The sequence below is a fragment of the Furipterus horrens genome, unplaced genomic scaffold (genome assembly GCF_987537825.1).
Source record: "Furipterus horrens unplaced genomic scaffold, mFurHor1.1.pri manual_scaffold_4, whole genome shotgun sequence".
In the NCBI taxonomy this organism is placed as follows: Eukaryota; Metazoa; Chordata; class Mammalia; order Chiroptera; family Furipteridae; genus Furipterus; species Furipterus horrens.
Window position 1 is genome coordinate 26,130,023 of NW_028327174.1, and position 72,089 is coordinate 26,202,111.

Sequence of the window (72,089 nt, forward strand, 5' to 3'; positions counted from 1 at the left end):
TTTCCTGTGCCAATTTATCCTTAACTAATTTTGATGAACTTTAGCTGACTCACCATCAGGTTTTTTATTTTCACGAAAGAACACAGAGAGCCAATGTGATAAAAGCTACTCACAAGCTTGAGGTTTGGCGGAAAGAAAGAACATTCTTTTTACTTTCTGGGCTGAGTGCCTTTCATCAAGTTTAAGTATTTTCCCCCCCCAAGGCTCTTTGTCAAGCTTGGGAAAGTACTGTTTCCTAGGAGAACAACACCAGAACAAAGTTCAACTGTGCAAAAGAGAAAGGCTTGCCATAAAGCAAAAAAATCAGAGAAGTCTTTTAGACGAATCTCCCTCCAAAGATAATTGTTATCTTTTTTTTTCCCCAAGTATGTTACTTTTCTAAACTGACTAGAACAAAATAGATGAACAAGCACCTTTCAGACTGTGTAAATAAAACTGGACATAGGTAAGTGTGCCGGCAAATAGGCTCAGGAAGGATTTATCTTCCTAAATTTCAAGGCAATAAGCTGCTTCTGGTAACATTTTCTCTTAGGAAAACTGTTCGAGGCGCGTCCTGGATGTGACTGGGCAGGAGCAGACAGCTCAGTGTGGATGCAGCAGACATGGGGTGGGGGTGGGCGGAACATTACGCCAGACAAAGGGATGCAAAAAAGAAAGAAGATGCAAATCAGAAGCTGAATGTCCCCAAGGCCTGACAGACTGAGAAAATCTTTCCATTGATTATTCTGTGTCCAGTCAATCACCTCTGCCTTCCTGAGCCAAATTGAAAAAGCCTGGACAGTTTTTGCTACAAACCAGGGCAAAGAGGAAGCCTTTTCTTGTCAGCAGAGTGGCACTTCCCAAACTCACAGTGACAGGGGGTGGGGCTCAAATGAAGGGAAATTTCTAGTTTCAGGTAACAGCTAATAAGCTTAGTAATCGTCGTCGTCGTCGTCGGCAGCCGTCCGTCTCGAGAGACGATGGTGTAGCTTCTCAAGAGTCCATCCGCACCGCCGAGAATGGCCGTGCAGTCCGACTCGGGAGTGACATGGTAGTATCTGTCTCCTCCCGTGTTGAATCGACATCTTGCGATGACGCTGAAGCTACAGAGCCTGGGCAGGGTGATAAGGAGGGTCTGCTGTTGCCCATGCAGCAGACCCCCCCTCTCTTCGCAGCTGAAGGGTCCAAGGGAAAGACGGAGTCAATACAGCTTGGCTTCAGGTGCGCCGCAGGAGTTGCCGGTGTTGACTACAACGTCAAACCGCCTTAGGGACTCCGGCTCCAGATTTTCTGTCGGGGTTTACTCCCTTAGCCTTTCCCCTGAAGAGGTATGCCGCAAGGCAGCGGAGGTTTTTTGGAGTCAGAGTTTTCCTTCTCTGAAGCTTAGTAATCAATGTCTGTAAAAAGCTACTGTTTCAGGAACTGGAGGTGTGACCTACCCTGACTCCAGGAGACCATAAGCGGTTCCACCTTTGTGCCTTAGAAGGACTGCAAGCAATCAGGATGGTATCTGAGCCCTTGTGCTCCAGGGTGACACGACCACCACCCAGGACACAAAGACCACAGCCCAGGACACAAAGACCACAGCCCAGAACACAAAGACCACCACGCAGGACACAAAGACCACCACCCAGGACACAGATGAAAGAATGCCGCAGCTCTTATCCAATTAACCTTTTCCCTAAATTCCAACCCCTTACCTACACTTTTCTTCTCCTTATAAAAAGGATCTGTTGATAATGGAATTGAAGATGGTCTGTTAGGGTACAAACCCGCCATCTTCTCAGATCGCTGACCATCTGAATAAAGCACCCATAAAGATTCAATCCCTGTCTCTGCTTATCGGATCTGGTGGGTGACAGGCAGCATGAACGCCGGCTTTTCCCCTTTCAACACTAAAGAGTCACATTGGAACTTAAAAATTCAGAATCCCAGGGCCCCTCCTGGAGGTTCTGATTTAGTAGGTCTGGGTCTGAGTATGAAAATTATTTCTTTGTAACAAGTTCCCCAGCTGATAGTGCTGATTGGGCAGGTCTGGGAAGAGGCATTGGGTAGTTGGCCCCATTTGTCTGCCTTTTGCTGACCCATGCATGTTCCAGGCAAGTTTCAGCAGCTGCCTTCCCATCCTTTGGTCTCAGATCCATAGGAAGAATCTCAGTATGTTCTTTTGGTTTATTCACTCAGAGCTAGAGTGTGGTTCTGCACACAGTACTCAGGTTCCCTCTATGGAGGGACCTTGGTGGAGATACCCCAGTATTAAAGGTGGATATGGAGGCAAACATATCAGGAGAGAATCCCTTGGAGGGGGGCAGCCTCTACCACGAGGCATTCTTGAGGCCTCTCTCTCTCTCTTTTTAAAAAGATTTTACTTATTTACCTTTAGAGTGAGAAGAAGGAAGGTAGAAAGAGAGGGAGAGAAACATCAGTGTGTGGTTGACTCTTGCGTGCCCCCAACTGGGGACCCAGCCCACAACCCAGGCATGTGCCCTGACTGGGAATCAAACCATTGACCGTTTGGTTCTCAGGAGGGTACTCAATCCACCGAGCGACACCAGCCAGGGTGAAGCCTCTCTTTATGCTCTGGATACATTCACATCTTCCTCCACAACTTCCTCCTTCACGTCTAAGCTCATTCCTGAACCTTTCTCTTTCTGTCTTCTGGAACTTCACAGTCTTCTCTTCATCTGTGCATTTCCACTTCAAACTCATCTGGTTAAACACTGCACTCATTTGCTGTCCCCTCCATCCTCTCCTGGGTTACCTCTTCTACAGGTGGAATCATTTTCCCCTGAGTGACCCAGGCCAGTGCCCTGACATCTCTCTTTCTCATTCCTTATATCTAATAATCAGCTTATGGCAGTGGTTTTCAACCCAGACTGCAAAACAGAATCATCTGGAAAAATCTTAAGACATACCCATGCCTGGGTTCCACTCCCAGAAATTCTGATTTAATTGGTCTGTGGTGAGGTCAGGCCATGGAGAGCTTTTAAAACTTTCCAGGCAATTCTACTGTGCAGCGAGGGTTCCCTCTGCATCCCCAGTCACACTCTTCCTTCCACAGGAGGCAAGTTTGATCCACAGGGTTGTCAGGGTGAGGAGAGTGAGCGAGGCACTTACCCTGGGCACAACATTCAAGGGAGTGTCCAAACCCTCAGTAATCAAGATCAATAGACTTGATAAAAAGTGTTTATAATTGTAACAATTAATGACAAAGAGTCCACGATGAAGAACACATCAGACTTTTATTAAAACAGGCTGCTTTGGTGTGTTTTACAATACTGTGTTATTTCGCAACAGGAGCAATTGTTTGCAATCAGGCTGCGGTTCCCAGGCTGGTGGGGTTGTTACATTCCTCCCATGGGTTTAGGAGGGTTGACCAAGGCATGCAAACAGATTGGGCAATGAAGAGCTCAGGATTTTTCAAGAGTTTATATTAACTTTTTCTGTTTGGTTCAAAACATGGGAGATTATTTAGATAAGTGCACACAGGAGTACACATTTTGCCGTTTGCCTCAGATCCCACATGGCTTGGCACAACAGTGACAATCAGGCCACTCCTTTCAATGTTATTCACACCCACATGTAGATTTCTTCCTTTGGGATATATGCCCTGTGTGAGCAACAAAGCCCAGCTCCCCAGCCTTATCTCCCATTGCCTCCCCCTTTGGGCATTTACACTGTAGCAGTAATGAATGCCTGGCAGTTCTTCCAATCTGCCTTGGTTGTCCTTGCAGCTACTCCTTCACACAGGCATTTTTTTGTATGTGTGTGTGCTATGCAAATTTGGGTCATTGCCATCAGTTGTATCATTTTTTTTTTTCCTGTTGTTGATTTTTGCACCGCGCAAAGACATCTGGCCAAGATGGTGAGTGGGGTTGGAATTCAGCCTTGCTCCACTTACCAAGCCCTGTACTTGGGGAGGGAGGCCACATCCTTGGGGCAGGGTGTGGGGGGCATATCTTCTAATTCATTTGCCCAGGCTGGGGCACATTTTTCCAACTTTCACAAAGACTTCCAGTTAGTGGCTGCTCTGAGTATCATCCCTTCCATCCTATGCCCCATGAATTCCTATCCACCTCATAAGACAGAACTCAAGCTTTTGACCTCCACTGTAGAGTTTCTCTTGCCCTGGGTCTCCCAGACATGGTGACTCTGTGTTCAGGGTCCCTCCCTCCTTCTGCATGCTTTTATGATGGCAACTATCTCAGTAAGTTGTAATTATGTAAACAACCATGGAGCCACATGGCTGGCAGATCAGTCTGACATATATCAGTCAAGAACAGGGTGGTTCTTCTTTAATCCAAGGATGTCTTTGAAGAACACCAGAACAACAAGTGGTAAAGTAAAATATTCTGACAAGCAACTCCTTGTTTTACTTGAGGACACTGAACAACTGGTTCAGTGGCTATGTCAGTCAGCCTAGGCTGAGCTAGCTGAGGTAACATGTAACACAAATCATGGTGACTTAAAATAACACAGTTTTATTTCTTATTCACACTGCATGTTGGTGGAAGAGCCACTATTTGAACCATCACTTGCGACCATGGAGGTGGAATAAAAGACTCCTGATGGTCTTGCACCAACAATTAATTGCTTCTCCTGGAATTGACTTTGTCATAACTTCTTTTTTAAAACCATTTTTATTTTTCAATTACAGTTGACATACATTATTATATTCATTTCAGGTGTACACCCCAGTGATTAGACATTACATAACTTACTAAGTGATCATCCCAATACATCTCGCAGTCATCTGACATCATACAAACATATTGGCTATATTCCCTATGCTGTACTTCACATCACCATGACTATTCTGTAACAACCAATTTGTACTTATTAATCCCTTCATCCTTTTTACCCATTTCCCACCCCAACACCCCTCCCAACTATGAAAATATTCTCTATATCTATGAGTCTGTTTCTGTTCTGCTTGTTCATTTATTTTTTTAAATTCAGTTGTTGATAGATATGTATTCATTGCCATTTATTGTTCATATTTTTAATCTTTTCTTCTTCTTAAAGAAGAGCCTTTAAAGTTTCATGTAATACTGGTTTGGTGGTGACAAACTCATTTAGCTTTTTCTTGTCTGAGAAGTTCTTTATAGGCCCTTCAATTTTAAATGATAGCTTTACTAGGTAGAGTAATCTTGGTTGTAGGTCTTTGCTTTTCATCACTTTGAATACTTCTTGCCAATCTCTTTTGGCCGGCAAAACTTCTGTTGAGAAATCAGTTGACAGTCTTATGGGAGTTCTCTTGTAGGTAACTAAATGCTTTTCTCTTGCTTTGTCTTTAAACTTCTTCATTTTAATTATGATGTGTCTTGGTCTGGGCCTTTTTGGGTTCATCTTCTTTGGGACTCTATACCTCCTGGATTTGTATGTCTATTTCACCAGGTTAGGAAAGTTTTTGTCATTATTTTTTCAAATAAGTTTCAATTTCCTACTCTTTCTCTTCTCCTTCCAGCACCCCCTTGATGTGAATGTGGGTATGCTTGAAGTTGTTCTCCATTTTTTAAAATTCTTTTTTCCTCTTGCTGTTCTTATTGGGTGTTTTTTGCTTCACTGTTTTGATTCTTGGCTTTATCTACTCTACTGTTGGTTTTCTGTAAATTATTCTTCATTTTAATTAGTGTATCCTTCACTTCTGACTGGTTCTTTTGTGTGGCTTTCATATTCTTTTTTTTTATGCTGTTTAAGTTCTCCCTAAGTTTATTGAGCATCCTTATAGCTAGTGTTTTGAACTCTGGATCTAATAAATTACTTGTCTCCATTTTGTTTAGTTATTCTTCTGGAGTTCTTTTGTTTGGACATGTTTCTTTGTCTTCTCACTTTGGCAGTCTCCTGTGTTTCTTTCTATGTATTAGGTAGAGCTGCTATGTCTCCTGAGATTGGTAGAGTGGCTTTATGTAGAAGGTATTCTTAGGGTCTAGTAGCGTAGCCTCCCCAATCACCCAAGCTGTGCACCCAATGGGTGTGCTATGTACCCCCTTCTGTTGTGGTTGAGCCTTTTTTGCTGTTGGCACATCAATGGGACGTATTTACCCCCAGGTTGATTGACAGCAAGGACTGGCTTCAACCACCAACCACTGTGGAGGATCAGCTAGCTGTGTGGGACCCACCCCACAGAGCAGGACTTACTTTGGTGAGGCTCTGGTGCCCACTGAGCCCACCATTGTGTGTGTCCCTTGTGGAGTTGGTTGGGTGGTGCTTCTATGTGGTCTGAAGCTTTGCTTTGGGTGTACTGGCTCTGGGGCCTCCCAGGAGGTACAGGCCAAGGTCAGTCACCACCTGTGTTCTGCCTGCAGCCACCCAGCATGAGCTACAAAGGAGTCTGCAGATGGCAGCTGCTTGTGCTAGTCTTGGAGGAAAAGCTGCAAACCAAGGCAAGCTGCTGCTAGTTCTGGGCTCAGGGCTGCTCAGTAAGAGATATGGGGCATGCTGCTTGTTTGAGGAATTCTAGGAAAGTCTGAAGCATGAGCCAAGACAGGCCATTCTTATGGAAAATCCCCTAGAAACAAATTGGGTGGACCGAAAATTTGGGTGGGGTGGGGGGCCTCAGGGAATCACCAGGACTGGGCAAACATTGTAAGCTAGGTTGATGGAGACTCAGACATGGCACCCACCTGTCAGCTCTGTCTGTCCCTCCTACCAGCCTCAATGTAGCTTCTTTAAATTCCTAGTTGTAGAATTTCCATTCAGCTAGATTTCAGGTGATCCTAAATGATGATTGTTTTGTAGTTTAGTTGTAATTTTGATATGGTTGTGGGAGGATTTGAGTATGGCGTTTACCTATGCCACCACCTTGACCGGAAGTCTCAGAAGTGCCATCATTTCTGCTCTAACTTGTTAACCAGTTAGTGTCACAGTCCCACCCAGCCTCAAAAGGGACCAAAAAAAAAAAAAAAAATGCAATTCTACCATGTGCTTAGGGAGGCAGGAGAGTTTGGAAACATTTGGCAAACAGCACTTAGGACTATCCAAGTTCTATGATGCTTTCCATAAAATTTACTGATCTATAAAATTCCCTAAATAGCCACTTCAACTGGTTGTTTTGGCATTTAGAAAAATGAATTATCAACAGCAGGACATAGCAATACAACTATAGCTAAAACCCAAAAGCACGGTCTTTTTTGGAAAATTTTTAGCTGTGTCTCTGCCCCTAAGAAAAGATGCTCAGGGAGTAAAATAAGGTGTGATTAAATTTCATAAAAGCCAAACTTTTACATGTAAGTGGTTTTATTCAAGAACATATAGAAATCAATAGCATCCTATTAATTTTCACATAAAATAAATGTTTGCCTGGAGGATTCAACCACTGGCATTCTGGAGCACATTTTTTTCAAACACAGAGTTGATTTAATCACATACTAAATATGGTTTAAGGTTTGATAGTTTCACTATCTTTAGAAAAATCCAGAAAGATGTCCAATGGCATTTCCAAAGCCATTAGTAGTCCTCTGAGTGATGGATAAGATCAATATTAGAAATTCATCATTAAACTCACTTTTTCAACCTGATAGTTTAACCCCCATAGTAATCCAGTCCCACTGATTTTCTTGAGACTTTCTTTCCCCCCTCCCTCCTTCCCTCCATCCCTTCCTTCCTTCCTTCTTGCTCTCTTTCTTTCTCACCTGAGGACATTTTTTCATTGATTTTAGATAGAGAGGAAGGGAGAGAAAGAAACATTGGTGCAGAAGAGAAGCATCAATTGGTTGCCTCCCATACATGCCCTGACTGGGGGTCGAACCTGCAACCTCTTGGTTATGGGACAACACTCCAACCAACTGAGCCACACTGGCCAGAGCGAGACAGTTTTGAAGGCAGTTCAGGAAAGGCATTTTAATAATAGTCTAAACAATGGTGCATCTCTGTGCCTCCTGAGATAACCACTTTGGAGTTCTTTAAATAAATGAGTTCTGCTCTGTGTTAAAATGCAAACTTAATTCTAACTAATCTGTCTTTGAAAAATAGCAAACATGATCTCTCACAAGAGACCAGTAGCTTAAAACTGGCCTGAGCCATTAAGACATTTTTAATAATTCCAAGAAAAGTCTTTCTTTACTCAGGTGTCAAGTATTACTTCTCAAAAGTCAAGGTCTTTGCAATCACTCCCATTTAATGTTAATTGAGAAGCACATCCCTCAAGTGCAAAACACAAAGGCTTTTGTACCAAGGAAACAAAATAGATTTTCTAGTTTATTTCTCATTAATTGCGTGCTTTACAAATTGTTGAGTCGGCTTATTCTGAGAAAGATACTATAGAAGTACTTCTTTACCATCTAAGTTTGAAGAAAATAAGAGGACCTTGTTCTGCCATAAGTTAAGTTGGTGTTGGTGTGTGACAACCTTGGGTCCCCTGTCACTGGAGGAAGTTTCTGAGAAAAGGTAGGTTTGGAACTGATTGTGGCATGATAAAAAGAAGGATAAAAAGGCACGAGTCTGACTAATATGAAGTAGAAATAATTTAGGAAAAGGGAGCATTTATTTAAAAGAAGAATGAAGAAATAATGAGGGAAAGTTAGCTTAACTATACCATAGGTTGAAATATGGTATGATAAGTAGAGACCATTTAAATTTATGGAGTGATCATAAGATTTAATGTGGAGGGGCATATATGTTTGATGCTCTTTGAATCAGGAAAAAAAGCATCAAGATGAAAGAGATATTAAATAATACCTACCATGCCTTGGCTGGTGTGGCTCACTGGATTGAGTGTCGGCCTGAACCAAAGGTCATCTCTTCGATTCCCAGTCAGGGCACATGCCTGGGCTGCAGGCCAGGCCCCCAGTTGGGAGGATGTAGGAGGCAACTGATCGATGAGTCTCTCACACACTGGCATTTCTCTCCTTCTCTTTTCCCTCCCTTCCTCTCTTTAAATAAATAAATAAATAAATAAAATCTAAAACAAAGAAACAAACAAAAAAACCCTACCAGGGCAGTTATTTTATTAGCAGTGTGCTTTAACTGAGCTAACCAGCCATGTACAACAGCCAAATATTTTATAGTGAAGTTTTTCATTGATACTCTTTCTTTTGGATAAATATGTAAAATCAGTAAATAAAATCAGAAGAGGACTATCTAAAATACTTAAGAGAACAAGTGCCTTTCCAATTATGTAACCCATTACATATAAGTAAATGAGTTTAGATCTTCATGTAATACTTACTGAATTGAGTAATTAAGTACAATAGGCTAATCATAAATAGTTTTATTTATTCTTTCAAATGGTTTCTCATGGACCTCAACTTAGAAGACAACTGGGGTTTTTAGCTTTATGTGAATTTCTCCATAAACTCAAAAGAAATGAAATTATATTTTCATTAAAATGTTCTATGATTTCATAAAACTTTATGGATTAATCGTTCCTGAGTTGGTCACCCATGTTGCATGTTATGACTTCCCTTGATGCCCAGAGCAAACTTCTCACTGAGGGAGCAGACATCAGTGACCAAATCTGTACCACAAGACCAAGCCAGCCACAGCTGAATGGACCAAGGTTGGGTACCAGACCCAAGGGTAGTCAACCCACAGGCTGATTGTAAATCAAGAGAAGAGCTGATGCAAAAAAAACTCCCAATCAGAGACAGTGATGAATAGCTGGACCAATCAGACCCCCCTCTCAGGAATCCAAATTACAACATACAGGAAGAGAATCAGTCAGCTGGTAGTGAGGAAAGTGTCACAGTGGCAAAGGGGGACTCCAGGGCCAGGGCAGGGGACAACAAGCTCCTTGAATGCCTGATAGGATTCCACCTCCATGAAGCCAGATGAGTAACTGTACTGGGTTCCCCAAGAGAGTTTCATCTCCCTGCTGCCATGTGTAACCTTACTATACAGTTTCATTCCTGAAACAGCGTGAATGAAACACTTGCAACCGTACAACCCCCAAATCTAACTAATATACAACATAACCCCAAATTTGGTAAAATTGTGCTGTACACTTCAGAGGCAATTTGGGACAAAGAGGTTTCAATTTCGTGTTTACTAATTTTAGGAAAAATTTTGGAAAGCAATATTAGCCATTGTATGGCTTCAATGTGTTTATTAAAATTTGTCAGCTGACTCAACAGAAACGTTTCCTGCCTGCAATACAAAACAAAGAAAACAAAACAAATATTACATCAAAGGTGTCACTGTCATCATTTTGGGGATTAAAAACTAAGAGAATTAAGAAATTACAATGGGCATTCGAAGTAGATCAAGAGCTTTCTTATCTCTAACTTGTTTTTCTTCTATCAATAAATCTGGGTGTGAAAAAAAAAAAAAAAAAAAAAAACTAAGAGAATTAGTGATGATAGTTTTCTGCCAGAGATGTCAGGTTGCAGGGCTTACTGTTCCCTCTCAAATCAGGTTCTCACATGGTTGGTTAAGGAGTATGCCACCTAAGCAATAGGTCTGAGTTTAAAAATTTTTATTTATTTATTTATCTATCTATTTATTTATTTATTTATAGAGATTGGGGTAGATAGGGAGGAAGAGAGAGAGAAAAACATTGACGTGCAGAGAAACATCGATTGGTTGCCTCTCACATGCCCCCAGCAGGGGACCTGGCCCACAACTCAGGCACATGCCCTGACCAGGAATTTGTAACAGATGACCCTCAGTTTGTAGGATGATGCCCAACCCACCGAGCCACACCAGTCAGGGCAATAGGTTTGAATCTTAATGTTTAAATATTTTCTCTCAATTTTTTATTACCAGTAAGGGCAGAAGGTCAAACTCTGGTCATTTACCTAGGTACTGGTTTGTGCTAAGAACATTGCTCTGGGCACAAATTTTTTAAAAGCAGCAGTTAGTTTGAGTGTAGCAGAAAAATACATGAAAATGGAACATTGTATAGCGGGTGAGCACTTGAACAGCAGCTGAATTCTAGCTGGTTGCCACTAACAAGCCCTGTTATCCTGGGCAAGTCCCCTCCTTGCCTGTAAGAGGAAAGAGCTGCATTCCTGAAGTTCTTTGCACTGTGTTATCTCCTCCACAAAAATAAACGTAAGATCTACCAAAGCAGCGTTGTCTGCCTTGTTTGCCTAGGACTGAGTCTAAGAACAGTTCTTGGTACCTTGCCCATGCTCAGGAGATCCTCGTTGATATTCAAAAATCTATGCTGCCCTTTGGCCATTAGAAAGGCTTTTCCGCATGTCTGGAATCTTAGCTATTTTTCAAAGATCTTCCACACGGCAGGCACTTAACACTCATTGCTCTGAAATAACACATTTGGTTCTCAGGGGAGGGGGACACCTTACTTGATAATACAAAAATCCAGGCAAGGAGGAGCCTCCTGGAGTGGAAAAAAGAGTTGTCTATGTGTTGGCAAACCTGGCCCACGACTAACTACTGTGTGCCTTTGGGCAAGTCATTCAGTTTCTCCAGGGATCTGTTCCCTTCTCTACAAGGTCAGAGGGCTGAACGGGACCCTTAGAGCCTGCTGCAGCACACCTCTGACTCTGGTCCTGTTCCACTTGTTACGTATAACCAATGGGTATTAAGGACAGATGAATCCATGTGGGGCTGCATGAGCAATGAAGGCAAAGTAATTAGTGCAGAAGCATCGGTTCATTAGAAACATCAAGACAGGCAGACTCTGCTTTTTATGTGCACCACCTAAAATCCTTTATGAGCATCAACTGGGGTGGCTCTTCCTTTGCTTTTGGTTCATCAAAGCAGTTCACTGACCTCAGCCTCATCTGCTGTCATACTCACTGTCCTGGGGTGCAGACACCATGGGAGGAAGCCTGCCAGTTTGCAAGTCCATGAAATGTTCTCGTTATTTAAAATGCCCAATAGTGGGGATCCTGTGGATTCTGCTATGACTTTTATCACAAATTCTGGATCACTCATATGTAGGGGTCTTTTATAAAAAATGACTAGAAGAGTATTCCAACAGTGTGTTTCTTCTAGACTTTGTCCTATTAGCATAACCCTAATTTCTTCAGACCAAGGTTTTTCAGTTCCAATAGTAAGAGGAGCCAATTTTTTCTAGCATTGCTAAGAAAGGGAATCTTTCAGTTACATGAGTGAAGAAAGAGACACATAGTCAGGTAGGGTGGTCAGCAAGATTGTAATTATGCTTGAAAAGGCAGTCTTCTGATGAAGGGCCCAGATGGAAGGATGAGTTGGTATTTTGTTGGCAGGGTTACTCTGGGCTCCCCAGTGGCCCAGTCTTCTGGGTCTTCACTTCTTGTGTATCCTGCTGGATTCATAATTCCACATCTTGCTGGGGGCCTAGTTTAGCCCATGGGGTGAAATATTCTTGAGTGGAATCAACAGTCTAGAAAGGAAGAAAAGCTATCATGAACTTTCTGAGCCAAAAGAGGGGATGATACTCTCTAGAACTATGTTTGAAATATTATCATTTCACCATCAGTTAATACTTTGTTAATGAAAAAGGAAAAAAAAATTGAGCCTAACCATATCAGAACTTCTTAGCCATCTTCCTCCTTAGTCATTAATAGAATCTAATGAACAAAATAAACTAACGAACAAAATTAACTAACAAACAAAATAGAACCACAGGCATAGAAACATGGCACCGACTGACAGTGACCAGAGGTGGGCAGGGAGGGGGAGTAATGGTGGAAAGAAAGGGAAGGGACTAGTTACAGAGCATGTGTGAATGACCCACAGACATGCACAACAGTGTGGGAATTGACTGTGGGAGAGGAGGGGATAGGATGGGAGGAGGAGGGCATGGTGGGGGAAATTAGAGCAACTGTAATAGAATAACAATAAAGAAAAGGAATCTATTTGCAAGATTCTTGCATGGCTGATCACTGGAAATTGAAAGTAATCTAAGAAATTCTCACAGGGGATAATAAAGATTTTCCCATCATGTAAATGCCCTCCAGAGGGTTAATTACAGCAAATGATACAGCTATGTCCTGGACTGTGTGTCATTCCAGGAAAAGGCAAAGTCTCAGAGAACAGACCAGAGGGATTAGCCTAGGGTTGCCTAGTACAGTTTGTGACTTTCATTCTTGGATTTTAGTTACTTCTGATCCCTGTAATATAAAAATTGTGTCCCCATGTGGTCTTTCTGGCTACCCAGATTGTGTGTCTTCGAACCATCATGGCACAAATGCAAGTTACCTCTGATTCTACTCTGTAGTACTCTCTCTGTTTTTGCCCAAAATGATTAAAATTGTACATCTATCTGGAAATACAGATGATGATGACAGACCTAGCCCAGCTCCTGCGGCAGCCTGGGCAGCTGGAGCTAGGCAGTGACTCAGAGAGGCAGCTGGTGTGGCTCAGGGGATGCATTTCAACAACTGATACTAGCAACAAATCTGACACTCCTGCATATTTACAATTTCCCATTGTGCCCAGGGCAAAAAGCAGTGAGTTTGCTTCCCTTCACCCTCAGACAAACTCTTCAAGCTGCCATTTCTTTCCAGGGACAGTCACTTGCCTCAGAACACATAGACTGTGGATGGTAGTGGCGATGGGTATTGGGAGGGTCTTAGGCAGAGGCCAAAGGTCTGGTTTGCCTTTACTGTGCTGGCCTGGTATGGTTTAATCTAGAAGGCTAAACTCCACATGCCTGTGGGGATGACCCTGCCTTGCCACTCCTCTCTCAGGTCAGTAAAAGCCTTTGGAGCCGAAGCCTGACTGCTCTCCTAAGGAAGAGTGCTTGCTCTGGCCCTCCGTGGTGAACGTAGACAAGCACATTTACCTGCAGCTGAATATGAAGTTAATGCTACATCCTCCTCAGCTCCATCACTGTCTCGGGCTGAAAGCCAAAGGAGGGAAGGGCTGGGTTAGTGTCACAGATTCACCTGGAAACAGCACATGAGGACTAAGAGAGGGCTTAATGGTTTGCAAAGAGGCTTCTGGCCCTTAAAAAAAAGGAATTCTCCAGTGAGGCTATTCTAATCAAAAACAAACAAACAAACAAACAACAAAAAATGTATGGTTTAAAAAAAAAGTATTTCTAAAGCTTCTGAGGAAGATTGGATATGAATAGGTTTTTGTGTTCAGCAGAAGCTCATCTGTGTTCAGTCATCGAAGAGGCTGAAGATTCATCATCACTTTAGAGAAAGAACGCGGGCCCCGGGTCAGAGCCCTTGCCCTCTAGTGTGACCACATGACCACGGGCACCTCACTGTCTTCAACAGCAAAATAAAAAGCTGTAAGTAGATCATTTCTAAAGTCCCATTAAGCCTGATACTCTACAAAATTGAGTCAGGAACCGAGACATACTATAAAACATCGTTAAAGACAAACTTATGTTGTCACAGAATATCACACAGATGGTTATTTGTTTCGTGTCTGTGTCCTCAACAGGACTTTAGCTTTATGAAGAAAGTAGCTGTGTTTGTCTCGAAGGCTAGGCTCTTGTCAGTACATATCTGTTGTTTGCTGGCCACAGACATAGCTGGGCCACTCGCATTCACCCTCAGTGGCTGTCACATTGGAGCAGTGGGCTCTGCTCACTCATTGGTTAGTTCCTTAACCTTTTGTTCCCTTTGTTTCCTGATGGAAGTAAAAGAGGGATCATGATGATCATAATAGTAAGCCTATAGCGTAGGGTTGTTCTGAAGATTAAATCAACAAATATATGAGTACATAAGGCCCTTGGAATAAGACATGACATAGAGAAAACACCACAGTGCTAGTCTTCGTTTATTATTATTGGTGGTGATGCTGCTGGTAGAGTTATAATTGACGCCCTGACATCTTACTCCTGCTGGCATTTTTTAAAAGGGTTGGGCCTTGTGAAATATGACATGCTCTTTTTTTCCCTCACAGCAAAAGGAACTGAATTTTTGGTTTACCTTTGTTCGTTGTGGCACAACAGGACTCCTTCCTACTCAGCCCCTTGTAACCAATGTTCATCCAACATTCTTAACAGACCAGATCAGAAATTAGAGAAGCTCACATCTCCAGCTCACTGTCTTCCTCCCTACTTTATGCCAGTTCTCTCTCCATGACCTGTAGCTCTTGAGGTTTTGCAATTCGTTCCCATGAAAGAACAAACAAAAATCATACCCCTTGGGACCATTCAAATTGGGTTTCTTGGAGTGAGGTGGGAGCCTTGAAGAAAAAAATGTTGAGACTTGTCAGAAAGGGCTATGTTCAGTAAAAGTTGGTGTTTGTAATATGGAAAACAACCCAGAGGGCTTATGTTTGCAGAAACTTTCTTTTCTTGGTTCATATAATTTTATAGTCATTGACCCATTTTTATATTACATAAACTCATTATTTTTGTATTAATACCTTCAAATAAAATTATACTAGGTTTGTACACATTCAAACACCAGACAGAAAATACCCACCATAATGTGATCCTTTCAAATATGCGTGGGTCTTGTTTTTAGCAAACTTGATATAACAGTATTCTGATTAGTCTAAAGCAGATAAAGTAGGCAATTATTAGAACAGGAAATTTCCTGTCCTAAAAAAAGATTCATGGCTGATATCCTACTATATTTAAGGTCTCCACAAATTCTGTCACATTAAGAATTTTCAGTTAAAAGAACAACTAATTTTAAAAGGTCAGTCGACATACTGCTTTCTAGGAACACATTTATAACAGGGTAGAGTCTGTATCCAATTGTTTGGTGTCCTGCGGCAAAGTGCCCGATTGCATTTTCATTCTCCATCCAGATGTTTTCATATATTGGAATTAAGTCCATAAGCCACTTCAGAGAGATAAAGCTAAATCCTCTTTTCAAATACTTCCAGGGAAATGGAGTCTTTAATCCCTTTTGCTGATCCGTTTTAGTGTTTACCAACCCTTATTTTCATATTTAATCAAACTCCCCCATGCTTTGGTTTAAATCCATTTCTACCCATTGTTTTCAGCTGGAGACAGAAAATAACAGAACAACAGCCTCTTGGAGAGGTCTTTATACTTGTGAAATGCCCTGCTAATCCCCTCTTGTCTTACTATTCTTTCAGGCAAATAATTTGTCCCACAACCCAGAAGTAAGTCAAGTAATTAGGTGACTGGAGTCACAGCTATAAATGGTATTAATCAGAAGAGTCATATGACAAACCCATGCCTCAAGGACTCAAACAAAATGTCATGTTTTGTACAGAATTTAGAGAGAGAGAATTTAAGTAGTTGATGACAAAGACACGTTAAGAATTACCCTCTCGGTTTGTCTTAACATTTCCACGTAGGTCTGATTCTGTAACCCTTTCATCATCTTTGTGGTTTCCCACTGAAACCTTTCCAAGTTCCCCACATGTCTTGTTAGTGGATCCCAGAACTGGAAGGGGTATTCTTGTTAGAGACTGACCGATTCTCAGTACAATGGTCTGATTGTTCTTGCTGACCACATGTCTGTTTATATAGCACAGTGATTGTTTCTTGAGCAAACACAAACAAAGACAGTGCTAAGCTGCTTTCCCACTGTCAGCTCATGACCTACAGCACACTTAGAATTTTTCAAGTAATTGTTATGCTACTGTACTTGCCTAGCTCTTATTTATTTTGTGACTATTTGTATGTTTTCTCTAGCTAGGTGTAATCCTGCACTTTTTATTGAGATTTCATCATTCTTCTAATTTTTGATATTTGTACTTTTTCCAGGTGACCTAAATTCTAGATTACATTCTCTAAAGCTTAGGTTTCTGGTTATTCTGCCAAAGTTTGGAGTGCAGTGTATGTGTTCTTTACTACACTTTTGGTTTTTTCCCCCTACAAAGTATTAAACTACACTGACAATGACTATTTTCTGCTCAGAGGTGGAATTTCTAGCCATGCTTGAGCAATAAGGTTAGTCTCAGGAAACACTGCGCTTTTGCCAGCCATTGCTCTTCTACCAGGGCGTTCTTTAGAACACTTTGGGCATGGAATATCGATCATTCCAAATTCCAATGTGTTTCGGATTTTATGAAACTCTAAGAATTCTCTCTCCCCTCCTCTCTCTGACTTTGGTTTCCTGGAAACATAAAACAACAACAAAACCAACACAGAAAGTTTTATCCTATCTTCTGGTGAGAACTATGAGAAGTAGTTTCAAGAATGATTGACTGCAATTCTGCCACAAACCTCGGCGATCTGATTGCACATCATCGACAAGCAAGGAAAACCTGTTATAAAGAGGATACGTACTGCCAATTTCTGACTCTTGGTCAACTGAACTGAAAAGAGTTAATGGATGCATCTATCTGAACAGGATTTAACTTGAATATGTAATTAGCCATAGAGTACAGCTAAAAAAAAACTGTATGCACTTATAAGAAAATCTATGAATTTTTTGAGTCTAGTGAACACTATGTGTGATATGCAATATATAAAATAACATCATCTTTGCACATTAAAAATAAATTGTGCGAAATCAGATGCCTATTAAGACCCAAGAATTGATGTAAAACTATGATAGTTGATTTGAATAATAGGTCAGATGTTTTAGAAAGGAAATAATGAGTTTTGACATATTTCCAGGTGATTGAAATTAGCCACTATTCTCCCCAGGTTGTTGGTTGTCCAAGCCTCCTTGTTGGGATGGATAATATATTTTATTCTTTAACAAAGGATGGTCAGGTTGCTGGTCTTACATAAGGATCAAAATATAACCTAGAAATTATTATGAAAATGTCACATAAGCAAGTTGCTTTATTTCTATTAGTGATTGTACATCTGTACTTTTACTCGGGATTCTGATTTAATGGCTCTTCCTGTCACCTTTCTAAACTTTGAAGGGCTTTGAGCCCTTTGAGATCTGGAAGTTATTGGGCTTTGTGACTTTAATGAGGTGATGAGTCTGCAAATCAGTTTATTATGATGTTTGGGCATATTAGTGTTGAGATTTAACTTTTAAGATGCCAATCACTGTTGCCAGGATTGACTTCTGTACTTGACAACCCAAACATCTGGACCTAGCATTATATGTCATGCAATTGCATGGTCCAAATCTAATTTGGGGCTGATTAACTCAGTTTATAGCGGGTGCCTTTCTTACCCCAGCATGAGCACCAGAGCCACACCCTCTTTACTTAGGGGCTTGGATTCATTTATGTCTTGGTCTCATTCCATGGGTCTCTGTATTTTGGAAGAGCTCATGTTTTGTAAAAGTTTAACCCTGATTCTGGGGGTCTGCATCTCCATGCATGAACTATTTAGTCATCCACTAACTTCTGACCATTGCCTATTTGTTCCCTCTTGACTCATTTGGTTGCCCAATTTCTTTCCTCTTTCTCCCACAGAAGAACCTCCCTGCTTCCTGAATCCCCCCGGGAAGGTACCTTTTGAGAGTTCTTGGTTCTCCACTCTGAAGCTGCATTGGTAGGCTGGGACTGAGCAGGCGTTGCCTTGCAAAGGGCAATCTTGTTTCCATGATCTGTAGAGAATGCAGAGCTCAGGTATGATGTACAGCAGCAGGAAAACCCATGCATTGGTGACCAGGGCAATGCAGATGACGGGATCATCCCACTGGGGCTGCCGCTGGAGTTGTGGGTTGCCCCTCATGAGCATGGAGATCCACACCACCCAGATGATGATGGAGACGAGCATAGTGATAAAGATGAGCTTCCCGTGCTGCTTCCAGTTCTCACATGGGCCACAAAAGGTGGCTTTGGAGACGAAGAATGTGAGTGCCATCAGGAGAAGGACGTAGACCAGGAGTACAACAAAGTCCACATTGAGCTGACGGGGCGTCATGTGCATAAACATCAGGCCTCTGGTCATCATGAGAGTTACATACTCAATGGCAATGATCGTCTGCAACAGGCTACAACCAACAGCAATGCACAGAAGTGTGGTCCAAGAGAAGGAGACTCCACCCCGGACCAGCTTCATTAGGTTGGAGGCATGAGCCAAGAGGCATGAGAAGCAGAGAGCAAATAGAACACCAAAGAAGAAGTAGCGTACAGGAGCAGTTTGCTGATTGAACTGGATGATGAAGGCAAAAGCAAGGCTAAAGAGCCCCAGCACACCCAGCAGGAAGAGGACTTGGGTGGGGAGGACATTCCACTGGCCACAGTCTTGAACCTTACACATGAGGAAGAGAAAAGCCAGGAGCAGAATAATCGTAACCACTATGCCAATGATTGCCAGGCACTCCAGAACAATGCCCCATGGCCCCTCTGTGTCACAGAGGAAATAATAGTCCTCAGTGGACTTGGTGAAGTCCTCACACATAGTGACTGTAGGTGGACTTCACAAAAATGGACTTCTGTTTCCCTGCAGAAGAAAGAGGAGGCAAACTTATGACTTTATAGCTACCCACAAGAATGCCTGTTGGGTATATGCAGGTCACTATAATGTCTCTCAGTCCCAAATAAAGATACCTGGATGAATTGAATGAAGTAGCCCCAAACTAGCAAATCCTCAAAACTGTTGTATGTCTATTCCGCTGGGAAAAACAGAACAATCTTCACTTGGGGGCTCCAGATAATATATCCACTTTCATGTCATGATTTCCACCAAGGCTTTTTGAAATTGATGGATAATATTTTTCATAAAATAGGGTGTGTGACGAGGTTTGCCTGATTGATTGATTTCCAGCTATCTTAGGCTCTATCCAGGACAAGGGCTGTTGACATTAATGGATCATTGGTTCACTCAAGACACTGATACACTACTTGAAGGAGACAGGTGATTTTTCCTAGTAATATTAATGACTGTTCCACCACACAGTGATGTTTCTCTCCCTCTCTTTCTCCTTTCCCCTCCCTCTAAAAATAAATAAATAAACAAACAAACAAATAAATAAATTAAAAAATATAAATGACTGTTCCTTCTTTAAATTCAAGTCAATTCAATACAACATGTTATGGTTCGGTATTTACTATTTGTTCATCAAAGAATTATACAAAATGATCCCTGCCTTTAAATAACTTTTTGGATAGTTTAGCACCCAAATCTATGTCTTAACAGAGGTTACCTAGGAAAAATTTTATATATTAATTTCAAAAAAAGTACCTCTCAGTTGAATACTCCTAGCTCGCCTCCTCTTCAGTTATTCCCAAGCCAGATGGCTGGAGTGACCCAGGTTTATAGCTGAGGGCATGGCCCCTTCCTTCCGACTTACCTTCTCTGTGTCCGTGCTGGAAGCTGAGGCTGTGGTGGCTGTGAGGCTGTAACTGCCAATGAGTAAGAGGGAGACAACCTCAGCTTCTTTATTCTCTCCCCCAATGGGCGGAAGGACTGGAGGCCCTCACTCAGATTCCTATAGTGCCTATAAAAAGAACCGGAAGGTCAGAAAGACACACCTATTCCAGTTTCACAGCAACTTTTCTACAGAGATTTCTTTGGTGAGGACAATTCTTTTCCATTCTACTGTTCACTAGAGGCACCTTGGCCTTAGGGAGGTCCAAAAGGGGGTGTGAATTTAGGAAAGGCTGCTTGCTGCCCGCAAATTGCACTGTGTTCAGGAAGCTGCAAGAGACCCTCAGTTGGCCTTATGTGAGGATCCTTCATTCTTCTTCTGACCTACTTCCTGAAAAGCTGTCTCCAGACTCTTCCCCACATCTTGACTTTGATCGAAAGATCCAAAAGAGCATCCATTCAACTGAGAAACAAGAGTTTTATTGGGCCATGCAGAAGGATGTGTGCACTTACAGGGCCAATGGTTGACAAATTGTGAATTGGCGGAAACTTGTTTTCTCTGCTACTCTGCATTTTTTGGAAGTTCTTCCTCAGACCTTGGCTGTCCATCAAGTGTGGGCTTTACCCTTTCCTTCTACCCTTTCTCTCCTCACCCTATTATCAGAATATATTGGTCCTGGGTCTCATTCTACTGGGCGTTCCTCAGAACTGAAAGTTACCAGCTGGTTTCATATCCCTTTTCTCCTGTGGGCTCATATAATAGAGCACACAGTGCTGTGTCCTGCCTATACTGGCTGTGGGCCCCTCCCCATCCTCTAACCCTGCTTTCAATTTACCCCTTGGTTCTTTTCCTGCACATCTGCATTTTGATACAGGACTTCTGAAGGTCCCAAATCAGTATCTGTTAGTCTGGTTTCAAGTCACTCTGTGACTCGGCCCTACCGTTCTCGTCCACTTATGTTTCTGTCAGGTCTCCTGGCCCTGTGGTTTATCCAGGTTGGTTTTCCTACCGCCTCCCAAAGAAACAAGTTCCCATCTGCTTGCTTTCTCTTTGATGTTGTCCCTGACCTGAATTGCCTTTGTGCTTTATTCTCATTGATCCTGTTTCCCACACAAATACTTTTCCTGACTTTAAGCTCTAGCTCATGGTATCTCTTTTCTGAGTTTTCCTGCCTTCCCTGATCACCTTAGTTCTCATTCATCTCCACCCCCTGTGAACTCAACAACACAGAGGGTCTTTGCTGTTCAAAATGACAGAAACCGTATTTTCTGTCTCTTTCATTTGCATTAATTAATTTATTATTCAAGATAATAAAATAATTTAAAAATAATAAATACATTTGCTAATTTATTTTATTTGTATTAGTCCCACCCTCTCAATTAGATTTATGGCTGCTTGAAGGTCAAGTTCCACATTTTATGCCCCCCATAGCACCTGGCCCAAGCGGAGCACCTCCTAGGTGGCGGATGGACTGTTTAATTGAAGGACCCCATGATAGAATTCCAGGCCTCGTGAAGGTACTTTATAGTCGTGCACTTTTCCAGCAGGTGCTTTTTAAAGAAAACCACCTGTGAATAAGTCAGAACCTTCACAAACCTGAGACAAAGTCATTTTGAAGTGGGGCTCTATTTTAGAGATGGCTTCTCTTTAAAAAGCTTTTTTTTTTTTTTTTTTTGCCTATGAGAGAAGAATGTTCTAGGGCAGAAAGTCTTCCCTTTTACTGGCTTTAGGCATAACTGTGGTCAGACTGAAGTTGTAAAGACTATCTAAAGTTTCCATGAAAGGAAAAAGGGATTTTCTAGATGATGAAATGTGCATTCATGAGAATTCACTCGAAAAGCCTTGTGAGTGGTTAAATTGCTGTCAGTAGAAGAAAAGAGGATTTTCCATTTAATTCTTCCTAGAGAATTATTTGGTGACCTCTTGTCTCCTCCCTACCCCTTCCAGCTAGTCATGGTCATTCCTCATTTTGGTAATGTTCTGGCCAGCATGTCTTCTAAGGTGATTCCTCCTGACCTGATGGCTTGAGGCAGGTGGATTAATAGGCTAATGGCCACATAAAAGAACTTGTCTTAGGTACTAATTATCATTACTTAAAAACCTGGAGTTATAGAATTAACCCACGTGCTGCTAGGCCTTAAGGAAATGAGGCCCCCTTTGCCTACACACACATCCACATCACTCACACCTCATTTGTTTTGGCTTTTGGGTGGCAACAGCATCACACCAAACAGTTTGAATATGGCTTTGATGAATCAAAGTATATTGATGGCCACGAGTCCCTTAAAAATGAAAACAGCCAAGAGGCCAAATGTCTCTTGTCAAACACCTATTTGTGTTGTCTCCTTCTCCCAGAAACAGCTGGAAGAAATGTTAGAGGTCACCTGTTTTAATCCTTTCATTAATAATAATAAGGAAGCCAACCTGATTACATGAGGAATTAAATAGTAAGGAAGCAGAGGCCCAGAGAAATAAAGGAATGTACCAGATGTATGGAATGGTAGAGGACACAGCCAGGATTGCCGACTCCTGGTCACTTTTTTTTTCTTCTTTATATTTGTTCCCTGGTCACGTTCTTGCCATACCAAGCTGCCTTTCCTGACACTTCCTACCTTGGGACAGGCCTTGAAAGAGACAAGGCTTTACACATGACATGTGGGTCATGGCCAGAGAGAGACCAAAAAAAAAAAAAAGAATAGATTATGATTGTCTAACCCCTGTAATACATACCTGAAACTAATACAAAATAATATTGAATGCAAACTGTAACAGAAAAGAAATAAAAATAAAATAGTCATAGGCTATAAAGTTCAGAATAAGGAATATAGTCAATAATATTGCAATAACTATGTATGGTGTCAAATGGGCATTAGACTTATCAGAATGATCACTTCGTAAGCTATATAAATATATAATCATTATGTCATACACCTGAAACTAATACAATATGATATGTCAACTGTAATTGAATAATTAAAAGGATGGAGTTCAGTACCAAAAAATAAAAATGAATAAATTATGAGAGAGTGCATCACATAGTCTTCATCCTGCAACAAATCTGCAGCTGTCACGACTGGCCATGTGAGGACTGGCCATGTGAGATGGGGTGCGTCAGCCAGGATGGATCATTTGCTCTTTTGCTCGCTGTCATCTCTAAGGCTGGCTTCACGGGGGTACAAACAGTGAAGTTGTTCAGGCCCCCCATCAGAAGGGTCCCATGCTTGAAGTTGAATGCACTGTGGTCACTGTCTTGAAATTCTTAATAACTTTAGCTCTGAATCTGGGTGTTTTGTAAATTAAGTCAGATGGGACAATGAAGTATGCGCTGGGGTGTAGACTGTTGGCTCACCTGCGGATCCTGCCTCCATTGCATCCCAGCCTCCCTGAAACAGGTTCTCGGCTGTCCACTCCATGCTGCTACCCTTTGGTGCCCTGGTTACCAGGTTTCCCTCATTCTTCCCCAGCCTCATGACTGCTGCCACATGCCACCTGGGGTCACCTGTCCATCATGGGTTGGGCAGTGGGCCCTTGGGAAATGGATTGACATAACCCCGGTCAGGCAGGGGCCACATTTTCATATGTACTGGGCCCTGAAAGTTAGGTAGCTGGCCCCAGGCACTTCATTTATATTCTGGTATATGATGGTTAATTTATCAATATTTTTTCAGGATGAAAACATTGTACAGTTGAATTGTATATTAATATAATATGCAGTTATTTGTGAAGAACCTCAGTGTTTTATCTAGTTCAGTAAATTGTCAAGACTGGGTGTCATTTATGAACATGCAGGGTACTTTTCAGAAAGAAAGTTTTTGATATTTTCCCCAGTTTGTGACTAAGTTTTGATCTATTAATTACTGATAAAAAGCTTTATAATAATCTATTTAGCAGTATATTAGGTGGCAAAATAAGAAACCAGTCACACCGATGTTAAAAATTATTCTTCCAGGGTGTATAGAATAGTACATATGATTTTAATGATAAAATGATGAATCCTCTGACAAGCTTAAAATTATACTTCTTAATACATAATAATATCTCATCAAATCTGTACTACTGCAAAACATAGAAAAGCGATTTTTAAATTAAAGTATGGTTGACATATAATATTACATTAGTTTCAGGTATACAGCATAGTGTTCGACATGTATAATCCTTATGATGTGATCACCACAATAAGTCTAGTAACCACCTGCCATCACACAAAGTTATTGTGATATTATTGCTTATTTTTCCTCTGTTATATATTACATCCTTGAGACTTATTTGAGAAGCAATGTTTTAACACAGTTACAGTCTGACATAGATTTTTATGAATCAGCTTGATAAAAGCACTGATGTTGTAAGTTGTCAATGCCTATAGTTAGATCAGATATGAGTGATACAGTTTTGATAAAGATCTTTTTGTACTGTTTAAATTTAATTTTACTCACAACTGGATTAGATATAATTTCAAAGTAGGAAAAGTATGTTGTTGATTCAATATTATTTAAACTGGAAAAATCTTAAAGGGATTATAAGCTTAGGCAAACAAATATGACCAGAAAATATGGCAATTATTAAAGTTTGTTCAAAATGACTAACAACCATAGTTTATTCATCATGAAACTTTGGCACCTAAACAAATTTTACTTGAATCTCATGTATTTATTGACATAAAAATGGGATGTCAGTGAGTAAAACTTTTAGAAATATTTTGTCCAGTTGTTGGAGATGACCATCTCCACTTGGTAGTATACAAAGTGGAATTCCTGGTTGTCATAAGGTAAAATACTAAGCTAAGCATGATATAGAAACTCAAAAATAAGATTTAGACTTCTTGAATTGGAAAACGATCTCATTTGGCAAATATTTTGGACATGGTATTTGGAGAGTAGAAGTGCATATTTAGATTTTGGGGGGCATTCTTAACTACAATTTTAGGAGAAAACTGATATTTTAACATGCCAAACACACTCAAGGATTCCAAAAGACACGGTAGTTTTTAAAAATGGCTGTAATTATCTGATATTCCTCTCATCAGGAGATGGGGTCAAATCCCGTCCACTTGAATGTTGGCTGGCCTTAGTGACTCTTGTAACCCATAAAATGTGGTGGAGGTGATGCTGCATGAGCTCTGAGACTAGGTCCAACAAGTCTTGCAGCTGCTGCTTTGGTCTCTTGGAATACTTGGTCTCCAGATGCTGTGTGCTGAGACACAGCTGCCATGCTCTGCGAATCCCAAGTCACACAAGAGCCAAATGTACGTACTTTAGTTGACAGCACCAGTTGAGCCCAGCTGTGCAGCCGTCCTCGCCAAAGCCCCAGATGTGCAGTGGAAAAGTCCTCTGGGAAATGGATCCTCTTGTTCCAGCTGTTCAAGTGAATCTTCACAGAATGGATTTTATGTACATGTTCATATGTAAGAACTATTTGCATTACTATGTGTTTTCTGCATGATAACACTTATTTCTACTTGGTTCTAAAAAACCTAGTCAAAGCCAAAGACACACATCTATACAGGACTGGTAATCCCAGAGGCACCAGCATTCCATTGAAAGGATGTTCATTCCAAAGTCTTTAAATTTTTCTTATAAATGTAATATTTTTTGCTGCTGTATGTTCTCAATATTGTTATAACACATAGAGGGAAACATTATAAAGTCAATTTGAATAAAATAAAATTAGAGATATTGTATATCTTACATTTTTCTCAAAATTACAACCATTATTTTTTAGAGGAGACCCTGAAGCTCGAAAAAAAAAAGCATCTGAATGAAAGATCTATTTGCTTTTAAAAATTCCGAGTCAAAAATTGAATTCAACTTGGTGAACAAAGAAGAGAATAAATGCATTTAATGCTTCTATTGAAGGATGATTACAGGACATTATGTTTATTATTTAGATTAAGATTAAAGAAGAATTTTTAGTGCTAAGTAGAATTGCTGTATTACCAATTACAACAACCTGTTTGGGTGAAGTGTTATGGTTTTCAACTTTGATTGGATTTAAAAAGAGAAAGAGTGAAGTTCAACATTGTACCAGAAGTACATGTTACCGTGTTCTCAGGTGTTCTGTGGGAATGGCTTTATAAACAGGAGAGCACATCTGTGCACTAAATAAAAATCATGTCTAAAATTATTTTCTGTATTGTTTATTTTGGATTTTATATTCTATGTAACTATTCATAAAATAATATGCAATGTTCACTCTGCTATGCTTTTATTTTACCATTGGTAATAATGGGAAATATTCTTTCACAAAACATGTTTTTTTGTGTGTGTGCACATGCTTGTACTGGGTTGAAATGTAAAATGTATTTCTGACTGTAGGTTGGGGTTAAAAAAAAAAAAGTTGAAAAAGTACTAGTCTCATTAAATGAACACTGGCCTGGGCTCTGACTTGGGTTTCAATATCAGCTGTGAACTAGCTCTCTGATCTTGGACTAGTTTCTTGATCTTTCTGAACTTAAATGTTCCTTTCCCCTGTGGGTATACTTACATAAGGGAAATACATCAATGACTTTTGTGATAATTTGGTCTGGGCTGATTTATAGTTTTGAACTCAAAGTGATTGCATGATCATACCAAAGATTAAATGACTGTTTAACCTGGGAATACTACTAATTTTAGAGGCTTTTATACCTTAATTATCATTTATGCTTCCAATGATTTTTTTTGAGCATCTATTTTGTGACAGCTACTTGCTTGCGCTTGAGACATCACTGTTCATGAGACTTAGGGCCCATTAGCTCAGTGTTTGAGTTGCTTTCAGACTGGGGTGGTTAGAGGGTAAGCCTTCCTCACTACCTCTGTGATCTCATTCTTTACTCATCCTGTTTCAGCCTCTCTCGCCTGTTGTTCCTCAATCACACAGGCTCACCTTGTCTTGGGGTGCTTGTACTGACTATTTAACTATTTTCTCTGCCTAGAAGGTACCCCACCACCACCCCCCAGATATCCACATGGCTAACTTGCTCACTAACTTCGAATCTTTGTTCTCTACATGGCCTTCCCTGACCATATTAACAAAAATTTCACAGCAGCCTCTCCATCCCATATTCTTTAACAATGTTCATTTCCTTACCCTGCTCTACCTTTTAATTCTGCCATAGCATTTATTACTTTCTAAAACACAATGCAATGAACAGCTTATTATGTCTCTTGTTCACTATCTATATCCCCTCTTCTACAAGGATAGAGTCTTTATTTTGTTCACTGGTAAATCAATTTCCCAGAACAACGCCTGGCATATAGTAGGGGCTCGATAAATATTTGTGAAATGAATGAATGATGAGAAGGAATCAAGAATGTGTCAAGCCAGAGAGTGCAACCAAACACTATAAATAAGCACAGGCTAAAGAAGGGTTAACAGGGACGACAGACACAGAGGGTCAGCCAAATGCACGTGGTCTTCCAAACTCTCACTCTTGGCCAGGCACGGCTGGAGAGACACTGTGGGTCTGTGCTCCAAGAGGGTCCCACTCTGCCTCACCCACTGCTCCATTTTAAGTAAGAGAAATTGGGAGGAGACAGAAAACAACTGGCCAGCTGATCGAGTTCATATGATGGCTATCCAAGGTGGGGGAATGGTCTTGTTGGTGAGAAAAACTTTCTGAGCTCAGATGAGAGCTGCACTGGGGGGAGGACCCCCTAGCAAACAAGGAAACTCTTTGTTTCTCCTTAAGATGATTTCCCGTTTTTTGACTTGAGCCAGTAGGTGAATGGTGGTGCTATTTAGAGAGATGGAGAAGATTGAGGAGGGAAAAGATTTGGGGGGAAGGAAGACTCTGAACCACGAGTTTAGTGTTGGACATGTCAAGTCTGAGATATCTGTGAATTACTTGTGTGACGATGGCCAGTGGGTGATAGGTGATAGGATATATGCACCTGGCGCCTGTGGACTTATTTCTGCCTTTTTCTACTTTTCTTTTTTATCTTTATTTATAATTTTTTAATTTTTTTTTTATTCCCAAGAGAGAGGAAGGGAGAGAGAGAGAGAGAAACATCAGTGTGAGAGAAATGTTGATCGGTTGCCTGCTGTATGTTCCCCGACTAGGGACTGAATCAGAAACCCTGGCATATGTCCCAATGAGGAATTGAATCTGCAACCCTTTCTTTGGTTTATGGGATGATGCTCCTACCAAATGAGCCACACCAGCCAGGACTTTTTCTGCTTTTCTTTATGTGCCAGGTTCCTGTTGGCATCCTAGACATGCACCAACCTGGGCAGCATACAGGCAGACAGGCTAGCCCCCTTCATCCTTATTTCTGAATGATCTTTGAGAAATTGCATAAGTTGGGAAACAGATTCATTTATTCCTCCCACAATCATATGGTGAGCTTTTGTTTTGTATTGGTATTCTGCTGGGAAGTGAGAGTGGAAAAATTAATAATACTAAATATCAGTACTTAAGAAAATCAAATCCCATCTAATTGGAGAGATATGCTGACATATTGTTGAGATTTCTGTACTCTGATTTATGTGTAACTTAAAGAATAAATTAATAGTTCCATCTCCCTTCCTACTGGAAAGAGATCCCCCCCACCAAAAAAAGAGAATGAATCTTTTCAAATCCTTATGTGCTCTTACAAGTTATAAATTCAAAACTTTGTCATGTCTTTGTGTCAATAAGAGAGGGACTATTCAGAGTATGTCTCAGCAATGGACCCATTTCTTTTTTTTAAAAGTATATTTTATTGATTATGTTGTTATGGTAGTCCCAATTATTTTTCTCTTTGCTCCCCTCTGCCCAGTACCTCCCTTCCCTCCACCAATCCCACCCCCCTTAGTTCATGTCAATGGTTCATGCATATAAGTTCTTTGGCTTCACCCTTTTCTATATTATTCTTAACTTCCCCCTGTCTATTTTGTACCAAACCAATTATGCTTCTTAATCCCTGCACCATTTCCCCACTTCTCCCCCTTCCTCCTCCCAGCCGATAACCCTCCAAATGATCTCCATACCTATGATTCTGTTCCTATTCAGGTTTGCTTAGTTGGATTTTGTTTTTATTTTTAGTTTCAATTGTTGATAGTTGTGAGTTTGTTGTCATTTTAATGTTCATAATTTTGATCTTTTTCTTAAGTAAGTCCCTTTGACATTTCATATAATAATAGCTTGGTGATGATGAACTCCTTTAGCTTTATCTTGTCTGGGGAGCACTTTATCTGCCCTTCCATTCTAAATGATAGCTTTGCTGGATAGAGTAATCTTGGTTGTAAGTCCTTGCTTTTCATCACATTGAATACTTCTTGTCAGTCCCTTCTTGCCTGCAAAGTTTCTTTTGAGAAATCAGCTGATAGTCTTATAGGCACCCCTTTGTAGGAAACTCTGCTTTTCTCTTGCTGCTTTTAAGATTCTCTCTTTGTCTTGAATCTTTGGCATTTTAAGTATGATGTGTTTTGGTGTGTGGTCCTCTTTGGGTCTAGTTTGTTTGGGATTCTCTGTGCTTCCTGGACTTGTATGTCTATTTCCTTTGCAAAATTTGAAGAGTTTCCCTTTATTATTTTCTTACATAAGTTTTCAATTTCTTGCTCTTCTTCTTCTTCTTCTGGAACCCTATGGCTCAGATGTTGGCACGTTTAAAGTTGTCTCAGAGGTTCCTAAGCGTCTTCTCATTTTTTTCAATTCTCGTTTCTTCATTCTGTACTGGTTGACTGTTTTTTTCTTCCTTATGTTCCAAATCATTGATTTGAACCCCGGTTTTAGTCCTTTCACCATTGGTTTTGTGTGGATTTTCCTTTGTTTCATTTAACATAGCCTTCACTTCTTCCCTTATGCATTTGCCATACTTAAGCATATCTGTCAAGACTGTGAGCATCTTTATCACCAGTGTTTTAAACTCTGCATCTGTTAGATTGGCTATCTCCTCATCTGTGAGGTTGGCTATCTCCTTGTCACTTAGTTCTCCCACTGGAACCTTGATCTGTTCCCTCTTTTGGGCCACACTTCTCTGTCTCCTCATCTTGACAGGCTCCTGTGTTTGTTTGCCTCTGTGTCTTAGGTAGAGCTGTCGCTCCTGTTATGTTGTAAGGGGTGGAGCCTTAGGTATTCGTCAGTAGAGGGTGACCTGTTTCACCATGTTATGATGCTGTTTGTGGGGGAGGGGTCTGAGAGGGAACAATGTCACTTGCTCAGCACTCACCCCTTTTCTAAGCACTTCTCCCACTTTTGTATGGGACTGATGCCTCTCCAGCTGCTGCCCTGGCTGTCGTTCCCAGAATGGGTGGGTCTGTAGATGTTCTAGGACCATAGGGGCCCTTTTAACAAGTGGACTCTGCTGAGAGACTGACCGTTTCTTCTTCCACCCCAACCCCCACTCTTTTGTACAGTCAAAAGCAATGAGGCTCTATTTTCCCTGGTGCTGGGAACATGAGCTGTGTGGTCTGGTCTGGTGCTGGGAGTGCTCCCCAGGTGTTCCTCTCAAATTTTTAAATTGTGACTGTGCTTTTTGCCAGTCTGCTGCCACTGCCACCACTGCTGCCACTTCTTCCACCACCACACTGTGTCCTCTCTGCTCTGGCTCCGCCCCCCCTACCTTTTTGGGTGAGTATTTCTTCTTTATATCTTTGTTTGTTGGACTTCAATGAAGCTCGATTTTCTGGAACTTTTGGATGTCTCTAGTTTTGAGGTAGTTGTATTCCTTCTTAGTTGTGGAGGGAGACTCAGCATGTCTGTCTAGGTCCTTATCTTGGCTAGAAGTCGGGCCAATTTCTTATTTCTGCATGCTTGAGGGTCACATTTTGAAAGGAGTTAGGAAGTAGAAAAAAAGAAAGAAGTCAGAAAGAGAAATGGGCTGGAAATGAATACTTGGCAGTCACCATGACATGGATGTCACAGACCCTATGGCCATGAGCTGCATCATCCTTGATGGGCTCATCTTGGGAGAGTGATGTGATGTCGTGGTAGAGGATAGACTATGTCACCCAGAGAACACCAACACCCAGAGAAGCCACCTAACCTGATAAGGACTAAAATGTGCCTGCTGAATTTTGCAAATGAGTCAGAGGAAGTAAATGTTGATGAATAGAGTGAATGGAATAAAAGGAAAGAAAGCACTGTGTGTGTAATTTGTAAGGCAACTGGTGAAGGAAATGAGTGAAGCGAGGTGACACCTGGAAAGCAATATCGAATTGAGGGAAGAATTTTTGGTTTTAATTGGAGTGCACAAGCATGATTATATGAGGTCTATCCAGAAAAAGTCCAGCCATTGTTAATATAACGAGAATGGTTTGTGTGACATCGATGTAACCTGGCAGCCAAGGAGAGTTGACTGGAACAAGCATGCATGAACAATGATGACTTCACTGTACTAGTCAGTAAGGGTGGTAGATGCTGTTGAGTGAGCATGTGTACTGTGTGGTCGTCACATTCAAAATGTCTGAGGAAGTAGAACGACGAATCTGCATCAAATTTTGTGTTAAGCTGGAACATTCCTCCGTGGAAACTATTTGAATGATTCAGAAGGCCGCAGCCATGGGCAACTGGTGACTGGCAGCTTCATCACGACAATGTACCTGCTCATGCATCACATCTCATGCAGAGTTTTTTGGTGGAACGTCAAACCACCCAGGTGACTCAACCCTCCTGCTGGTGCCCTGTGACTTCTGGCTTTTCCCCAAACTAAAATCACCTTTGAAAGGAAAGACATTTCAGACTATGGATGAGATTCAGGAAAATACAACAGGGCAGCTGATGGTGAATGGGAGAACTGTGTGAGGCCCCAAGGTGCCTCCTTTGAAGGGGCCTGAGGCATCATTGTCCTATGTGCAATGTTTCTTCCTTCTTGTATCTCTATGTTTCATATTGCATGGCTGGGTACCTTCTGGACTGACCTCATCTGTATGTTGAGAGGGAAGAGCCAGAGAAAGAGGGAGAGATTGAAACTGCAAGGACAGAGTGAAATAGAATGGAATTCCTAAGGACGTGAGAGAACTGGCACCCAGCAAAGGTGCCAGGATTAACCTTGAATAGAGAGTGGGACACCTCATCCTCTGGGAGAGAGAAGGAGTCAAAGATAGTGTTCTCTAATAATCATCAAACCTCTTCTAGGAATGAAATCATCTCCCTTAACTCCACTTCCTTCATGAAGTCCTTGAAGTGACATCCAAGGGTTGAAGGTTCCTCTTGATTCCTAGAATGGTTGAGCCTTTGCTGGGCTCTGCTTCTAGTTTAGGGCCCCCTTTTCAAAAGGCAAACACCACAATCTGATAGCTCCTAAGGAAGAACTCCAAAATGATAATAGAGACAACATGATTACAAATATACATTATATACTTAGAAGTCTTTTTATAAACATTATTTATTTAAGGAGGGGAAATAGTCCTGTGTTTGCATTGGTGGCATAGGACTTTTTTTTTAGCTGAATTTTAATCTATAGAGTGAAAGGGAGAAAAGATAGACAGGGCTGCTGATCTAACAGGTGGCAAGTAGGTGGCTGTTGGGTACCAGTGCTATTTCTGGAGTTTTAACTTCATGGAGTTTGTTCATCTAAATTCCAGGCAGTGGCATATACCCTAGGGACATAGGGATTATATGGCTACTACTTTGGGTGAGCCTCAAAATAAATTTTACAGGGAGGAGGGAACATCCACCCAGTGTACTCATTTATAGAGTCACATTCGGCCCATTTCCTTTCTTGCCAGACAAGGAAACCAGACACTGAACTGAGTGTTTATAAGTATTTGGTCCTGGAGTTAAACTGCCGGAGTTCAAATCCTGGCTTGGTCACATAACATCTGTGTAGCCAGGAGCGTTCTAATGAACCAGTTTGTGCTGCCCCAGTTCACCTGTAAATGGGGTAGGGAGGACAGTGCTCATGACTACCTCATAGGGTTGTTGTGTCAGATAAATAAGGTAGTTCATGGAATGAGTTTGCATAGTGCCTGTGACTTGGTGAATGTTCAATAATGTGAGCTGTCAATATCTCTTACTTTTTAAAATAAATTTAAAAACTAATCTGTATTTATAAGACTGAGCATCAATTGTGCACCTATCTTTATCCTATGGGGCTGGTGGAGGGACCATAAATCACAGAGGAAGAGGGGCGTAACTGGAGGGATCAGGGAAGAATTTAAAGACTCTTCGGTTGGGACTTGAAGGATGGGTAGAGGATGGAGAAGCAGGGTTGAGGGGATTCTGGTTGTGGGAGCAGTGTGAGCAAAGGCTTGGAAGGAGAGGTGCGACCACCTTAGGGAAACCAGCATTATTGTCTTGCTACTGGAGGATGTGGAACCCAGAAGAGAGGAAGAGCCTGAGGTTTGAGCCTGCTCATAAAATGACTTTTTGATGAAAGTCTAATTAATCCATTGCCAGGGAAAACTTAATTCAAGTCCTTCCTCAAGTCTGATTATGAGATAGTTTTACACGGCCCGCACCAATGCTTGCCACACCTTCAGTCCACTCTGGCATTCCTGTTGACATGAATTGATTCTTGATTCTGCATTTCTGGATATTGCTTGGGTCTGTCCCCAAATTCCCAGAATGAGGGTTGCTATAGAAACAAAATATTTCTAAAGGGAAAAAAAACTAGAGCTACTCAAGAATGTAGATTCAAAAGCAAAATCCTTGGCATTCAACCAAATGTCCATCAATGAGGCATGCTGTGAAGCTTTAATTACTATGCTCAAAGATCAAAGGGACATTACTCATGAGTGGAGAAGCCAAATGTAAGTGAGGGAGGTCTTTCTTAAACAAGTGGTGACAACTCCCTGAGCTCAGCCAAGTGTGCCACTGTGTTTATACACACAATTCCCTAATGACCCTTAAACACTCACATGAGCAGGAGTGTGTGCTATTGTGTTGTGCTACATGCAGGACAAAGTTTACTGGGTGTTGCTCACAAAATGCACAAGAGTATCAATTAGTGTCACAGGAAGATGGCTTTGGGCACAAGGCAGAGGATTCTTACAAAAGCAATTCTGAGAGGTGGCAGCCTGAAGTCTGCCATCCTGTGCACTTAGCCCAGAGCATAGTTTGGATATTTGTTAATATCTGTACTCTTCTGTTAATTGTTTTCCAACTTAATTATACAATAATCTAAAATATTGACCATATGCTCTATTTCAGATCCCAGGGAAAGGAAGAGGGAGATGGGGCCAGAAAGTCTTTTCATCAGTATCTATTTTGGAAAGGATATTGACAAAAGAGTGGGTTGGCGCAAAGGAAAGAGATTGCTTTTTAAGTTCATAGATTGGCCATTAGCAACCCTGGTGTCTGTGGTTCTGTTTTTCATTACTGAATCCAGAATGAGAGTAAACAATTTATTTCCTTAGCTCCTATCCCTCTTTGTTCTTAATCACTATATCCATACTGTCCGGTCACCTGTATGTCCTCACTATGGGGGAGGGGACTGAAAACCACTTCCTTCACCTTGAGGATGCTCCACTCTTTTGGATTTTCAAAGGAGAGAGGGGAAATGGGGGAAGCAGGAGACAGTGGGGAGAGAGCTTGCCCATCCTCTTGATCCATTCACAAGTGGCTCAGAAGTGAGAATGTAGAATTAAAACCTTTAAGATGCTCTGCAGTTTGGCCTTAACAACTAGAACAGGAACAGAACCACAGATATGGAGATCATATGGAGGGTTATTAGTGGGGAGGAGAAAGGGGGTGAATGGGAAAAAGGCACAGGGTTCAAGAAGCATAACTGGTAGGTACAAAATAGAGGGACATTATGAATAGTAAAGTAAATGGAAAAGCCAAGAACTTACATGCATGACCCATGGATGTGAACTTATGGAGTGGGGCATTGCTGGAGGGAAGGGAGTTAGTCTCCCACTTCTCACCTTCTCAAACTCTTGACCCCAGGTGTGCATACCTACTTGTTGTCTCCTTGCAGAAATCACTGTAGATTAACCACCCTAAAACCATTCTGAACATCATTCGCCTTTACTGCTCCCCACTACAGAGGGGAGCACAAACACATACACTTTTCCATCTCCACTGCAGATGTGGGTGGCCCTGAGTGTCAGTTCTGACCCATTGGATGTGAGTGGAAATCTGCTGGGGAACTTCTGGGAAACCTTTCTTTCTTTTTCTTCAAAAAATGAGACATGCAACTGATGATACCACTTTTCCTCCTGTCTCTTTTTTCCGCTTTGAACATGGATGACATGGCAGGAGCTGCACCAGCCACTTTGCAGCCACAAGGGAAAGAGCAAGGTCAGTGCAGAGATGTAACCATTGAGTCACTATACCGATCTCTACATTTCTTGCTTTGCACACAAAAACCTTATTAGTTTAAGCTACTGTTGCTTCAGTTTTCTGTTACAACTTCATTCCTCCCTAGATGATATATGACCCTGAACTAGGTGCTGGGATACAATGAAGAACAAGGCAGGTATGGGCTCCTTCTTATCAAATGTAATCAAGTGTGAGAGACAGAAAAAAAGGAAATGAGTAAGTCCAAAAATTACAAATGGTGGTTTGTATTATGAAGGAAATAAAAAATATTATGCTATGATAGAGAACTCTAGGGCGTACCTATTTTATATAGATAGAGGGGTCATTGTGGGCAACCACTTCTCATGGTTTAAGGAATTGTAGACCCGGCCTGAGCATGGCAAGCTGCCAGCTTTCTGGCTGCGCTTGCCTCTAAGTCTCAACATAAGGCTGGGTGTGGAACATGACTGACAATCACTCAGAGGGTTGCCATGGGAATTGGATCAAAGGATACTCATTATGCTCATTATGCTTTAGAACTTGCTCTGCTTTCCTTATCACCAATGTAGTGTAAGCTATCTCTAGCAAGGAGTATATGAAACCTTGCACCTGGTCCGGATGTTTTGTAGACCCTGACACAGACTGGTCACTGCAACCCCTGTACTGGTATGTGTAATCTGTTACTGTCAAACGCCTAATGACTATTGACGATTTATGAATTTTAGCCTTGTATCTCTCGTATGTATCCTCCTCAATAAAAGGCATAAGGGATGAAGGTTTGGCTGCTGGTCTCCACTAGAGAGGCAGTCACCTTCCTTCCCCCAGACATAATAAAGTGTCCTGGGTAAAAGTTTGTTCTGCCGTGGTCATGAAGCCTCTGCTGGACAGAGCAACTTCCAACCGAGCCTAGGGTGTGTGTGACACCTCCGTCATAGGTCATGGAAGCTCTCTTTGGGGTAAGATGAGGAGACCCAGACATTTGAAAAGGAGGTAAAAAGGGTTTTCGGCAGATCTAACAGCTAGTGCAAAGGCTGCAGAGCAAAAAGAGCTTAGTGTGGTCACGGAAGTAAAAGCTCTCTGTGGCTGGTGGGTAGTAAGGGAGAGATTTGAAAGACAGGACTCAGAGAAGTGGTCAAGGGCGGAATCACACAATGCCTAGCAGGTCATAAAACGGAGTTTGCCTTTTAGTCTTAAGGGCAAAGTGAGTTCTTAGGCAAAGATCCCTGGGGATCCCTAGGGAGGACCAACGGGAGGTGAGAGTGGAGATGAGGAGACCAGTTAGGAGGCCACTGCAGGAGGCCGGGGAAGAAAGATGGTGATGTGTCCCAGGCTGGCACCAGCAGAGACAGACTCAGGATCATTAGGACTTGCCTCCTGGCACTTCATGATGTAGAGCCGAACACTCTCTAGTCATTTCTTCTTTTTTGATTTTCTGATTTTCCTCCTCTACCACTGGCTGTTTCTTTTAGATCTTTGTCTGGTTCTTCTGTTCAGTTCTCCTCTAAATATTGGGGTTCCTCCAGATTCTTACCTAGGCTCTCTTCTCTCTTTACTCCACAGCCTTTTCCTGGCAGAGTCTGTAATTCACCCACTCCATCTGTATATTGATGACATCACCTATATGTCTTTAGGTTAGATTTCTCTTTTTTAGCGATAGACATACTTCCAGCTGCCCATGAGACTGCCTCACTCGAATGAACCACTAGCCTAAATACTCTCTTGTGGGCACTGTTTCCAGGCAACCTGCTTCTCGCTTGTGCTCCCTACTCAGAGAGTGGCAGCCCCATCCTGGGCACTGTACGACCCTCTCTCCCTTATCTCACTCCTTTGTTGCACATCAGGTCCTATTGATCCCATTTCTCTCTTCGAACTGTCCACTTCTCCCCATCCCCACACCGTGATCCTATTAGGCCACCATCATCTTTTATTCAGAATCTTGTGATTGGTTTCCTTGCCTCCTGCTGCATCCACTTCCAATCCATTTTCCACACTGAAGACAGAATTTTCCCTCTTAAACATGATGGTATCATGTTCTTGCTCAAAGCCATGGATTTACTTGTCATTTTCCTTAGAATAAAATTCAAACTCCTTGACCTGACTAAGGCCCTTCTGGCTGTACTTTTGTCTTGATCCTGAGTCTGGGGCATGAGCCTGCAGGACCCTCAGCTCCCTCATCTCTGTGTGTGGGGTTCATGAGAGTACCCCCGACCCAGATTGTGGCTGTGGACTCCAGGGGGTGGATGTAAGGCACCCAGTGTGGAGTCTGTCAGGTGGTCAAGGCTCGGAGCTGGGGTGCTTTCCCACTGACCTTCAGAGCCAGGCAAGTCCTGTGCCCCAGAAAAGACCAGCACCAGGAATGGTGATGATATAGCTCCCATGCCTCTCCTTACCCAACCCTGCAGTATGGCCAGCGAAAACATTTGTGCTGAGGAGATTAAAGCTTACTTTTATTTTTTAAAGATTTTATTTATTTATTTTTAGAGAGAATGGAAGGAAGGGAGAAAGAGAGGGAGAGAAACATTGATGTGGCAGAGAAACATCCACTGGTTGCCTCTTGCATGCCCCTAGCTGGGGACCTGGCCAGCAACCCAGGCATGTGCCCTGACTGGGAATCGAACCTGTGATCTTTGGGTTTGCAGGCCTGGGCTCAATCCACTGAGTCACACCAGCCAGGACTAAAGCTTGTTTTTATTTTTTCCCTTGTGAGCACCCATGGAGCCCTCACTACTCATGTAGATAGAGATCTGCAGAGGGGTGCTTGAAGGGGGTTCTCTGGAAGATCACTCCAGCTATCTCAGGGAGGGCTGGTGACAGGGCAAGCCCTGGTGATATCTGGGAGATCAGTGCACCCTCCATGAGCCCTGTGACCTGCCCTGTGACCCCCAGTCTCTTCCATCCTCACAGGCTCACCCCTTCTTTCACACTGCTTCAAGTCCCCTTTCATTCTCTGTAGGCCAAATTACACATTGTTTGTCTTTCATTTCTATCCTCTTTAATGACACAACCCCAGCTTTTTCTAATCTTATCTCATTACCCTGAATACATCCTCAGGGCAAATTCCCCACCTTTAGGGTTATGTGTCAAGAGTGCAATAATTTTTCTCCTCCATCTACTTTTTTTTTTGTTTTTGGCTCCTGGACCCTTCGTGGACCACAGCTGCAAATAGGTTCCTCCGCTGATGATCGTGGGATCACTACAACACAGCCATGGTAAGTATCTATGATTTAGAAACAGCAAGCATGTGATACATGTCCTCCTACCTCGGGGTCTTTGGGTTTATAGCCTGAAGGACTTTGAAACTCTAAAATATAGGATTCCTGACATAGTAAACACCATCAGTAATACTCCTAACCATATTATCTGTAAGATGGTAGAATCTTTTAAAAATATTTTTTATTTTTCAATTATAGTTTACTTTTAATAATATTTTGTATCCGTTTCAGGTATACAGCATTGTGGTTAGACAATCATATACTTTATAAAATGTTCTCTCTAATATTTCCAGTACCCGCCAGGCACCATATATAGTTATGATAATATTATTGAGTATATTCCCTATGCTGTACTTTATATCCCCAGGACTATTTTGTAACTACCAAGCTGGACTTAATCCCTTTATTTTTCACCCGGTCCCTCAATACCCTCCCCTCTGGCATCCAAAGATGGTAGAATCTTGAAATAATTATAATTAGGATTTGTCTCAGCTGTTTAAGGCAAAGAACTTTATTTTCAGTTTCTTTTTAGAGAAAGCTTTTATTATAAGAATCACAGATAAAAGAACACACACAAACGACAATGTTTCCCTCAATTACAAAAATGCAGATCCAATCATTTTAAACGATCAGTTTTTTGAGACCCAGATAGCTGGGAAAATGCTGATGGGGGTTTCCTGGTCTACCACAGAACGTTCTAGAATTAGAGGGATGCGGCCTCTCTCAGCTGCATTTCCCACCATGCAAAAAAGAGCCGCAGTATGTTGAACATGCTTATCTCAGAAAATTGGCAGTAACTGGCTTGGAAGGAATGTTGGCTGAGCTGATGTTGCAGTTCGAAGCGCCCCTCGCCCGTCCAGTGCACACATCCCCAAGTGCTGGCTCACGCCTTCACCAGCCAGACCTCGTTGCGACGTCCATAGGGCTTCATAGGAGGGTCATACCCAGTGCAGAAGTAGATGTCACTCCGGTAGGTGGCTGTGCCCTCCAGGGCGGTGCGCAGCTGGGAAGCTTGGGCTGTGTAGTCAGCTTCCTTGGCATAACCTCCAAACTGCCTGAGGGTTCAAGAGCAGGGGGCTGGTTAAGAAAGGACACGGTCTCGGAGACAGGGGGATCATTCAGAAAACGTCACTTATCACGCTTATTATGACAATCATGCTATCGTGGTAAGACTGTGAATCCGCCACTTCCTAGATGGCTAGATTAGACCTCTCTGAGCTGCAGACCCTCATTTGTAAAATTGGGATATGTTTTCTTTCTTCCTTCAAGGCTGTTGTGAACATTAAGTGCAATTATGGTTGTGAAGACCTCTGATGCAGAGCCTGAAACACAGTGGTTCCATACTAAGTGTGAGTTTCCCTTTTGCTTTGATTTTTCCCAGGGCTGGAGGCTGACCGTCACCCTTTCTCTAGCTCCCCCTACTGCCCCAGCTGCTCTTCATCTCTGCCTCAGTCTCCAGCTGGGCAAGGAGGCAGGATAAAGGGTTAAAGAGGAGTCATGGTGTAGCTGCAGGTAAAGTTCCTCTCCCAGTAGAACAGTTTTCCAATGAGTGAACACATCACAGCAGAGAGAAGTAGCAACTTTGTTAAGAAACAGAGCTACCAAAGGCAGGGGCTTGGGGAAGCTTTGGGAGGGCCGCTAGGTAAGCTTTAAGTATGCCTCAAATAAAGAAATTACTTCTAATAAATCCCTTCCCCTGATCAATTTATGAAAGGCTTCTTTTTCTAGTAACGAGACTTTTTTCTAAATCAGGCTTTTCTCCTGATGACAGAAGGTGGGAATGGGAAAGCAATAAACCCTCTCTTTTCAAGATTATTATTCTCTCTTTACGTCATCTGCCTACGCTCCAAAATTCATCCTGTGGCCTACCCTAAATACACCACTCTAAATCTGTGTTGCCCTAAAATCTTTATTAGAGTCAAATACATTCCCATTTCTAACGAGCTTTATGACTCAAAAGTCTGAATCTGCATCAGGTCAAGATTGAGCCAAGTACATTATTTTTGGTGGGGTTCTCTGAATCACGCTTTGCTCTTTTATACGTGGTTAGTCATGCTCAGCAAGCATTCAGCACGGTGATTACAGGGTTATTGTCATGAGAACACCCAGGATTTCATCTTCAAGAGATTGGTTATTATAATGTCTAGACAACAGCTACAGAACAGGTACAGAGCTGAGACCAATTTGGAATAGAGGAGGTTTGCCTCTTCAAATATACTGAAGAAAAATTATAAAGCAGATGAAGAAAGTTGAGCTCTAGCTCTAGCTCAAATGAGAGGAAACTGGATTTGTAGACAGAGGATGAACATGAAGGAAGTATTTTTCTGGCCATAAAAGTCTGCCAGACACTGGAATTATTTTCAAAGAATGTCTACAGGTTGAGAACCACCTGCCTGAAAACAACCAGATGCTGGATGAGGGTACAGGTGTTGAGAGCTCTCTGTAGCCTCTCCCATGCTGTGACACAAAATTGTTCTCCTGTGAAAATGGGTGACATTGGCTCTTTAGGCTACTGGTTTTGGGGAACATCCAAAGGAGTGTTTCTCAACTCTCTTCATTCATCAGTTGGAGGCAAAAATGGCCAGTTGTGTGCTCCACTCCTACTTCTGCCACTCTCTAGCTCGTGGGCTTGGGCAAATGCTTTGATTTCCCTAATCTGCCCCTCATCTGTTAAATAGAGATGAGAGCAACAGTCTCAAGAAGGCTGTTGTAAAGCTTAAAGGAGAAAAAACTGTGCAGACTGCTCAGCCCAGTGCCTGTCACATAGTGGGCACACAAGAAATTGTAGCTATTAATATTTACAATTCGCTCAGATCAGCCATTCAATTCCCTGACTCAAGAGGTGAGGGATATGATGGTCATCTAAAATAGTATTATGAATGTAGGAAGAGAGCCTACTAATAAAAACTGGCTCAGTTAGCAATCTCGCCTTCTCAATTAGGTCTAATCTCAAAACCCTGTTTAACCTTATAAACCCTCTCCCCTTCCCTTCTCTTCTTCCTTTGGTCTACTTTTTCTTTACTTACTGTGTTCATTGCTTTTGATCTGGGTTCCCTGGTGGAATATAGGCTCCAGGAAGGCAAGGGTCTTTGCCACTTTTTGCCCACTGGTGTATCCTGAGCACCTAACACAGTGCCTGACATATATTAGACTCCTTGGCTAAATGAACAATTCTGGGATAGACAACAGAAGTTACTGTCTTTAGGCTGACAGACCTAAAGATGATAGTGCTGAAGTCTGTTTGCCTCCATGTTCATGTACTCATATAATAAACACCCGAAATATATACTAAGGGGACAGTAGTGGGAATTCAGGCAGGAAAAGTGGATTGACTGGAGGCACATTATGAAGGGACTTCGAACCTGACTTCAGATGCAAAAGTATATTTATAAAGGGGTTTTAAAGTAAGAGACCGATATGATCAGATGTATTTTGGAGAGCTACCTCTGGTGTCAGGGGAGGGGCAGGAGAAATGGAGTCACTGGAGGCCAGGAACAGCCCAGAGGGAGATGACAAAGGTCAGGATGAAGGCAGATTTGAGAGGTGCCTGGGTGTGGAGGGGAGGTTGGGAAGAGGGGAGTCGGGGGTTCTCTAGGACTTCCAGTTAAGCCTCTGGATGGATTGATGCCACTAGGCAGATTAGGGGTTCTAGGCTGAAGAGTCACTTTGGAAGGAGAGTTGGAAGGGTTAATAATTTGGTTTGGGGCATGTTGATATACTTAAGTTGCCTCTGTGAAATACGTTCATGCAACAACTATTGTGTCCCTAAGTGTGTGGTAGGCACTGTGAAAATCTCCTCAGAACTGGGAAAGAACTGGAGTCAGAGCTATTGATTTGGGAAATAGATGAGTATAAGAGATGAGAGAAATATGGGAGTTTACCAATGAGTAGGTGCTGGTTATAATCACGGTAAGGAGGGAGACCAGGCATAGGTGGTGAGCAAACAGAATCAGTAAACTGCCTTTGGGATTCCTAGACTTGGCAAAGGATCCTGAGAAGGATTTGTCTGGAAAGTACAAGGAGACTGGCAGAGACTGAGCCAGAGAATGTCATCATTCGGGGATTTCTAAGTTCATTATTGGGAAAAAAAAAACCTCAACTGTTTATATTTATCCCCATGTGGACTGGGATGCTGGTGCATAAAAATTTCACTATTGCTCCATCCTGGAAGACTTCTGCTAGAAATAAGCAAAGCTGGGTTGCTATGGAACAGATACATGTGTTCTTCCTGCCAATCTAACCAAGTCACAGAACTGCATGAACAAGCCAGAACGGCAAACCCTACCAGGCACATAACCCTGATAAACAAAGGAAACCCAACTCTGGCTGCCTCTCTTGTGTTCTGGGACAAGCTGCCTCCTTCCTCTCCGCCTCAGCTTCCAAGCCGTACACGAAGGGTAACAACACAGTGCCCACAGCTCTCCAGATTGGCAAGCTCGTGTGAGTAAAAGTGCCTTGAGCTCCTCAAAGGAAATAAACATGAAGTCTGTACATTATTTTTGTAAACCTGTTAACAAGTCTCCAAGTCTCTATCTTCAAAGAAGCTTTCCTAAGGGAACTGCATTTTATCTCACCCCACATTAGAGCTCTGCATTCCTAATGAAGATTTCTGGTTACCATGGGAACCAAGGAGATAACACGTGTCCTGGATTCCAGACACACAAAAGGCACTGACTAAAAAGGGCTGGAAGAGTTAAGAGGTGGAGTTGGGGGAGGAAATGATGGAGGTTCAAGGATGCAAAAAATCCTAACCTGCTATCTTTCAGGGAGTGTCCGGGGAAGGCAGGCAGTGAGGAAGAAAAGAGAAATGGAATAACTCTGAGCCTGACCATCCAACTTGATTTGAATCTTTAACAATCAACCCATCAACACAGATTTATGGGAAGTCTGCTATGCATGTAGCTCTGTGCCAGGCCAAGGAAGTGTAGAACTAGCAGCTGACAATCTCATGCCAACGGGAAAGAGGCTTAACACCATAAGGCATTTCCTTGTAACAGGTTGAACCAAACAAACTTTTTAAGTGGAGCAACACTGAGCACAAAGCATAAGCTAGACACTGTAGAGCTGCAAAGATGATAAAGATGTCTTTCATCCCTTGTGGGGTCTAACTGTAGTGGTCAAGACAGAAAGACATAAAGATGATAATAGAACAGAAGACTAGAATGGAGGTAAAAGGCACAAACAGAATGATCTGGGGGTGGGCAATAGGGAATGATATGACTTAGAACATTAAGTGAGGGCATTATGGAGAACATGACATTAAGCAACCGATGGGGGACTCAAATGTTGGAAAATTTTAGTTTTAGGTAACAGCTAGTAAGCTTAGTAATCAATGTATGTAAAAAGCCATTGTTTCAGGAACTGGAGGTGTGACCCACAATGACTCCAGGGAACCAGAAGAGGTTCCACCTTTGTGCCTCAGGAGGACGGCAAGCAATCAGGATGGTATCTGAGCCCTTGTGCTCCAGGGTGAGATGACCACCACCCAGGGCACAGATGAAAGAATGCTGCAGCGTTTATCTGATTCATTTTTCCCCTGAATTCCAAACCCCTTACCTACACTTTTCTTCTTATAAAAAGGTTCCGTTGATAATGAATTGAAGATAGTCTGTTAAGTACAAACCTGCCATCTCCTGAGATCGCTGACCATCAGAATAAAGCGCCCATAAAGATTCAATCCCTGTCTCTGCTCCTTGGGTCTGGTGGATGACAGGAGCATGAACACTGGCTTTTCTGGTTTCACAACTATTTATTGATGTTAGCAATGAGCCATACAATACAAATTTCTATCCTCCTAGAGCTTCCAATAAATAGAAACTGGGGAGAACATTTGAGAGGAGCTGGGTGAGTGGAGATATGTAAGTGGATGTTGTATGTGTGTTTGGGGGGGCCACGGGAGGTGGGGTGGGGTGCTCTGAGACCAGGTGGACAGTGGAGTGGGGCTATGTGTTGAGGGTAGCAAATGCCACATCAAGGCATTTTTACTAGGCTTCCCTGCCTGGTTAAACGTTTGGAGGAGGAGCATTTTATTACTACCTTGGGCTTTTGTCCCAGCCCTAATGTGTGCCTAAGTGCCTACGTCAGAGGTGGGATGTGGCTCATGACCAGAGCTGTGCAGCAGGGGGAAGTAGGATGATTGATCAGCCCTGTGATTTCAGGCTGGCCATGATCAAAGGACACCTTAGAAGGGCAGAGGTGGAAGAACTGGAAATCATCAGGAGGCCATGGCAATTGTATAGGCAAGGGGTGATGAAGACCTGTGGCAGTGTGGATGGAAGGGAAGAGGCAGCTAGGAGGTGACTAGAGCTTGGCCAATAATTAGATGTGGAACATGAAGGAGTCAGCATGACAGTTGGATGGGATGGGTATGAGACTGGAGGAGACTTTCAGTAAGACAGAGAACACAGGGGCTCAGATTTGGGGAGGAAAGTTGAGTTCCATCTCGGACATGTTGATTTGGGCGATAGTGGAGGTGGTTTACACGGCGATAGCTCCCGGTGAGCAGGAGATGTAAGTAACGCTGGCGCTTGGGAGAAAGGGCAGCACCAGCCCCATGGACTTGGGCTCATCTACCCAGAAATGGTGACTGAAGCCCCTTCCAAGGACCAGTTTGTAAAAGACTGACCAGTTTGGGGGAAAATGAATGGTGATTAATTTAGGCGATTAGGTTTTACAGCAGAATCTTTATCATTGGCAGGGATCTGAGAGGTGAGGCAACTTACACATCAGACGTACCGAATGGAACCAAACTTCCCACTTAGCACAAACATTAAGTAGCATAACTGTTGTGTGTCTGTTCAGACGGTACCTGAATTCCTCCCGGGCAAGGACTTCATTACCTCGTCATCATCTGTCCATTTTACTAATAGACACCTTAAGCCAGAATGTTGTTGTTTTTTGGTTTTATTTATTTAATTTTAGAGAGAGGGGAAGGGATGGAGAAAGAGAGGGAGAGAAATATCAATGGATAGAGAAACACTGATCAGTGGCCTCTCCAATGCGCCCCGGCCGGAACCAAACCTGCAACCCAGGCATGTGCCCTGACTTGGAATTGAACCAGTGGTTCTTCGCTTTGCAGAATGATGCCCAACTAACTGAGCCACACTGGCCAGAACAGAATGATTTTATTTTTGAGTAGAAATATGCTTCCTTATATTTTCAGTCTGCAAATGCCAGTTCTTGTCTCTGAAACAACACACTGAATTAGGTGGAGACATTTTTTGGGTGTGTGCTTTCTCCACTTAAATGTTTCTCCCACTTCAAGGAGCAATCACTTTGCTTGGTCCCTGCTGTTTTGGGGACCTAAAACAGTTCCTGGTATAGAGTAGGTGAAAAATGAATATGTAATTTTTTGAATGAATGAATGAGTAAATGCCCTCGCCTTAGCCTTCACGATGAGTCTGATGAGTAATAAGACATTCAAGGGAGCTGGACAGGGGTCAGGTTGGAGAGTTACTGATGAAAGGGTGACAAGTGATGCTGTGGGAGGGGACTAAGATCTTTAGGGAAGAAGGAAAAATAGAGAAATGCAGGGAAGGCAAGGACTAAGACCCCAGATCCTCACAGTAATGCACCATACATTCTATTTTATAGATGAGAAAACTGAAGCTCAGAAAGCCCAAAGTTATAAAACTCAGTGATTAGAGTTGAGATCTGAACTCGAGTACATTTGTAGTAACTTGACCTTTTCGTTGTTAATTCTAAGAAAACGTTAATTCTCAGAGGGGGATGAAGTCAAGAAGTAGAGAACAGGTTAGTGAGCGTTTACTTCACATCTAGCATTGTGCAGGTATGTACAGGTATTGTATTCTATCCTCACAGCAACCCTGTGGGCTTGGTACTGAGGCGCAGAGGGGCTCAATAACATGCTAAAGGTCCTCATCAGCCTCAGAGGTGGAGTTGGGACTGGAGCACAGGTCTCCCTGACAATGAACCCGTATTTTTAACCCTTTCCTTTATACCCAGACATTTCATTAAAACCATGAGTTTCATTAAAACCATCAAGCCTCTGCTGTTGTTAGTCTCTATGGAGAACCCGGTGCTGAAATGTGTGGAGAAGGCCAAACTCTAACCTGAGGGGTCTTTACAGACAACAGAGGGAGGGCCATGTGGTGAAATGGGGCCACTTATCTAAGTGCAAAAATAATTCTGTTGCCTCTTGTGAAAATGAAAAATATTCTGATAGTGTTATTTTTTTCACAGCCTTCTATTCATTTTGAAAGCACTTGAATTAATACTGTGAGTAAATGTGTAATCCCTTTGTGGACATCCTTCACAAGGTCAGAGAAAGGAAGGGTGAATTCCAGATGCTAGGCTTTCCTTTCAGAATTAATTTTGTCATCTAATGCACTAATTTGAAATAGGGCTTTTACCTCCTACTACCTCATTCCCTCTGCCTAGCAAGGTAACATACTTTTAAATGCACATTTGACTGTGCAGTGCCACCTAGTGGCTACTGGTGGAATGATCGTATGCTAACTGCAGGCTGGAGGTTAGGTTCAGAAGAAAATTCACTGAACCAGGCTGCACACCATGTTTGTTAGCTGCATCTGTTTAGTTTCAGAGAACGAAAAGAAAACTTCCACAAATCTGGCTTTAATAGTACCTTTTAAATAAATGCTCTTTCCCTCTAGAGGAACGACTAATTCCAGCTGTAGAACAAGAAATGTCAAGGTGTGCTTGAAACATACCAGAAAGCAAGGAAATCACCATAACTGCTATTATCAAAACCACAGGAAATAACAAGTGTTGTCGAGGATATGAAGAAAAGGGAGGTCTTGTGCACTGTTGGTGGGCATATAAATTGGTGCAGCACCTATGAAAAACGGTATGGAGTGTCCTCAAAAAATTAAAAGTAGAACTTTCACAGGATCCAGCAATTTCACTTCTAGTATATATGTCAAGGAAGTAATATTACTATCTTAAGAAATATCTGAATCCCCATGTTCAATGCAGCATTATTTATAATAGCCAAGATCTGGAAACAGCTTAAAAGTCCTCTACAGATAAATGAATAAAGAAGATGTGATATATAAAATCCTGCCATTTGTGACAATGTGGGTGGACCTTGAGGGCATTGCGCTAAATGAAATAAGTCAGAGAAAGGCAAATACTGTATGATCGCCCTTACATGTGGACTTAACAAAAATGAACTCCTAGACACACAGAACATGTCTCTAGTTGCCAGAGGTGGGGGTGAGAGAAGTGGGTAAAGATGGTCAAAAGGTACAAAATTCCAGCTATAAGAGAAGTTAGTTCCAGGGATGTAATGTACAGTAAGGTGACTACCATCAACAATACTGTGTTGCATATTCAAAAGTTTACTAAGAGGGCTCTCATCTCAAGGAGAACAATTCGTGACTGTGTCCCATGATGGATGCAAACTAAGCTCACCATGGTGATCATTTATCAAAGCACGATGGACATGTCTCCTTACCTGGAGTAGACAGTGATGCTTTCTCTGTCCTCGATCTTAACGCTCTCATCACTGGGAACCGGTGGGTTGTCCTGGAACTGGTTTGGAATCCGGAACCAGACTTTGATTTTCTTCTGTAGGGAGCCATCTTCACTGGGGAACACGGCAAAAGAAATAGGAACTGTCATCCCCATCCCAACTCCTGAAAGGAGAAAAAGCCAAGGAGTGAGGTGGGAATGAGACAGAACTCGCTCAGGCCTGTTCATGAAGTTAATAGTAAACACTTGAGGCATTAAAAATATGTAGCCCAACAAGCATAAAAGACCTTCCAATTTGCATATATTGGAAGCAGGAGCATAGTGTCTCCACTTTTGGAAAAAAATTATTTTGTAATATATATCAAGGCTGTAAATATATCAGCATCTAATTACTTCCTGTCTAAATATCAATTTTAAGGAACTACCCAAAATACAGAAAAGGCTATAGGTAATAGGATATTCATTGCAGTAGAATTTATAATTATGAGAAACTGGGATCCATATAAATAGGCTCAAAATAGGAATATATCTAAGTAAATTATAGGTGCATGATGCAATATGATATAGCTAGTAATAATTATGCTGAAGAAGACTATTTTGCAACAGTGGAAAAGAGTGATGAAATAAGTAACAGAAACAGGATATACAATTACACAAATACTATGATTATATTTAAAAAGACTGTTAAAGAGCCCTAAAGAAATACATTCCAAAGACAACATTTATATTGGAAAAGATGGATAAGGGGTGCTGTTTTGTTATTTTAAAGACTTTCTTTAAGGAGTTTTATAATTTTATACACATTTTCTTACAAAAAAATGTTATGATAGAAGAAACCTTTTTCTTCTTAACCTCCCATAGCTCAATTTATTGTCCAAAGCCTGATTACTGTGGTCCTAGGAAATGCTATTGAGGTCAATACCAGTTTCTAACCTTCTAAATTGTCAGCTAGAGAAGTATTATAAAAATTAAACATCTCTTTTTTCACCTTGCTTTCTGATCTATTTTGGGTTTGCAGTGATTCCAAAGTATAGTCCAAATTAGAGAACTTAAGTGTTAAATTCATATCATTTAAATGCTAACAGGTACATGGAACTTCAGGCCTATCACTTTAAAATAGGGTGGCAGCCAGCACTGATTGCTAAGTTTATTTTTTTTAAATGCTCATCATGATTACTTTTTTTTTCTTTTTAAAATTTATTTTAGAGAGAGAGAGGAAGGAGGGGAGGGAGTGAGAGAGAGAGAGAAAAAACATTGATTTGTTGTTCCACTTATTTATGCATCATTGGTTGATTCCTGTATGTGCCCTGACCAGGGATCAAACCTTCAGCATGGTGCATTGGAATGACATGCCAACCAACTGAGCCACCTGGCCAGGGTTCTGACCTGAGGGATACTTATTATTCGCTGCTCTTCAGTACCCTGCAGAGTCTGAGCTACCAGGGGGCTGACTACGGAGATTTCCAGCCTGGGCCTGGGGTCAGAGGCTGGCCCTCTCTTTGTGGCTTGGCTTATCATGGGCACACCTCACCCACTCTACTGATCCAAAGACATAAGCACTATGGGTTAAACAAAACAAAATAAAACAAAACCACCACCACCACCAATACCATCAATAAAACCATCCCTGAGAGGAAAGCAGAAACTCAGTGATATTGAACAGGGATGTTACAAAGTAAGGAGTGGTTTGGGCTGAAGTCAGTGTGGTCTCCTGAAGTTTCCTTGCTCATGCAGCATAGGAAGTTCATGTGTCACTGAAACACGCAGTGACAGGTGCCTTGTGGCCCCTCCCTTGTGTTTTCCACTGAAGAAGGAAGACATGCGAGGCTCCCCTGAGACCAGAGCCACATCGTTCAGGGACACTCACCCTTGTCATTGGTGCCTCCCACATACTTCATGATTTTGGGCATTGCTTCCCGAAGAGCCTCATCCACAGGCTTATCTGTCACCTCCACTGTGGCAAACCTCCCGCCTTCACAGGCCCTTTCCTCATAGGACACTTCTCCCTAGAGACAGAGAATACACAGTGCTTAAGAGACATACAGTAGCCACCTGTGATGGCTCTAGAAGCAGTAATAATCCAGCTACAGGAGGCGCGAACTGCTAAGGAACATCCCATAATGAGCCTGGGTATGGCCACAAGGTGGAAGAAACAGCCCTGAGAAACAGGTTCTGGGATATTTTACTAATGAGGAAACAGCATAGAAAAACCTCAGGCAGTCAAAATTCTCAGAGAGTTAAGAGAAGGTATTGCCACCAAAACCACCCAGAACACTCCCAGAATGCTAGACAAATAGAATGTTCAGAGATCAAAGAGCTCTTGGAAATTAAAAATACAAAGAAATAAAAAAAATTCAGTAGAAAGGTCAGACCAGCCCTGGCTGGTGTCATTGGTTCGATTCAGTCAGGGCACGTGCCTGGGTTGCTGGCCAGGTCCCTGGTCGGGGGTGTGCGAGAGTCAACCAATCCATTTATCTCTCGCACATTGCTGTTTCTCCCCCTCTCTTTCTCTCTCCCTTCTCCTCTCTCTAGAAGTAAAAATAAAATCTAAAGAAAGAGAGAAAGAAAGAAAAGTTAGACTATTAAGTTGAAAGAAGTCTTCCAGAGAGTCGAATAAACAAGGCAAAGTAGAAAATAGAAAAGAAAATCATAGGCTCAAGCCAGGATATCCAATATCTGAGTAACAGAAGATCCAGAAAAAGAGAAGAAAAAATTGGAAAGGAGGAAACAAAGAAATCTAACAACAATCCCACAAAACTCTAAGGTCCCTACGTTAGCCTCATTCCAGTAGCAGGGCTGGCGCTCTAGAAGAATCTGGGTACTCCTGTTCACGCTCTGCACCCCGATGCAATTCCTCTCCCCAGCTGCTCTCACTGAATCGTGTAGACCACTGCCCTGAATGCTCAGCTCCACTGCCACTGCCCACAGTCCGACCTGCCCAGCAGTGATCCTGTCTCCTCATCACAATTGTGTTGAGTCTCTGTCTGAAGGTCATTGTTCTTTCCCATTTAGACCTGTACAACTCTCCTTCATCCCCTCCTCTGTGCCATTTGATATCTCAATAATATAATTTTGTACTTCTGAACATCGTGTAAGGAGGTGTTTTCAGACTTTTTAAATATTACAATCCAAAATGAGAAATACATGTTTACATCATGCCCTGTCATGAACATGCATGTGATTGAAACAAAGTTTCACAAAATAATACTTTACCCTTATGGATAGGACGCATTCTGATGTACTTGCCTTTTCCCCCTATTCTGTTTACTTCTATTCTACTCCACTTGAGTGAATTTTATTATTTCCACTAAGAGAAGGAAAACATGGGATAGGGGAAATTGTACCAGACCAAGAGTCAAGAGGCCACAAAGTGGCCTTGACTTTGGGGCATCCTGCCTACTAATCCTGTGGATTGCTCTGAGGCCCTCCCTTTGATGAGTCCGACATTTCTGGAGCCTTCAATAGGAAATTGAGGTGTTTTGCTCTTTCTGGTTTTGTCTGTTACAGCAGAGACCAGACTCACCCTTCACTTGAAGTCCCACTGAGCCTTGCCACTTACGACGTTTTAAATTCCAGAAATGCCACTCTGTGAATCACAGAATTTCAGCATGAAAACTAATTTTACCAAAGAGGGAATGAGGAACCAGAGAGACTGAGTTGCCTAAGACCACAAAGCTACTAAGTGGTGAAACTGGAACCAGAATTTAAGCCCCCAAATTTTATTTAATCTTTTCAGTTTCAAACGCTACAGTTTACGACACAGAAAGTAATGATTCTCAGCATGAAAGGGAGGTCACTGAAGCAGCCCACCATGACAGTATTTCATCTATGGATGAAAGGAGCTTTAAAGGAAAGGTTTAAATAGGACCGCATTCTGCAATGCAGTCCTGTGCAATTGGAAGTTGTTCCAAGGGGAAGCAATAAACAAATGAAATAAATTTCCAAACTACTCCTAGTGAAGAACATTTTGACTCATTCTAATTGCTAAGGGAGCATATTTAAATGTAAATAAAATAAATAAAAAGCAGTGTAATTTGTATCAATACAGAAATGACAAAGGATGTTAAATTTTAAAGTTATGTTAAGAAAACATGATGGAATCAGACAAATAATTGAAAAATTACTTATTAATTGTCATTCCCAATAAGTCCTCAAATTTTAAATTTTAATCTAATGCTGTCAATCAACAACTATGGAGCATCTGCTATGTAGCACCGGGCTAGGTGCTATAATAGAGGTCAAAGATATGGTGTCTGACCTCAGGACAGACATGGTCTGACAGAAGTGGCCAGGAAACAGGTTATAATATAATGATATGTTTATGGGGCAGGGAGTGTAAAGGCAGTGTGTGAACACAGAAGGGAGTTACTTAGGTTAGTTTGGGGGGCATAGGGGTGTGTATTTCTGTGTTGGGTAGGTTATGCTTACTTTGAGGTACTTATAGATCATCCAACTAGACTTTCAGTCACTGGTGCATTGATTCATTGAATAAACATTTATTAAAAACCTCCACCAGGTCCTACAGACCTGGAGTTCAATATGATATAGGCAGTCTAGCTGGGTGGTGAGAAGAATAACATACATTATTATACAGTGTCATAAATGCTCTGAGAGTTTAGGGAGGGCAATTCCAGATAGTAGGTGCCACAGTAGTGCAAGAGAGGAGTTAAAGAACAGTCTGATGATGGTGACGAATATAAATGGGTCATGGTGGCTGGAGCAATGACTGCCAAGCAGGGCAGGACAAGAGAGGAGGCAGAGGTTCTGGCAGGGCCCAGATCCTGAAGAACTTGCCAGTTGTCATAGGGGTTGGATTTGTAACCATTTGCCCATTGATGGTGATCTGACAGCAAGTCAGTTTCATCTACCCCAAATTAGTTCAACTTTTTTTTGTGTGTGTAATCTAAATATAAAATTTTGCAAGTGTGTCTGAGTCTTGAGTTCTGGGGAACAGTATAGGTGATCTGTGCTCTCAGCCTGTTCCCCAGAAAGACTACCAAGAAAGCAATACAATTTGGTGCAGAAAGTCAAGACCCCATGAAAAATCTACCATCTTTAAGGCTTAACTCAGCTCCACTTCCTCTTCCTGAGTGATCCTTCCTTCCTATGAACTCCAAAGGCAGGTAACTTTGAAGTGTCCAAGGGCCCTGACATACCTGTCAGTTCACTGGCCTCTGGCTATAGATGTGCAAACTGTCCATTGTGCAGCTGGACACACAGGTCAGGAGATCAGCAGGAGACTGGCAAAGGGATGTAAATTTGGGAGTCATGGGCATAAAGGGTAACTCAAGCTGTGAATGAGGTTGAGATTGCCCAGAGACATTTACAGAACATTCTATATAAATCTAATCATGTTAATCCCCTGCCAAAAAGCCTTCACTGACCAAGTTTTTAACCCATCCCAGATGGTCTAGGGATCACCTAGCTTCTACCTTACCTTGCCAGATACACCCAGAGTACCCCCTCCCTGGCCTTCTGCTGTTTCCTTAAATGCCATGGTCATTCCTGCCTCAGGGCCTCTGAACCTGCTGCTTCCTCTGCCCGGAGTATTCCTCTCCTGTCTGCCTGATGCACCCCCTACTCACCCAGCAGATCCCAACCTAAAACTCACTTCCGCAGAGCATCCTAATGAAAAACAAGCTCCCAGTGATATTTTTATAGGTCCCTGTACTCTCACAATACAATAACTTATTGTAATTATAACTAAATGATAATGTTTTTAACCTCCATTCGCAACCATAAGCCCCATGGGGTCAGGGATAGCCTGTACTGTTTACCATTGTACCTCTTCATCTTGCATCAAATAGGCGGTCTATTTGCGAGAAAGGCCGTGGGGTGAAACCTGGTTTTTACTCTAATGACAAGGAATGCAACAGTCACAGCTGGGTGGAGAGATGAGAACCTCGTCTAGTTATATTTATCCTGGAGAAAAGTGGTCACAATGTCTTACGGTGTTTCTGTGGCAGCTACCGCCTGTTTTCACAGCATCGGTGTCCAAAACCTCTCACTACAACCTCAGGATCTCTGAGAAAATTTAGGTTTGAGAAATGGATATTATAAAACTATTCTAAGGAGCTGAATTTAAGTAGATTTCTCTCTATTTCTGCAGAAAATAAAGTTAATACAGTGAACACATTTGATTTTTCAAGTCTGATTTCTTTGAATGTGGTTCCTTCTTCCATAGAACATAATAGTCCTTCTCTGCCCATATTCAGCTAGTTCATGCTCCCAATCGGTTACTAGTTGAGGACTTTAGCCTGTGGTCACAAATACCAGTTTTCAACATTCAGGGGGGACCCTGGTCAAGTTCAAGTCCCACACAGAGCTCTTACAAGAATGTGGCTTGGTATGGTATTTGCAAGGTGCTCTGCAAGGTCAGTTTTTTTTTCCTCCCTTTCCACTTGGGTGGGTATACATGCTGTTTTTGAAAGCCAACTTTCTCATTATAAGAAAATATTAATAATAACAATGATCATCATCATCAGCTGAACTAAGGACATTCTGTGTCAGGTATTATTTTAAATATTTTACATGGATTAATTCATTCAATCCCTCCAGCAATCTTGTGAAGAAGTTAGTTAGTGTTTTTATCTTTATTTTCAGATGAACAGGAAGGAGCACAAGAGGTTAAGTAAGTAATATGCCTAAGTTGGGCAAGCAGTGGAGCCAGGATTCAAACCCAGGCAGTCAAGTCCCAACCAGTATGCACAGGCTGGACACAAGTCCCATAAAGACGTCAATTATTGGATCCAAGATGGCAGAGGAGTAAGTGGAAGCTACACTAACCTCCTCCCAGGACCAGTCTGGATTTACAACTTAATTGTGGAGAAATCATCTGAAATAACCAAATGAACACTAGCTGGAGAGAAGTCATAACCACAGAGAGACAGAAAAGGCCGCTATATTACACTGTGACCAACTACAACAAGGATGCCAACCTGTTAAACCAAGAACACTGTTGTCCAGGGACAGCCAACTGACCTGGAGTCTACACGATCCTTCCCCATGTGGGAAGGTCACCCTCACCTCCACACCCCAACTTTTATTAGGAATTTCTGGACCCGAAGGTAGGTAGGACAACGATCATGCCCAGCTTGAAGCAGCCAGAGAAGCTTGAAACCTTCGCCCATTGTCCTTTGTAATATTATAAAGGGTCTTAAGTCTGAGAGAGGAGGATTGTTATGTTTTATTGTTATAAAAAATTAATTAATTAATTATTTTAAAAAAAGGAAGAATAATATAGGGAAGCGTGAAGCCAAAGAACTCATATGCATCACCCATGGGCATGGACTGGGGAAGGAGGATTGCTGGGGAAGGGGGGTATTGGGCAGAGGGGAGAAAAGGGGAAAAATTGGAACTATTGTAACAATATAATCAATAAAATATACTTAAAAAAAGATGTCAGTTATTAATGTCAGTGCTGCTCTGATCACCCACAAGACCCACCCAAGCCAACCAAGTGACTATGTGTCCTTCTCCCTCTCCAAGCAATGCAGAAGGCACATGATAAGGTCTGCAGCAGCCTGGGCCTCCCCTGTAGGTGCCTGGAATCAGTCTTGAACATCTGGTGAGCCCAAACCCGAGTTACACGGGGCACAGCATTTGCCACTCATGTGCCCAGGAGGATAGGAATTATGTCAGTTTTGTTTTATCCCTATTGCCTATAAGAGTGCCTGGCATGCAGCTGGCACTCAACAAATAGTTATTTGTTGAATGAGTTCATTTTAAATTGAGATTCCACATGAAGAAACTGAATTGTTGGTTTCCTTAAAAAAAAAAAAGGCAACTCTAGTTGATATCACTGCATAGCAACAGCGGCCTGGACTGCCCTGTGGATGAAGACCTGAGTACTTTCCTTGATTTGCTGCAGTCCCCACCTTGCCTTATAGTCTAAAACAGCCAACTTCATTCACTTCCATTAGCTGCCTGGCTGCTTGTAGGCATTTGAATGTCACCCTTGATCAGGTATAAAGGGGCTTATCCGGTAGCTGAGGGAATTGAAATGCTGACAGGTGAAGTGACAGGCCTCTAGTGCTTGAAGAATGCAGAATCCAGCTGAGGGCTTTTGTGTGACGATCACTGTACTAGGTACCAGAACGTGGCCCCCAAACAACACAGTCCTTTAACATGTGAGGCACTGAGTCGGAAGCTGAGTATAGAGCCACTAAGTGCACAAAGTACCTGTCGGCAAGGAGATTATAATCTAGTAGCAGACTCCTTGTTTTGAGAGGGCAGTCCAATTGGCCTGTGTTAGCAGTGATGTCAATCTCAGGGGAAGACAGCAATTATTGCCCTACTCACTCATCCTGTGTTCCGGACACCCAGTGCTGGGAGTTCCGTTGGCCAGCAGCCATTTACTGGGACTTTGCACATGCTCTCTCTTTTCTGTGCACTCCTGCACATCCACACCGCCCAGCTGAAGACACCTCCTCTGCAAAAGCTCATCCTCACCCCCTGGCAGAATGAATCGCTTCTTACCCTGTGCTCCTGCCTTGCACATTTACCTCTCTCTTGTTCTTTTATACTCAGTTCAGCAGCAGTTGGGAGTTTCTTAAGGACAGCACTTTTTCAGTCCTTTCTGCAACCGAGGGTTTCTCAGGAAACAAATGTTCAGAATGTTTAAATGAACGAAGGCATTCAACAGGCGCTGTCCATCTCGCCGAACTGGGATTCTCCCCGCCAATCAACCTGGCCCGTTTGTGTCCCCTCCTCCCAGCAGAGCCCTTTTCCCCGCTGCATTGGACCTCTTCCTTCCCTCCTTCCCAGTCCAAGTGCTGGGCAATGGAAGGCCGTGCCCACGGCAGCACTCCGGGGCACATTCCTGTCCCACCTGCCCTTCGGGACCCGCTCCAGCCCCGATCAGGGTGCGATTCGGACGCAGCCCCTTTCAGGTCCTAGGCAGCCCTGCGGGCCTACCTTGTCCCCTTTGCTCAGGACCTGCCAAGGCCACGTCTCTACGCTGCCGAACAGCGAGTTCCTGATCATGCCCAACATGGTGTCGCCGCGACGCTCCGGACACACCACCGGACGCGGGGTGGCAGAGGTGGCTGGGGCAAGCGAGGGTGACTGAGGGTCACCCAGCGAACAAGCAGTGCTGGCGCGGAAGAGTAAGGAGGGCGGGGCACCTTGGGCTCCGCCCCGCAGAACTGCGCTGGGTGGGGAGGACCCGGGGTGGAGCACACTAGGCCTGGGAAGAGGCGGGAAGAGCTGCGCTCCACCTCTGCGGGGCTGTCCCCTGGGGTCCTGGGAAAGGAGCTGAGTCTGGATCTCAGGCCGATCACTCTCCGCCCCTCTTTCTATACTAAGTCTGCCTCGTTCGCGAGGTGCCTGCAAACTGGAGAGGATTTAGGCAGCGGCAGTGGAGAACCTCCTTCCTCCTCGCACAATTCTGTCCATCCCCAAGGCCAAACTTGGAGCCCCCGATTCCTCGTGTTTGCCCAGGCCTCCCCCCGCTACCCGCCCCCCCGCGAAGGCTCTGTCCCTGCAGATACTGCACCGTCCAGGTTCACAGTCTTGGTAGCTCCCCACCTCTAGAAACATCTGACTGCCGAATCTCCACCGACAGATACCCCTCGTTTGCCACGCCGCATCCCCACCTCTCTTCTGGACAATGAAGAAGCGTCTTAACTAGCTTTCTTCTGTACCTACCGGTTTCTCTCCTCCCATCTGTTTGAATCACAGATTCCACATTAATATTCCAAAGTAGGGCTTTGCTCATTCACTCCTTCTATTCAAAACCTTCTAAACAATTTTATTACCGTTTATTGTGTGCCTGGTCCCCCTGCCAAGTGTTTTGCAAATATTATCTCTATTCCTTACACAACATAAATATTTTACTGAGGAGGAATTCGAGGCTCAAAATAATTAAGTGACTTTCCCAAGGTAAAAAACCAGTATGTGGCTTGTCCAGGATTTGAATCCGTGACTGTGGTGTCAATGTTCATTACACTTCTATCGCATCTATCACCCCGAGCTTATACAGATCTACATACACCTTCTGTGTGTTCCTGACCCTGTGCCACACTGGCATCTCCATCAGGACATCTCCCCCCTCAAATTTACCCCTTGAAATCTGACTTCTCTGAAAGTACAACTTTCATTGTGCCTCCAGGAACACTGGGTGGTCCTTCTGCCTGAAATTGTGCTATTTTGTTTATTCTTTGTTTAGGCAGCTCTGACCCAACGCTGAGGGACCTCCTGCTGAGCCTGCATTTTTGAAACGAGGAACATTGAACCTGAGCCAGGCAGTCGGAATCAATAATGGTAATACTGATGACCTACAGTTTTGTGGTAACAGATATTAACTTTATTAACTACGTATAAAAAAGGTTTACTTTTTGACAAATAAAGGTTTATTTTTTGATAGCTATAACATAAATGGCTATTTAATATTTTATATTTTCTTGACTCTAAAATGCCATTGATTATAAGAGGCACTGTTCTTTCATGTGCCGCCAAGAAAGAAAACAAATGCTACCAAGTAAACTATAACATTCGATTGATTGGAAAGCATCCAGAGACCTTAAAGTGTGAAATGGCATGCAGCTCACAATTCATAAGAGATTGCTGCTTTGTAAGAGTTCCTGAGTAGTTTTCCTGCTCACGGCCAGGTCTCGTTTACGAATTAACTCTCTTAAAAGGCAAACACATATTTAGCCTTTTTCTTGTTTGCCACACCTAGGGGTTGCTTAATAGCTGCTGAATGATTAACAAAACTGTTCTTGAAGTTAGATCTAATCACCTATTACTATGGGCCTATTACTTAGTGTAATCAAGCAGTGAATCTGAAGACATTGGCTCAGAAGATCTGGGTACCAATCCAACTCTGTTCTACTAGTGTGACTAATGTCTCTCCTGCACATTTCCTAACCCCTGCAGGCCTCAGTTTCTACATCTGCAATGTTGGGTTGCAAAGTCACCTCCCAGTGTTGTTGGGAGAATTAATGGAGCTCAGGCATTTAAAAGTGCTGTGTACACTGTTAGGGACTGCACTCTCTCCACCCCCACGGTTGAGTTGGTTCCACTACCAAGAACTGAACCCAGCTGCTTCAAGATCATTGCATAGACGCATCATTTGAAAGCACAGATTATTAGATGTTTTTCTTTATCTAAAGACTTTGATATGTTGTGAAATACATTTTGCAATTTATTAGGTATTATGACTTAATAATGTTAAGTGTGTGTATACTGTAAACAAAAGAAATTGTATGTGTTGTTTATGCAATGGTTTTAAGGATGAAATGTAATGAAGAAGCAGAATTTGGTAGGAGAGAGATAATAACTTATACTTGTTGAGGGCTAGATATGAGCCAGTGAGTGTCCTAAGTGCTCTATTGGGTTTATATGACGTTGACAGTAACCTTGGGAGGAAGGTGTTATTATTTTCCCAATGTTGCAGATTAGGAAATTGTGGCATAGAGAGGTTTGGTCAACCAACTAAGAGCAGGCAGCTAGTAATGGTGAGGGGCAGGGTTCAAAGGCAGGTATTGTAACAAGGACCAGAGCCATGTTACTCTCAATGCTTCTCTAGGCACCTGGGTGAGCAGGGCAGGAAGTATGAATCCAAACTCCCAAATCACTGAGCACTGAAGAGGGTGGGAAAGAGGACACTAGGGAACTCGTAGTTAATTGGAGCAATTGCTGTAGCTACTAGTAGTTGTTTCTCTGGAGATGATACCCCAAAACAGAGATTAGTTCAATAGATGGGGGGTAGGAGGTGGGGGCTGATATCTGCAGCAGAGCCCACTCAAAATCTGGAGCTTGATGGGAAGGGCATTTGGAAGAAGAGTTTACTCAGCTTGAGAGTGAGGTAATGACCATAGTAATATTTATTGCAAAGCAGGACAAAGCAGCACCCTATCCACAAAATTGTGTGCATGTTTAATTGTCTACTAAAAATTTACAAGGGCAAGAATGCAAGACCAAGGGCTCTGGGAAGAGAGGCTGATGAGGAGAGGGTTAAAGAGACAGAGAAGTCAGCTCTGAGGAAAGAGGAAGATTTTGAGGAAGGAGGCTACAGGAAAGGTTTCCATCTCTGCAGAAAATGTTCATTAAACGAGCATACTTCTTGAGTGAGTGGGTTATAAGGGAAGTCAGAGTTGAGGCCCAGCTTAAGAGGACATAAGATGAACAAAGAAGGTTCAGTGACCTTGGGGTTACATTTCGTTTACTTTGATTTTTATCTTTATTCTAACTTTGAGTTGAAGCTCAGGAATGTACATATCCTGAGGGTGTGCCATTTCATATGATCTTCCCACCAAATAGGACTGCGTAAGGGAACTGTGTTCCATTGACGCAAATTATTGCAACAGGGCCTAAGGAACCATTTTACTTTTGGTCTCCCCCTTTCAGAATGGGCTTTATTGTTTTAAAAATCACTTGCACATTTAAAAATTGACACTTCAGTGAAATATTCATGACGAATATACTAACAACACCACTAATAATATCAAGGCAATGAAAACAGCCCTTAACATCTTTGGAATCTTTGCTATGTGACAATTATCCCTTAGCTATAATTCTCTCCCCTGAGAGAAAAAGCCACTCTGAAAGTGCTGGTAAACCAGATTTCTGAGCTTTAAAAGCTGAGGCTGAAAACCAGACTCAGGACTATGGTGTCTCTGGGGAGTGATGTATTGGGTTGGCCAAAAAGTTTGTTTGTTTTTCTCCATAAGATGGCTCTAGTAGCACAGAGTTGTCTTTAATTTCATTCATAACAATTTTGTTAGATTGTATTGTGACAGCTGTCACATCAGTGTGCATTTAAAACTCATCAAAATTGGTGAATTTTTGTGTAACCATTTTAATATTGAAGATAGAAGAACATATTTAATATTTTAGGCATATTATGCTTTATTATTTCAAGAAAGGTAAAAACCGCAAAAATAAAATGCAAAAATAAAAAAATTGTGCAGTGACTGATTGAACATGTCAAAAGTGGTTTGTGAAGTTTTTTGCTGGAGATTTCTTGCTGGATGATGCTCCATGGTTGGGTAGACAAATTGAAGTTGATAGTGATCAAATTGAAACATTAATTGAGAACAATCAACATTATATCATGAGGGAGATAACCAACATACTCTAAATATCCAAATCAGTAAAGTTATTAGTGAAAATGAAAAAAATGTGTCTTTTATTTTACAGAAAAAACTAAATGGAATTTTTGGCCAGTAGGTGGAGAAATAGCCATGAAAATTATCAGTATCTTTGGCTCGTCATGGGTACTTTGGAAGTGATAGAATTGCCCAGGTAGAGTGCATAGAACAAGACAAGAGAGCATAGGACAGGACACTGCAGAACCCCAATGTTAAAGGGGACAGGCAGTGGGAGAAAATTTTACTAAAAAGAATGAGGAAAGTGGTGATAGAGGGAAATCCATGGAGCCACTGAGCCAAGAAGCCAAGAAAAGAGTGTGTTCCAAGGAATGATGAACAGCATTAAATACTGCCAAGAATTCAAGTGAGAAAGGTACTGGGAATGATCCATTGGATGTAGTAACAAGAATGCCTCTGACCTTGGCAAGAACATCTACGATGCAGGTTTGGGGGTGCAGAAAGTCAGACTGAGTGACTCGAGGAGTGAGTGGATGGCAGTGAAATGGAGACAACACAGTTTGGTGGTTAAAAGGAAGAAGGAAATACTTAGCAGCTGAACGAGGATGGGTCAAGATACACTTTTTAAAAGATTTTATTTATTTATTTTTAGAGAGGCAGGAAGGGAGGGAGAGAAACATCAATGTGTGGTTGCTTACCACATGCCCCCAACTGGGGACCTGGCCCACAATCCAGACATGTGCCCTGACTGGGAATTGAACTGGCAACCCTTTGGTTCACAGGTTGGTGCTTAATCCACTGAGCCACACCAGCCAGGGCCATTTTTTTTTTTTTTTAACATGGGAAAGACAGAAGCAAGTTTTAATTTTGAAAGCAAGGAGCCAGGAAAACAGGAGATGTTAAAGATTCAGAAGTGAGGTGATTGACTTAGTGATATTTCTGAGAAGTTAAAAACAGATGTGAATTAGAACATGGGATGTTGGACATGTCTTCTATTAGAAAAGGAAGGAAGAGGAAAAGATGGATATAGGAGAATACACTTTTGTAGGTTGGAGGTGGGAAGTTGTGGGAGCTCATGTCAGAAGGCTTTTATTCTCTCTGGTTATGAGAATGATGGAACAAGCAGCAGGATAGAGCAGGTACCAGTCTTTCCCCATAGGCAAGGCATAGGCAAATCAAATAATTGACAATAAGGACCAGAACACAGTTGCATACTAAATTGTATACTAAGAAGGCTAGAATTTATCATCAAGGTAATAGGATTTTTACACTAAGATTTTTACATAAAGTCATTAAATAATTGGTATTCCTGTCTCATATTAGTTGTGTCTTCTGGGGCAACCAAAAACTCTTCTGAGTGTTGGCTCCAGGGAATGGGACTCAGAGAGGAGGGACTTCCCTCCCCATTACCCTGTGTCCCCCATCTGCATAAAGAATGCCTTCCCAGTCAGCATTTCTCTTCCAGAACAGGCCTCCTACCAGGTGTCAACTATGCACCAGTTCCAGCCTTCAGGGGAGACCTGCTTTCTTCCGCTCACAGTAGCAACAATGTTTCCTCTACCTCCTCTTAGACAATAGCATAAAATCAGTATCACAGGAGTTTACTCACCAGGGAATTGCTTACTTTTATTTTTGCTTCTATATTACAAAATGAAAGGTTATTTAATACCTGTTGTGTTTCCAGGTGGGCTCTGATGTTCTAAAGTGCCACAGGGGGCAAAAGAGACAGAAATCCTTGCTTTCTTGGAGTGTACATTTCAATGTGGCAGACAGACGTAAAGAAATACACTAGTATGTATTCAGTTGGCCTACGGACAATGCGGGTTTGAACTGGCCAGGCCCATCTGCATTTTAGTGGATCAGCACATTTCAAACCTGCATTATTAAAGGGTCAAGTCTATGTGTATTTTCAATCTGTGGTCGGGAATCCGCATATGTGGAAGGCTGACTAAGTTATACTCAAATTTTTGATTGTGTTGTTCAAGGGTCAGCTAATAGGGTAAGTGGTATGTGTTGAGGCAGAGGTGGGTCAGCGTGTGTCATACTTTAGAGAGGGTGATGACATTTGAACAGAGACCTGGAAATGAGGGTATAATCAAGGAGATAGCTAGGGGAGAAGCTTTCAAGTCAGTGGGAAGAGCATGTGAAAAGGTCCTGAGATGAGAGAGTACCTGGTATGTTGAGGAAGCCAGGAGGCCATTGTGGCTGGAGGTGACCGAGGAAGGGAGAAGGTAGTAGTAAGAGTGGCTATAGGCATGAGCTCTAGAGGCAAACTGCCTGGGTTCAAGCCCCAGTTCCACGGCTTACAAGTTGGATGACATTGGGCAAGTTATTTGTCCTCTCTGTGCCTCAAGGTTCTCATCTGTGAAGTGACAATAATGATAACACCAACAGTAAGTGCTTTATACATGCATCTTAAACTAAGAAGGAAAAAAAAATAACTTGGAATGATGTGATGGTCAATTCCATGTGTCAACTTGCCTGTACCATGGGATACCCAGAAATTTGCTTAAACATTATTCCTGAGACTTCTGGTCAAGATGGAGGTGTAGGCCTGGCTGCTCTGGCTCAGTGGATTGAGCGTCGGCCTGTGAACCAAGTGTCACAGGTTCGATTCCCAGTCAGGGCACATGACTAGGCGGCACGTCAGGTCCCCAGATGGGCGTGCAAGTGCGTGAGTGAGAGGCAACCACACAGTGATGTTTCTCTCCCTCTCTTTCTCCTTTCCCCTCTCCTTAAAAATAAATAAAAACAAACAAACAAATTAACTAATTAAAAAAAGAATTATATATAAAAAAAAAAGATGGAGGTGTAGGTAGACATGCTTCATCTCCTCGTGCCACCACAGAGGGAATTACAACTATATATCAAAACAGATAACAACCAGAACTGTCAGAAAATCAAACTGTATGGAAGTCTGACAACCAAGAATTTAAAGAAGTAACATTCATCCAGATGGGTAGGGTAGGAGGGGTAGAGTGGAGGTGACAGAGAGGGAGGCAGGGAGACACAGTGTGGTACAGAGAGGTGATGGCTGTGGTAATGGATAGGGTTGTCCCACACTCACATGTGGTGGGTAAAATCAGGAGAGATACCTTGGGAGCAAGTGACCCCAGCCCCAGGCCAGACCACACAGACCTGGGTTCCAGGGCCAGGAAGATGAATATCCATAACTTCTGGGGGTAAAAAGCAGTGGGGGTTGGGGCAGCAGAAAAAACTGTCAAATTTTCAGGAGAGTCTGTTTAAATGGCCTGCAAGGACTTAGAATGTATGCAAACCCATGGGATTTGCCACCAGTGCAAGAGCTGGAAGGGCACCCATCACACACGGGAAGTGGGTGAAGTGACTGGAAATGGGGCAAGTGCCAGGCAAATGTCCAGAAGCCAGGCAGTGGCACTGTCCCCTTGCCAAGCCTAGCCCCACACAGAGCCACAAAGTGGTGAAGCAAGTTGCCCTGCCCTGGTAATTACCTAAGGCTCCACCCCACACAATTTACAGTTGCCTTTTCTAAGACAGGGAGTCAAAGCAGCTCTATCTGATACACAGGTACAAACACAGGGAGGCTGCCAAATTGAGGAGACAAAGACAAATGGCCCAAATGAAAGAACAGAACAAAACCCCAGAAAAAGAACTAAACAAAACAGAGATAACCAACCTATCAGGTGCAGAGTTCAAAACATTAGTGATCAGGATGCTCAGAGATTTCATTGAATACAGCAAAAACATAAGGGAAGAAATGTAGGTTACACTAAATGAAATAAAGAAAAATCTGCAGGGAACCAACAGTGGAGACGATGAAGCCTAGAATCAAATCAATAATTTGGAACACAAGGAAGGAAAAAGCATTCAATCAGAACAGCAGAAAGAAAAAAGAATCAAAAAAAAAAAGAAAAAGAGGATAGGCTTAGGAACCTCTGGGACTTTAAATATACCAACATATGATTCATAGGGGTGCCAGAAGGAGAAGAGGAAGAGCAAGAAATTGATAATTTATTTGAAAAAATAATGAAAGAAAACTTCTCTACTTTGGTAAAGGAAATAGACATACAGGTCCAGGAAACACAGAGTCCCAAACAACTTGGACCCAAAAAGGACCAAACCAAGACATATCATAATTAAAATGTCAAAGGTTAAAGATAATGAGAGAATCTTAAAAGCAGCAAGAGAAAAGAAGACCGTTACATACAAAGGAGTTCACATAAGACTACCAGCTGATTTCTCAAAAGAAACTGCAGGCAAGAAGGGACTGGTAAGAAGTATTCAAGACGATGAAAAGCAAGCACCTACAACCAAGATTACTCTATCCAGCAAATCTATCATTTAGAAGGGAAGGGCAGATAAAGTGCTTCCCAGAAAAGGTAAAGCTAAAGGAGTTCATCATCACCAAGCCATTATTATATGAAATGTTAAAGGGACTTATTTAAGAAAAAGAAGATCAAAACTATGAACATTAAAATGACAACAAACTCACAACTATCAACAACTGAATCTAAAAAATACAAACAAAAACTAAGCAAACAACCAGAACAGAAACAGAATCACAGGTATGGGGATCATTTGGAGGATTATCAGCTGGGATGGGGAAGGGAAACAAATGGGGAAATGGCACAAGGATTAAGAAGCATAATTGGTAGGTATAAAATAGACAGGGAGATGTCAAGAATAGTATAGGAAATGGAGAAGCCAAAGAACTTATATGCATGACCCATGGACACAAACTAAGCCGGGTGTGGGGGGAGTTCTGGGGGGAAAGTGGGTACTGGGCAGAGAGGGGCAAAGGGGGAAATATTGGGACAACTGTAACAGTATAATCAATAAAATATATTTTTTAAAATGTGGGTGGGCCTCATCTAGTTTGGTGGAAGCCTGAATAGAATGAAAGGTGGGGTAAGAGACAATCAATATCTCTGCTTGGTTCTGAGCTGGAACATTGATCTCTACTCAGACTGGAACTTACACCACTGGCTCTCCTGGGTCTCCAGCTTGCAGACAGCAGATTGTCATGGTACTTCTTGGTCTCCATAATTCCACGAGCCAATTTCTTATAATAAGTCACTTTATATATAATATATAAAATTGATATAATATATAACAATGTAGATATATACTATATACTCTTTTATATATAGTATTTAATAATATAATATACAATCTATCTTATATTGGTTCTGTTTCTCTGGAGAACCCTGACTAATGCAGATGGGGTACAAGGTAGATCATGTAGGACCGTATACATCATCCATTGTAAAGACTTTAGGTTTATTCTGAGCAAGATGGGAAGCCCCTGGAGGGTTTTAAAGGACTTCTCTTGCTGCTATGTTGTTGTTCATAGAAGGTAGAGCCAAGGTCAGAAGCAGGGAGACCAGTCATCAGGCCCTTAATGGGTGATGCAGGTAAGAGATGGCTCTGATGAAGGTGGGGGCTGTAGAGGTGGTGAGATGTGGTTGGGTTCTGGATGAACTTGAAGGTACAACTAGTAGGATTTAGCTGGTGAAATAAGGTGTTTGTCCTTAACACCCAGAAGGATGAAGAACCTTAAAAATACAGTATGTAGAACAGCAGCAGTTGGTTATCTTTGCTGCCCTTCCTTAGCAGTGAAGTGCAAATGATGTCTGCTAGTCTCTCCTGCACTCTTTTTTTGCCTCAGACACTCACCTCTTGGTTGCAATTGCACAAATAATGCTATAAAGGACATATTATCTGAAAATTTTATTTCTATGCTTTTTCTCCTTTTGTCTGACTCTTTCACATGTGAAAGAGAATGTACACATCATAAGAGGAGTGACCTTGATCGGGAATCTGTTCCCATTACGTAAAATCATGCCAGAAATATAAGTTCTCGATAAAAATTTTTGAATGAATGAAGGTGGGATGGGGTGGGATAAGGTGGTAGGGGCAGAACTCTAGGAAAGGAGGCAACGTGAACAAAGTTACAGGAGAGATGTGTGTGTGTGTGTGTGTGTGTGTGTGTATTAATTAGTGTCTAGGATCCCACCCTACGCCAAATACATTTTTTAGAAGGGAAAAGAAAAATCTTGTGTAAAACATGCTTATGTTTGAAACTTGGAGGCTGATCATACTCAGCAATTTTGGAGAAAAAGAGGAATCAAAAGTGAGGAACTTTATTATGTCTGTAACTCAACTGTAACATCAGCTATTTCTTTTTGATGACAGAGTCTATATTAAAATTGCAGCTAGAATGGTAGAAGGATCTAGTTCCCACTTATATATCTACGTGGGTGGGTTGTTCTTTATTTTGGGACATCCCCCTCCCATCTTCTTCTATGTAGAACAATGTTGCAATTTCCCCATTCTGTTGGGATCAACATCCGATGTCTTCATCCTCATTTCTGTGATACTGCTCTTGTTATAATTTGGAATGTAGACGTGAGATGTGGACCTGTGTGGCTGTGCTCTTTGCATCTCCTGCATCACTTGAGAGCCTGTTAATAATGCAGATTCCTTGACTCCAAATCAGAATCTTGGGAGGGGCGATTGGGAAACAGCTAACTTTTTAAAAATTTCATGTATATTTTAGAGTAAAAAATATATTTCAAAAATTCAAAATGTACTGATAGATGTATAGTACAGAGTTCCCTTCTAAGCAAGTTTCCCAGCTACCCACTTTCCTTTCTCAGAAGCATATATTGTTATATTAGTTTCAGATATATTTCCCAGATATACTTTTTTGTGCATGGACTAGCAAATATGTGCATATAGTCTTCTCCCCACTGCCTTTTTTAAAAAACAAAGTTATTGTATTTTATTTATTGAGAAATTACTATTTGCCAAGCACTGTAATAATAACTTTACACACATTATTAACATACACAAATAAAATTTTAGGCAACATTATTAAATCTGTTAGTAGTCCCCACTGCCTCAATACACAAATGATAGCGTACTATTCTCATGGTTTCCGTACATTATTTTAAGTGCCAATACCTCTTAGAAATCATTCTATATTGATACACAAGGAAAATCTTCATTTTTTTTCTGCAGCTATATAGCATCCTATGTATGGATGTGCCATAACTAACTTAACAAGTAGCCAATCAATGGCCAATAATGTTCGTTTTCAATCTTTTGGTAATAAGAACAACACTGCAATGAATGACTTCCTACATACATCATTTCCCATATGTGCGAGTATATCTAAAGAAACATTTTTCTGAGCTGAAGCATACGCACATTTCAAGTTTTGATAGATATCAAATTATCTTCTATCTAGATTGGTAAATTGACTAGTGAAACTACTTAGGCCTTGTGATTAATTTTTTTGGGAGGCTATTAATTATTGATTCAATTTCTTGAATAGAGATGCACTAGTCAGGTTACTTATTTCTCCTTGTGAGTTTTAGTATTCTGTGTATTTCAAGGAATTGGTTCATTTCATCTAAATTATGAAATTGTAGGCATAGAGTTGTTCATAGCATTCCTTTATTATCCTTTTAATATCTGTGGACTCAATAGTAATGACCCCTTTTTTTCATTTCTGATGTTGATAATTAGTGTCTTCTCTTTTTTCTTCCTCTTCTTAGTTTGGCTATAGGATCATCAGTTTTATTGATCTTTCAAAGAACCAGTCTTTGGTTTTGTTCATTTCCTCTATGCTTTCATTGATTTCTGTTCTAAATTTTATTTCTTATTCTCCTTGTTTTAAGATTAAATTTCTCTTCTTTCTCTAGTTTCCTAAGATTGATACTTAGGGTATTGATTATAGATTTTTATGATTTTACAACATAGGTTTATTCACTCTTACAGTGCCTGTCTTTTAATTGGTGTATTTATTGATATATTTGAAGGGATACCAACTGTGTTTTTAACTCTTTTCTATTTGTTTCCAGATGTTTCTTTTTCTGCCTTTTCTTGTTTTAATTGAGCATTTTTATATTACTCCACTTTCTCTAGTCTCTTAGTTCTTTAATTATACTTGTTTAATTTTTAAGTGATTTCTTAGGGTATAAAATATACATTTTGACTAATCTAAGTCTACCTTTAAGTAGCACTGTACCATTTCAGGTGTAGTGCAGGTACTCTCCTTAGATTGTAGTGATTTGGCAATGAAGGAGAGTTTTAAAAATAAAAGTGTTGAAGAAAAAGAATGATCTACTTGCTCTTTCAAGAATGGAAGCAAAATACAGTCTACTTACTCTTTCATAGGTGGAAAGAGATTTAAGTTTCCCCTACTACTCTGCTCCTGCCTGTATCTTTCTGTGTCACCTATAGGTTTGTTTTATGACTGCCAGTGCAATGTGATTTGGTGCATAGATATTCATAACATTTATATCTTTACTGGAAATTACATTCTTTATCATTATAAAGTGCTTTTAAAAATCTTGTTAATATATTTTGCTCTGAACTCAACTTTGATATTAAGACCATAGCCCTGCTTTCTTTGCAGTTAAATTTTTCTGATGTCTTTGACATCTATTTTCAACTTTTCTGAATTTGGGGCACACATATTTGAATTATGGACAAAGAATCCTACCTCTGCCTTTATGTCCTTTAATGCATCTTATATCTGAAATCACACTCTTCATATGCAGAGATCCACCCATAAATGTATAATCAGTACCAGAGATGTTTCCAAATTGACTTGTGACACATGAGGTTGTGTACTCAAAGGTAATATAGGGTCAAGGTTATCTTCAGGAGAAGCATACTCCTCTTGACTCAGCTCCTACCTAGCAACTCAAGATTCAATTTCAAATGGACAAAGCAATATTCGGTAGAAATCTCCACTGGGTGTGCCCTTATGCATAGCAGAGTTTCACTTTGTGATCTAACCTGACAAATTTTTCTTTTAAAAGGTAAATTTAGTCATTTAACATTAATTACAAGACTGATGTTTGATCATAAAATTTTAAGTTTTATTTCCCATTCTCACAGTTTATAGCATCTTTGTTTTGTGTATCTTTCTTCTGTTAACACTAAAGTATTTGTTTTTTTTGTACCAGTGGTTTACTTTATAACTATGTTATTTAGAGCACTTTATTTCACCTGTAGTTCTTGAGATAATGCTGACTAATTCCCAACACTGACCAATAATAGATTTAGGATATTATTTTTTCCACCTCCCTCTTTGAATTAGTGTATTAGAACTGCTGTAACAAACTAATACAGACTGGGTGGCTTAAGCAATGGAAATTTATATTCTTATAGTTCTAGAGGCTAGAAGTTCAAGATCAGGGTGTTGCAGGGGTTAGTTTCTTCTGAGGATTGGGGGGAAAAGATCTATTCCAGGCCTGCTTTTTAGTTTCTGATGGTCTCAGATGTTACTTGGCAGGTAGATGGAATTCTCCTTGTGTATTCATATCACCTTCCTTCTGTATGTGTCTGTCCCAGGGTCCAAACTTCTTTTTATAAGGAGACAGTAATATTGAATTAGGGACCACCCTAATTACTTTATCTAAATTTGATCATCTGTAAAGACTGTTACTAGGAGTTAGGATTTCAACATTTTTTGGGGCGGGGGGCATTCCTGTCCTCTGTTTCCTTCACTATACTTTCAGCAGTGTCTACACTGACATTGTTATAGTTTTAAAGATGACCACAAGACTTCCAGTCAAGGTGGTGGTGTGGGCAGACATGGCTTACTTTATTGTACAACCACACAAAATTACAACTAAAATATAGAACAACCATCACTCAGAACAGTCAGAAATCAAGTTGAATGGAAGTCTGACAACTACAGAATTAAAGAAACTACATCCATACAGACTGGTAGGAGGGGTGCAGATGTGGAAGGGGCTGGTCCCTCACCCACGTGTGGTGGATAAAAATTTGAAAGGGATATCTCGGGAGTGAGGAGTCCTAACTCCACACCAGGCCCCCCAGGCCAGGGTTCCAGTGCCAGGGAGATAAGTTCCCACATCTTCTTGCTGAAAAAACCAATGGGGATTGAGTTGGTGGAAGAAACTGCTGGAGCCCTAAGCAATTCCTCTTACAGAACCCACACAAGGACTCACCTACTCAGACTGACTCCCTCTGAGCTCCAGCACTGGGGTAGCAGCTTGAAAGGCACCACTGGTATACAGGGAGGAACTGAAGTGTCTGGCATCAAGGCAAGCAGAGGCCATTGTCTCTTTTCTAAACCTTCCCCACACAGAGCAGGCAAGCTGGTGCCATATCTGAGACTCCACCAAACTGGCTAACACTGTTTGACCCACCTTGGAGATCCCCAAGACTCCGCCCCACCCAATTTATGGGCCCACCCAAGTTGCTTTTCCACATGAATGACTTATCTTAGCTCATGCTTCATAACTTCCTAAATCCTATCAAACAAACAAGACCTGGCCTCAGTGAGTCCCAGGCCCAGCACTAGCAGCTGGCAGCCTAGATTCACAGCTTGGCTTTGCCTGGGAAGCTCCAAGTCCAGCAAAAGTAGCAGCCATCTCAGATTGCTTTATAACTCAGGCAGGGTGCCCTGGGCAAAACATGTAGGGGCTGACCTTGGCCTGCACTACCCAGGAAACCCCAGGGTCAAGACACCCAGTGGGCAGCTACAGACCACATCAGAGCACCACCACCCTGCCACTGCACAGCTGACCCATCACAGAGGTTGGTAGTAAGTGGTCACAGCCAATCCTTGCAGCTGACTGGCCTAGGTAAATCCCTCCCATTGACCTGCCAACTGCAACCAAGGCTCAACTACAAGAGGAAGGTGTATGCAGCCCACACAAAGGGTGCACCTCAAGTACCAACCTTGGGTGAAAAGGGAGGCTGTGCCACTGGACCCTACAGAACACCTACTACACTAGGCCACACTACCAAGACACAGAATCAAAGCAGCTCTACCTAATACATATAAACACACACAAGGAGACTACCAAAATGAGGAGACAAAGAAATATGGCCCAAATGAAAGAACTGATCAAAACTCCTGAAAAAGAGCTAAACAAAATGGAGATAAGCAATCTATCAGATGTAGAGTTCAAAATACTACTTTTAAGGATGCTCAAAGAACTTAGTGAGGACCTCAACAGCATAAAAAGATCCAGTCAGAAAGGAAGGATACACTAATTGATATAAAGGACAATTTACAGGGAAACAACAGTAGAGTGGATGAAGCCAATAATCAAATAAATAATATAGAACATAAGGAAGCAAAAAACAAGCAATCAGAACAAGAAGATGAAAAAAGAATCCAAAAAAATGAGGGTAGTATAAGCAGCCTCTGGCTTATGAACTTTTGAGTCTAAAAAGAAAACTAAGCAAGCAATAAGAACAGAGACAAAATTATGGC

General features: G+C 41.9%; 2 protein-coding genes across 2 annotated transcripts; both read right to left on the reverse strand.

The window, feature by feature from the left end:
• Positions 1-12,083: 12,083 nt before the first annotated feature.
• GPRC5D (G protein-coupled receptor class C group 5 member D) lies at positions 12,084-19,072 on the reverse strand. The gene is made up of 3 exons (XM_090275108.1): positions 18,178-19,072; positions 13,617-13,711; positions 12,084-12,250 (listed from the first exon to the last, which is right to left on the reverse strand). The coding sequence occupies exons 1-3, from the start codon at positions 19,070-19,072 to the stop codon at positions 12,179-12,181; spliced, it is 1,062 nt and encodes a 353-aa protein (XP_090131234.1). The 3' UTR covers positions 12,084-12,178.
• Positions 19,073-38,829: 19,757 nt separating this feature from the next.
• On the reverse strand, positions 38,830-56,917 carry HEBP1 (heme binding protein 1). Its single transcript, XM_090272871.1, has 4 exons — positions 56,706-56,917; positions 49,657-49,795; positions 47,773-47,953; positions 38,830-39,391 (listed from the first exon to the last, which is right to left on the reverse strand). Exons 1-4 carry the CDS (start codon positions 56,781-56,783, stop codon positions 39,220-39,222), a joined length of 570 nt encoding a protein of 189 aa, XP_090128997.1. The 5' UTR covers positions 56,784-56,917; the 3' UTR covers positions 38,830-39,219.
• Positions 56,918-72,089: the final 15,172 nt, after the last annotated feature.

Bases quoted from the DNA above. Each gene is read 5' to 3' on its own strand.
- GPRC5D (XM_090275108.1), bottom strand. From the start codon at position 19,072: ATGTGTGAGGACTTCACCAAGTCCACTGAGGACTATTATTTCCTCTGT. The intron at 13,712-18,177 runs GTACCTTCCCGG...TTTGGCTTTCAG, and splicing joins GAACCAAGAACTCTCAAAAG to CCCGAGACAGTGATGGAGCT. The intron at 12,251-13,616 runs GCAAGCACTCTT...CTTCCTTTCTAG, and splicing joins GTTCACCACGGAGGGCCAGA to ACTGTTGATTCCACTCAAGA.
- HEBP1 (XM_090272871.1), bottom strand. From the start codon at position 56,783: ATGTTGGGCATGATCAGGAACTCGCTGTTCGGCAGCGTAGAGACGTGG. The intron at 47,954-49,656 runs GTGAGTGTCCCT...TTCTCCTTTCAG, and splicing joins GGGAGGCACCAATGACAAGG to GAGTTGGGATGGGGATGACA. The intron at 39,392-47,772 runs GTAAGGAGACAT...TTGAACCCTCAG, and splicing joins AGCATCACTGTCTACTCCAG to GCAGTTTGGAGGTTATGCCA.